The 72,089-nt window shown below is 40.4% G+C and overlaps 2 protein-coding genes across 6 annotated transcripts in view; both read right to left on the bottom strand.

Annotated features, from left to right (window-relative positions):
- Positions 1 to 6,043: 6,043 nt before the first annotated feature.
- MORC3 (MORC family CW-type zinc finger 3) lies at positions 6,044 to 48,665 on the bottom strand. Of its 2 annotated transcripts, XM_027100472.1 has the most exons (18): positions 48,560 to 48,665; positions 39,757 to 39,829; positions 37,910 to 38,042; positions 36,531 to 36,745; positions 35,843 to 35,990; positions 34,034 to 34,181; positions 31,695 to 31,823; positions 31,156 to 31,278; positions 27,631 to 27,728; positions 21,191 to 21,295; positions 20,445 to 20,567; positions 20,264 to 20,338; positions 19,291 to 19,336; positions 16,941 to 17,107; positions 12,757 to 13,645; positions 11,044 to 11,198; positions 9,553 to 9,604; positions 8,122 to 8,274 (listed from the first exon to the last, which is right to left on the bottom strand). In XM_027100472.1, the coding sequence occupies exons 1-18, from the start codon at positions 48,596 to 48,598 to the stop codon at positions 8,248 to 8,250; spliced, it is 2,745 nt and encodes a 914-aa protein (XP_026956273.1). In that variant the 5' UTR covers positions 48,599 to 48,665; the 3' UTR covers positions 8,122 to 8,247. The 2 variants fall into 2 exon arrangements, with proteins under 2 accessions (XP_026956223.1, XP_026956273.1); XM_027100422.1 differs by lacking the exon at positions 9,553 to 9,604 and having other exon boundaries at positions 6,044 to 8,274; positions 48,560 to 48,664.
- Positions 48,666 to 63,198: 14,533 nt separating this feature from the next.
- Positions 63,199 to 72,089, bottom strand: part of DOP1B (DOP1 leucine zipper like protein B) — a 109,635-nt gene continuing 100,744 nt past the window's right edge. For 3 of the 4 annotated variants that reach the window (XM_027100529.1, XM_027100518.1, XM_027100537.1), the window contains 5 exons: positions 67,252 to 67,388; positions 66,175 to 66,230; positions 65,789 to 65,950; positions 64,200 to 64,329; positions 63,199 to 63,697 (listed from right to left, as the gene is read on the bottom strand). In XM_027100529.1, coding sequence (XP_026956330.1) covers positions 63,446 to 63,697; positions 64,200 to 64,329; positions 65,789 to 65,950; positions 66,175 to 66,230; positions 67,252 to 67,388 — 737 coding nt within the window. In that variant the 3' untranslated portion in view covers positions 63,199 to 63,445. Of the gene's footprint in view, positions 63,698 to 64,199; positions 64,330 to 65,788; positions 65,951 to 66,174; positions 66,231 to 67,251; positions 67,389 to 72,089 lie in introns of those variants that run through there. The other variant, XR_003431575.1, reaches the window with a different exon arrangement.

Below are 72,089 nucleotides of genomic sequence, written 5' to 3' on the forward strand. Positions count from 1 at the left end.
ATCTTCCCAGACCAGGGCTTGAACCCATGTCCCCTGCATTGGCAGGCAGATTCTCAACCACTGTGCCACCAGGGAAGCCCAGTTATCTATTTTATATATAGTAGTGTGTATATGTCACTCCCAATCTCCCAATTTATCCCTCCCGCCCACCACTTTACCCCCGGTAACCATGTTTGTTTTCTGCATTTGTATCTCTATTTGTTTTGTACAGAAGTTCATTTGTACCCTTTTGTAGATTCCACATATAAGCAATATCATATATCTCTCTCTGACTTACTTCACTCAGTATGACAATCTCTAGGTCCATCCATGTTGCTGCAAATGGCATTATTTCGTTCTTTTTTATGGCTGAGTAATATTCCACAGTATATATGTACCACATCTTCTTTATCCATTCCTCTGTCGATGGACATTTAGGTTGCTTCCATGTCCTGGCTATTGTTAATAGTGCTGCAATGAACAGTTTCTCTACTTTTGTATGCAATTGAAAATTCTCGTTATAGAGGGAATTCCCTGGCTGTCCAGTGGTTAGGACTCCAAGCTTCCACTGCTGAGGGTCCAGGTTCAACCCCCGGTCGGTAAACTAAGATCCCGCAAGCCACCTGGCATGGCCAAAAAATTAAAAAAAAAAAAATCCCCGGGGGCTCCCCTGGTGGCGCAGTGGTTGAGAGTCCTCCGCCTGCCAATGCAGGAGACAAGGGTTCATGCCCCGGTCTGGGAAGGTCCCGCGTGCCACGGAGCAGCTGGGCCCGTTGAGCCGTGGCCACTGGGTCTGCGCGTCTGGAGCCTGTGCTCTGCAACGGGAGAGGCCGCAGCAGTGAGAGGCTCGCGTACCTCAAAAAAAAAAAAAAAAAAAATTCCCTTTACAGAGCTTAAAATATCTGATACTGAAAAAAATCAATTTAAGGACACAGTAAATTAGTGGGAAATGAGAAACTACTGGTTAAAGTGATGATGGTGAATATGGTGTATAATACTATTATCATATACTTTATATAACGTAGTTATATGTAAGTATTATAATATGTAATGTTTTTTTTTGTTGTTGTTGTTGGGGATAGGAGTTTATTAATTAATTTATTTATTTTTGCTGTGTTGGGTCTTCGTTTCTGTGCAAGGGCTTTCTCCAGTTGTGGCAAGCGGGGGCCACTCGTCATCGCTGTGCGCGGGCCTCTCACTATCGCGGCCTCTCTTGTTGCGGAGCACAGGCTCCAGACGCGCAGGCTCAGTAGTTGTGGCTCACGGGCCAAGCCGCTCCGCGGCATGTGGGATCCTCCCAGACCAGGGCTCGAACCCATGTCCCCTGCATTAGCAGGCAGACTCTCAACCACTGCGCCACCAGGGAAGCCCATATGTAATGATTTTTATTATTGTCCTAGACCCCTGTAATTCTCTGCCCAGGAAAAGAGGTAACAGGTATAGTTAGTTATGTCAGACTGCGTCACTTCTCTGGCTGTCAGCTGGTTAGACAACTCACACTGTAAAGTCACACAGCAAGTTGGGAAGAGCGCTTTCTAGCGTCTAGAAAGCGTCATGCAGACAGCATGAACACCACAGTTTGAGATACTCCACCAAGGGAATCGCAAAGACACGGGACAACTGCCTATCCAGAAAAAAAAAAAAAGAAAAGCCCACATCAAATTACTTCCAGTCAGCCCTGCTTCAGATCACGGTACAAACTTTCAAAACATAGGCCACACAGTTCAAAACACAGGCCAGTTTTCAACAGCATTTAACATGAATGAGGAAGACTGATGACTCATGTACTTTGTGAATATAAAGCACCGTTACACTTTGCTATGAAGATACAGCTGAATTCTGGGTAATATTTACATAATTGAAGATACTCATAACCTAAATATTAGCCAAGCTGGGGTAAAAAGTTCTTTGGAGTCTATTCTATATATCATTACCATAATGAGTCCTGACTGCTTTGCAAGAAATTAATACTGAACCTTGAGGTTAAACTTGTTTTACATGTTTGAAATAGGTAATTGTATTTACTCAGCCCATTCTGATTAGAATGCCTGTGTAGGAAATTTACTTGTGATTCACACTCCAGTTTTGTAATGGTTAATTCATTCTCTATGACCACACTCACCTAAAAACTTCACCTGCATTTGAATGGCTTGAATTTACCCAGACTTGTCTTCAAGGGTCTTGACTTTCTCCCTAGAGGCCAGTATATGTAAATTAACTTCATGACCACAAAATTAATGCTAAAAAAGCAATGCATATATATTTTCCTCTATGCCAAGTGGATGGATATTAATGGCATTCTTTTTGTGAGCCGTGACCAATGTCCCAAAGACAAATACAGGGACTTCCCTGGTGGCGCACTGGTTAGGAATCCGCCTGCCAATGCAGGGGACACGGGTTTGAGCCCTGGTCTGGGAAGATCCCACATGCCGCGGAGCAACTAAGCCCATGCGCCACAACTACTGAGCCTGTGTTCTAGAGCCCGCGAGCCTCAACTACTGAGCCCGTGAGCCACAACTACTGAAGCCTGCATGCCTAGAGACCATGCTCTGCAACTGGAGAAGCCACCGCAATGAGAAACCCATGCACGGCAACCAAGAGTAGCCCCTGCTCACCACGACTAGAGAAAGACCGCGTGCAGCAACGAAGACCCAATGCAGCCAAAAATAAATAAATAAAAATAAAAATGCAGATGAAGTGCATAACCTAGAAATATCTAAAAATTTAAGAAAAAGTTGGGGGGAGGGTTAAATTAGGTGATTGGCATCAATATATACACACTGCTATATATAAAATGGATAACCAACAAGGACCTACTGTATAGCACAGGGAGCTATAGTTATATTTTGTAATAACCTATAAGTGAAAAGAATCTGAAAAAATATATATATATAAAAAACTGAATCACTGTGCTGTACACCTGAAACATGACATTGTAAATCATTTATACTTCAAAATAAATATATAATAAAATGCACGATTTCATGTAATAAACATAAGAAAAATTTAGGTATATCATGAATGCACAGAATATATGTAGATACTAGTCTATCCTTACATAGGTATAAGGGGGGTGATATTTAATATAAAATTAATGTAAGTTTCCTGTTCTATAACTTTGCTTTCAAAGAATCACATTACCACACAGTATGCTTCTCTCGTAACTGGAGAAACTGCATATCATCACAGGTAAGAGGTTTTTTAAAATATGTAACGTTTCCAATACTGTATTAAGAATATAACTGTAGGGACTTCCCTGGTGGTCCAGTGGTAAAGAATCCGCCTTGCAATGCAGGGGACATGGGTTCGATCCCTGGTCAGGGAACTAAGATCCCACATGCCACGGGGCAACTAAGCCTGCATGCCACAACTACTGAGCTCACGCGCCTCAACTACAGCCTGCATGCTGCAAACTACAGAGCCCATGTGCCACAACTACAGAAGAGAAAACCCACACACCACAGCTAGAGAGAAGCCCGCATGCTGCAACGAAAGATCCCACAGGCCTCAATGAAGATCCCACATGCTGCAACTAAGACCCAACGCAGCCAAAAATAAATTAAATAATAATCTATGAAAAAAAAACTATTGAAAAAAGAATATAACTGTAATACTGTATGCCATAAAAATTTTATAACGAGCTTCCCTGGTGGCACAGTGTTTAAGAATCCGCCTGCCAACGCAGGGGACACGAGTTTGAGCCCTGGTCTGGGAAGATCCCACATGTCATGGAGCAACTAAGCCCACATGCCACAACTACTGAGCCTGTGCACTAGAGCCCGCGAGCCACAACTTCTGAAGACCGCACGCCTAGAGCTGGTGCTCCGCAACAAGAGAAGCCACTTCAGAGAAGCCTGCACACCGCAACAAAGAGCAGCCCCTGCTCGCCGCAACTAGAGAAAGCCTGCGTGCAGCAACGAAGAACCAACACAGCCAAAAAAAAAAATTTATAACGGGCTTCCCTGGTGGCGCAGTGGTTAATAATCCGCCTGCCAATGCAGGAAGCATGCGTTTGAGTCCTGGTCCGGGAAGAACCCACATGCCGCAGAGCAACTAAGCCCGTGCACCACAACTACTGAGCCTGCACTCTAGAGTCTGTGAGTCACAACTACTGAGCCTGTGTGCCACAGCTACTGAAACCCATGTGCCTAGAGCCTGTGCTCCGCAACAAGAGAAGCCACCGCAATGAGAAGTCTGCACAGCACAATCAAGATTAACTCCTCCTCGCCACAACCAGGGAAAGCCCACACGCAGCAAAAAAGACCCAATGCAGCCAAAAATAAATAAATTTTTAAAAATTTTATAACGATTAGTATATAGGCTAGGCAACCGTGAAGCAATTGTATTGATTACACCAGGCTACCAAAAAGCAATCATATTCCTTGCTGATTCTTACCAGTGCATGAATCATTATACCTGTAAATAAACGAATTTTTCATATCACCTTTTCATTTTCAACGGGTACACGTAACATCTAGTGTTGTCTATCATTTAAGATAATACAGATGTACATACTGAGATGGTCCATCTCGTAAACAGATGACGAATTTGGCAGTACAGTACTGTATTTTCCTTATGATTCTCTAACAATTTTTCTCTAGCTTATTTCATTCTAGGAATACAGTAAATGATACCTGTAACACAGACAAAACATGTTAATTGACTGTTCATTGTTGTAAGGCTTCCGGTCAACAGTTATTAGCAACTTTGGGGGAGTCAAAAGTTATACGTGGATTTTTGACTAAATGGGGGTCAGAGCCCACAAGCCCCAAGTTGTTCAAGGGGCAGCCTCATATAAAAAGACATGAATCCAGTGGGTCTCTCACTCCATTCCAATGAGTCTATGTGACACTGTGCAAAGTAAGACTGAACCAACTTCTGAAAGCTAAGAGTTGTCCGGGTAGTGTTTGTGGCCACATTAATAGGCATTTAGCTTCTTTAAAGCAATAAACCAAAGAACCCAACAGAAACGAATAGGCAGAGAATATGACAGGGTACTCAGAAAAAGGAATTAACATGGCCAATAAAACATATGAAAACATGTTCAACCTGAGACAAAGAAATGCAAGCTGCCACTTTCCCACATATCAGCAAGTTTGATGGAGAGAGGAAAAAACACACTCATACATCTATTTTTCATAGGAGTATAAATACTCGCAACCATTTTTGGATGGCGACATTTATTAAGATTAACACGGCATACACTTTGACCTACCAGTATTCACTACAAGGTATTTACATTCTGGATATACTTTAAAAAGTATGTGTGCTGTGTATTTTCACAGCAGCAGCTTTTGTAGTAATATCAAAAGACGAGAAATAAATGAGGGCTGGGAGCATATTCATGTCATAAAATGCTACTAAAGCTGTTCAAAAGAGTAATATGGAAATGTTACCAATTATATGGTGTGATACCTGTGTAGATTTGATACAAATATATAATCAAATACAAAGATATAAAACTTAATATAAACTGAATGCATATATATATATGAATGTGTGTATGTAGGCAGCTAATACTTTCTGGAAGGACATAAGAAAACACTTTTCATTTTATATCATTCTGTTGTATTTACATTTCTAACTTGGCCATCAACTCTGCTTCCCTCTCCCTGTCCTTGCTTACCCCAGTGAGAAAGTGGTCATGCAGATCCTGAGTTTGTTTCAGGAACCACTTGAGTTCAACACTTAAAAACATTCATCACTGGAGGGTATAGATCAACAGCTCTCAGCTCTGACGGTGCACTGGGAGGCCTTAAAGAAAAGAAGCCTGACAGTTTGGTCCAACCCCCAAAACTCTTAATTAGTACAGGGTGCATCCTCACACTGGGATTCCTAAGAACCGCCCAAGTGATTCTAAAATGCAGTCAGTGAGTGGTAAGAACCATCGGTACATGTCACTTTAATTATTCCTCCATGACAAATAACGACCTAATGGGCTGTATGACAGCAGGAATCAAGTGTCTGAGACCATGGGCAGAGTCACCAGCACCTCCTGCCCACATTAGGAATTTGAGGCCCAAATAAAGGCCACATCCATATGCCACGCCTCTCCTGCTGTGTGAAAATTAGCTTTCACTGATTTTGTGGTCTTAGCTGAGGTCCTGTTTGTAGGGACTGTGGACTATTCTGGTTTACGTCCTCACACTGCTTTTAAGTTTTAAATAATTAGTTTAAGCCACACTATCCTCCCCCACACTAGCCTTTGAACAAATTTAACTTAACAAAAAAAGACAGGTATCGCTACCTCAACAGATGACATAAAGCCCATGTACATTCTTCTGTTAAATTTGCTAGCCACAAAGTCATATCTTGGCAATGTTTTCTTAAAGAGTGAATATTAGCTAAGTAATTCCAAAGAATCGATTTAGCAAGCAAGTTTCTCTAAATCTATGATTAACTTTGCCATTAAGCCAGTTAACAGCCATATAAAATATGTATTTTTGCAAGAATATAGCTGACCAAAAGGAAGGGAAAAATAGCAAATTCCAGAAATAAGTGCTACATAAATACTCACAGACTTAGACATGCTATACACAGCTGCTACCATTTAGGCAAGGTTTCTTTAGATGACTTACACAGTCTCTTTTTGAGTGGAAAATGCACGCACACGCTCTCAAGGTGAGCCCAGTCTTAGAGCCTTAATGGAAGTAAATATAACTTCTAAATTTTTAGAAATTATATCTTCTAAATGTAACTTCTAATAAATACAGTAAAATGAGCTCAACTTGAGGGTCTTAACAGACACAATCTTACTTTTCAAAATATAACCTGAATACAGAACTCCTTACAAGTAGTATCTGAAGTGTGAGCCATCATATATATTTTTATTTTATTACAAGATATTTTAAAATTTGAGCAGATACAACTGTGACAGAAAACCAGCTTCATACCAAAAATACACTTTCAATTACTTTATCAAGCAAATAAAAATTTATTTGCTTTTTCTAGAAGTTAATGTACAGTAAAAATTTAATATTGTACATGACAAACATGTAATTAAGCATACAAAAGGAACATGTATTCAATGTTCAGAAACAAAAGTAAAAATAAATAGCAATGATAAAACTTTGAAAAAAATAATGCACATTTTAGTTGTGGAAAATATGATTCTTAATTATATATACAGTTATACTTAATAGAAAGCCATCTCTTTATAATTGCACAAAACACGGGACCAGTAAAGCATAATTTTTATGGCATGTAATACTATAATCCTAGGTTGTTTGTTGCTTAAGTCCAGGATATAAAACACTTAGGTTTGTAATATAATAAAAGGTATGCAGTACTGTTGGAGAAAGATTGTCTTCCTCAACTCATATTAACCTGTAGTACTCCTACAAAAGGCTGTACAGGAAATTTCACAAAAAGAAATAGTAAACAATCACTGTGCCCACTCCATGCGGACTAAGCAGCCAAAAATGGGCTTCCAAGTAAATGTGGTGGGGCATTTAATATTTTTATATTTTTATACTAAAAATCATTATTTTTTTCTGTAAAAACACTTTGTGTTTAATAACCATGATCGGCAATCTCAGCACACACAAAAAAATCCTGGCAAAATGGATGGAGTTTCTGCTTACTTTATTTTCATGAATAAAATATTTCAGGAGATAAGAATTTATAGAAAAGAAACATTAATGCTCAATTACTTACAACTTATCGGGAGGGTTATTCCATTTTTAAAAACCCTGTTTTAAACTTCTCTGTAAGAAAATCAAAGGTAACATTTCCATTTGTATTATGGCACAGCCCTCAAGTCAGAGAAAAATACACTTTGGGGAACCAGAAAAGACTGCACAAAGGTTAGGGGAATCCTGAAAACCTCTTGGTGAAAAACACTTGAGTCCTCTAGGGTAATAAAAAAATATGTGTGACTTAATTATAAATATTTACATTTCAAAGCAGAATCATGAGTTAGCTATGTAGCTGCTCAATACCAATGATTCACAGGCATTTCAAAAGGTGTGATAGTGTGTCCACAATATTTGTGTCCACACTTGAATGCATAGAATACAGAAAAGATTATGGTTCTTCAGTCTGTTACGTATCATATCTATAACAAAGTTGCTTAAATTTTGAAAGCTATACAACCAGAAAGACGGAGCAAATATTTTTTAGTATCTCACATAAAATACACTTTAAGTACTACTGATTTCACTCATTTGCTCGACAACTTGTCCTAAGATCTCATCAACTACATCGACATCATAATTCACTTGCTGAAGATCGAGATCAGGTACAATCATGGCCAGGAGCTGTCCTACGTTAACTCGAAGAGATCGAAGTTTGAGGCTGCAAATACAAACATTACACCTATTAGACGAACATTATAACAATACAGTTTAATATTCAGGTAGGCCTTATAATTTAAGGGAAACATTAAAATGGGATCTCTGTAGAATGATATACAAACTAAATGAAAAGCAAAACTTCCTCAAGAGAACTAGATTTAACAATTCATTTAACTTAATAATTCATAATTTAATAACTAAGTATAATATTTATCTGTTGGTATGTAGAGTATTTCAAAACACTAGCAGCTCTGTTTGGTTCCAACTATTACAAATTTTAATTCGAGACTGGAGAAAAGATGAACTGGTAAAATACATAAATTACAAGATGTTATTTACAATTGAAAATCTTGTTATCACCTGGAAATCAATAATGATACACTAGTGAGAACACTGGTCTAAGAATAAGAATGTGTCACTTTGAAGTTCAGCTTCCTTTTGAGCAAAGTGAATTGAATTGTTCCCTAAAACATGTTCTATGAGATATCCATAGTAGTATAAAAGGAAAAAGAAATGGTCCTGTGGTCAAATAAGCTTATACAACTTTGGGTTAAATAATGGTAAAAAGACTTTTTAAAATGCAGGATTTCTGGGACTTCCCTGGTGGCGCAGTGGACAGGACTCTGCACTCCCAATGCAGGGCACCTGGGTTCAAACCCTGGTCAGGGAACTAGATCCCACATGCATGCCGCAACTGGGAGTTCACATGCCACTACCAAGGAGCCGGTGAGCTGCAACTGAGGAGCCCTGCAGCAGCAACTAAGGAGCCCACCTGCTGCAACAAAGACCCGGTGCAACCAAATAAATAAATATTAAAAAAAAAAAAGCCTTTAAAAAAATAAAATGCAGGATTTCTCTGAACCTATCACATGCTAAAGTTCACTAACTATCCGTTTTACTATGCATTTATTATAAACACTGAGAAACCCTGGATTAAATGATCATTATCATTCCTTCCGTTTTCTATACTGTATCTATCTGAATATCCAGATTCTAGACTTCAAACTTCTACAACTACACAGCAAGCAGCCTTTGCGGCAAAGATTGAGACGCCTAGGTCAAGAGAATATTACAGTTGTTTTTGTTCTGCCCCCTCCCAAAATATAAGAAGTCTACATTTAGTTTAGATACTGATCTTTCTAGGGTGGAAATCTCTGAAGGAGCGAGCTGCTCATCCTTGGGTTGACAACGCATAAAAATGTGATTTTAAATATGTTTTTTGTGAGCTTATGTTAAGATTCCATTGGACCTTTGATAAAATTTTACATCATGCCCATACCAGCTGTTTTTTGTCCAAGGTTTCCCACTCATCTTCAATCAGAGGCCCATTTCTATACAAAAAATAGAAAAAGGCCAGTATGACCCTACAACCATCTTTGACCTATCCTATCCTTTAAGTCTTTTGACTGTCCTGGCTAATTCCTCCTCTCTACAGGACACATCACAAATCCCTATTTTAGTACACAGAACAGGACTGAGAGAAACATTGTGAGCTCCATATGCAATTTTAAATATTCAAATAGCCACATTAAAAAGTAAGATGAAATAAATTTTAGTTACATATAAAATATTATTTCATCATATAACCAAAATATTGAGGCATTTTATTTATTTATTTTTTCATACCAGGGCATCAAAATCCAGCATGTATTTTATACTTAAAGCACATCTCAATTCAGACTAGCTAGATTTCAAGTGTCAGTGGCCAAATGTGTCTATACTGTCTTGGAAAGCACAGGTCTAAAAGATCATCAGTTACTCAAAGTTTAGTGTGCAAGTGAGTCATCTGGGAGATTGTTTAAAAGTTTCCAATTTAATCAACTGCACTGTGGTCCAAGGATCTGCATTTTTACAAGCACCACAGAGGTTTGTGGTTCCCATTTTCAGAAACACCAGTTGGGGTTTTTTTTTCTGACCCCTTGCCCCCCCATGCTTATATGTACTGATCTATTCATTCTATTTCCATGAATAGATTTAATGAAATCCTTTAAAACCTTAAGCTAAAAAATTAAGTCATAATATAATTAATGTCAAGTAAGGATGGTAAATTATTTCTCAACAATAGTACATTTTAGGTATCAAGTTTTATCATACTAGCAAGAAGAGTTGCACTATTTTTAATGACTATTTTTGTGGGTTTTTTTCTCTCTTGAATGGTTATCAACAGACCACCAATACTGTCAGAACCCCAAGCCCATTTAATATCTTCCTGAGAGAGGGTAATCATTCATTTACTGTTTTCTTATTTTCACAGAACTTCTTCCTAATTAATCACCTGTAATTAGGAATCACCTGTAATGGCAATTTTTAGTAATTTTGTGATTTCCTAAAAGTTAAAATTGGGGAAGGCATGTAGTAAAATGAGGTAGCAAACCATAAAGAAATGGTGCCAAGTACAGAAATTAAAGAAATCAAGGTCAAAAAGTAAGTTTCATGAAATAGACCCTTGTCTTCTAGTCATTGCCTAATTCAGCCCATCCTTCAATATCTGGCTCAATTTTCACTTTTTCCCAAAAAACATTCCAAACCACTCTGACCAATCAGAGCTTAATTCCTTTGAAATTCCTATTTCATTTAAGTTCACAAAATTGTTAGTTCCTTGAAGGGAAGAATGATGACATGTACTTCTTTTGTATCTCTGTCCATCAGAACGTTGGGATCACAGCAGCCAATAACTTCTTTTGCAAGAACAATGTTTGATGTGCACTAGCAAATAAGTATCATGCTAACCAGAACTGCAGCCCTAGCCAAATACCTCATTTCATATTACCTTTCCCCATCAGTATAATTTACAGACTCCTCGATGTTACTTGACGTTGACACATCTCCAATTTGCCGACTTGTAGATTTTAATTGTTCGATTTCAGTTTTCAGTTCTTCACACTGCAAACGGATTTGTGATTTTTCCATTTCCAATAATTCAACCTGACAAAAAATTAATTAATTTTATAACTGTACAATTTAAAAATACTAATGTCAAAGTGCAAATTTAAGCTAAGAAATGTACAAAATCCTGCTTGATGAAAATTATTACCATAAAAAAATTAGGGCACCTCCCCGCTCCAAAAAGAAAACCAAAAAAACACACACAAAACACAATAGCTTTCTATAAATAAAGCTTCATTTGCTTAGTTTCAGCTCTATATCTTTTTACATTAGAAGAATACAAAATGTTAATTAAAGCATGACTAAAAACAAATGGGGGCTTCCCTGGTGGCACAGTGGTTGAGAGTCCGCCTGCCGATGCAGGGGATGCGGGTTCGTGCCCTGGTCCGGGAAGATCCCACATGCCGCGGAGTGGCTGGGCCCATGAGCCATGGCCGCTGAGCCTGCGCGTCCGGAGCCTGTGCTCCGCAACGGGAGAGGCCACGACAGTGAGAAGCCCGCGTACCACCAAAAAAAACCCCAAAAACAAAAAAACAAATGAGACCTAAAAACTGAAAAACCAAGATAAAAATGCCCAAATTATGTTGAGGTCATAGTGACTTTCACTTCTTGCACACTCACCAGCAGTAAGTTACAACAGAAAGCTTATATTTTTTATGTATTTTGTCATCTAGCTCCTGAGCCAACACATCAAGCGGAATGTCTGAATAAGCATTTATGCCGGCAGTATTTCCAGAAGAAGGGGCAATTCGGTACCATACTGTCGTTTCCAAATTCCTTTTAGCAGAGAAACTCTCCTTTCAAACACCATGTAAATATAATACGTAAAATATTTTTCAAAGGAGCTACCCAAATTTGAACTAGGGGCTCCTCCTTCCTCAGTCAAAGAACCCCCAAATAAAGACTACATTTCCAAGGCATCCACTGGCCAGGTGACTAAGTTCTGACAGATGGCATATAAGCAGCTTTCAGAAACTGCACTCCTTCTCTTTCCTGTTGCCTGGAATGTAGATATACGTTGGCTGGATCTGAAGAGCCATCTCCGACCACAAGCGCAGTGGTCCGAGTGCTTTGCTTTGAGAAGCAAAGCAACGATGTAGAAGGAGCCTGTGTCTCTGATGACTGTGCAGCTGCTACTGTTATGTGGGGTTTTATGTCACCTTCAAAGGAACCTAATCATAAGTAATACAGGGTACCTCTATAAAATAAGGTATTGTCATCTACCCTGTGTGGTTATTTGCAGGCTTATTAATAACGGACTAGAACTCCTGGCATGTTAGTAACTGAGCGTCCCAGTGGGAATGAACAGGACGATTCCTCACTGCACAGCAGTGTCCTTGCGCACTACAGGACATTTACCAGACCCGGTTCCCACCCATTCGATTCCAACAATGCCCATCCCTTCAAGACATTTAAGAACCGAAACTGCCCTACACATTTCCATATGCCCCCAGAAGGACCACTCCCAGTTGAGAACCAGTGGAGTCGGTAAATGGAAATATGATTAAATGATTTATGCCCACCTAGCAACTGGCAGTTAAGCTTTAGATGCCCCCGGACTCCCACGACTCTCACTGTGTTGAATGATGCAACTCACCTCACTTTTATACTGGTCCCTCTCGATACTGCATTTGTCCAGCTGTCTAAATACATCGTCAAGCTGCACAACCATCTCGTCCACTTCACTTTTACTCTCGCTATTGGAACACTGACTGCATTCAGCCTTTACATGTTGCAAAGCACTACACTGTTTTTTCAGCCTTTCTATTTCTTCCAAAGCTTGCCGATACTGAGACACCATATGGTCTGGACTTTCAGATTTACCATTAATACTTTCAAGTAAACATACAGCATCAGTTTCAGTAGACTGATGGCAAGTTTCCTTCTTCACGTATTTGTCATTCATTTCCAGTATCCTCTGCTGTAACACTTTGATTTGGTCAGTAAATACGTGGCACTGTCTTTTATAATTTTCTTTTTCTTGGGTGACAAGAAGCAGCTCATTTCTTAGTTCATTTAATTGGCAACCAGCATCACCAGCAGATTTATCAAAGATTTCCTGGGTTTCACGTATCTTTCCTTCAGTTTCCACACAGGATGGCAGTATGGCTGTGTCATTTCTTACATCTATCTCATCTTCAATAGTTTCTTCCTTTTTAACGACTAAACTTGGTACTTCAGTCTGGGTGGCTGCAGTGGTTCCCTGATTGCACCTGGATGATGAGGTGCCTGTTGAACTAGTCTGGCCACACGGTTCATTATCACCCACAGGCTCCACCTGAACACCGCTCTGCTCCATGTGACTCGGTTGCAATTTCACTTCAATATCATCGTCTACTGCAGGCTTGGGAGTACTGTTTTCTTCTAAGATGATGACATCTTCATCATCATCATCATCTTTATAAGAATTTTCAAATGCTGGATTACTCAATCTCCGATTCTTTGCATTCAAAATTGAGGAACGAGTAGAGAGTCTCCGTTTCAGGCTGGAAAAAATTTCATATATGAAATATAAGATTATAAAATGTAGATATGGAAAAAATAGACGACCTTGAAGTAATCTATCTTGAAATTCTAAGAAATGGCCATGTTCATTTAAAAAAAAATGATATATTACACAGTACTGCCCAATGATTTAATGAAGTAGAGATTATTTTCTCCTTTTACAGATAAGGAAACAACTATTGAGAGCTCTTTTTAAAAGTAGCACATCCTGGGCTTCCCTGGTGGCGCAGTGGTTGAGAGTCCGCCTGCGGATGCAGGGGACACGGGTTTGTGCCCCGGTCCAGGAAGATCCCACATGCTGGGGAGCCGCTGGGCCCATGAGCCATGGCCGCTGAGCCTGCGCGTCCGGAGCCTGCGCTCCACAACGGGAGAGGCCACAGCAGTGAGAGGCCCGCGTACCGCAAAAGAAAAAAAAAAAAAAGTAGCACATCCTTATACTGCCAAATATCTCTTCATTTGATGCCTTCTGGCATTTCAATGTAACATGTCCAAACAGAATGCCACCACCCACCCCAGGGCTGCTCTCTGAATTCCAGAGCTCAGTGAATGACATTGCCATTCCCGTTTGCCCATCAGAATTTTTATAAACGTTCAGTGATCAAAGGTGAACCACAAAGTAAACCAGCATGCCCTATCCTTTCATGGAAAACAATTTCCCCTGCATTAAAAATTGCCTCATTTTCTTCATCTGCTTAGTTTTCTGTGAATTTATCACCAATTGATTACTTTTTGCCTCACTTAGAGGGATATCTGTACTGATTTGCTATTTGGGCCTTATGTGTTAAGACCTCATTTCTCAAGAAGGATTTTCCCCTTTCTTAGGCTTACTCTCTCATATGGAGAGGACATAATCTCCAATAAAATCTTGAGAAAGGGTACATATGACATAAAGAAATGTGAAATTTTGCATGGTGAAAATATCTTTATTCACCTCTCAAGTTCACTGCTGGCTTGAAAAATATAGACTTCCAGATTGGGAATTACTTTCTCAAAACTTTAAAAGCATCAATCCATTGTTATCTACCATTCATTGTTCCTGCCATTCTGATTCCTGATCTTTTGAATATAGTCTGTGTTTTTCCTCTCTGAGATATTTCTTACCTTTTCCAGCCACTATGCTGTGTATTTAGTGGCAATTAAGTCTTTCTTATATTATTTCTCTCCCTTTGTTCTCTGATTTCCCACTCTGAAATGTCCTCACTCAGATGTCGGCCCCTCCAGTACGTCGTCTCTTCTTTTTTCTACCTTCCAACCATTTCTTTTCGTTCTAGGAGATTTATCTGTTAAACATCTACCCACCTCTCAATAAATTTCACATGGTTTCTTCTACTCCCTTTGTTTCAGTTTTGTACATCTGGAGATCCTTGGCTATATTTCTATTTCAGACTAGAAGCAGTGAGGTCTGGGAAAGTGAAGGATGCTCAGGCTGTCATCATCTTCTACAGCTTTTCTCTTGGGAGCCCAGTGAGGCAAGGAAGGGAGGGGGATTTCTTCCACTCAGCATTCAAACTTTCCCTTACTTCTGCTTCCAAAACAGTGGCTCACCCACATCTTCAGCAGTAGAAACTGCTCCAGAAAGTAAACTCCCTGCCTTCTGACAGAGGAGGAGAAGCAGCACTGTTGGACTTCGCAGGCTGGGAAGAGGTCCAGGGAACTACTCTTCCTTAAACTTTCATACAAGCTTCCTGTTCTCACCCCTATTTTCCACCTTCAGAAGTTCCCAATGCTTCCAAGTTCTGAGACTGTCTAGGGATCAACGGAGTTAAGCATTTAATTGGAAACTGTCCTATTATTTTTCTTACCAGGCCAATTCCTATTTGTCTCTCTCAAGACTTAGTTTAGGTACACCTTTCCACAGACTTTGGCTCTATGAATTTAAGAATAAATACAGGCTTTAAAAATTAATGAAGGGGACTTCCCTGGTGGTCCAGTGGTAAAGAATCCTCCTTACAATACAGGGGACGCAGGTTCGATCCCTGGTCAGGGAACTAAGATACCACATGCCGAGGGGCAACTAAACCCGTACACCAAAACTACTGAGCCCCCGTGCCTCAACTAGAGACCCTGCGTGTTGCAAACTATAGAGCCCATGTGCTCTGGAGCACACACCACAACAAAGAGAGAAAACTCACAGGCCGCAACTAGAGAGAAGCCCAGGCACTGCAGCAAAGAGCCCATGTGCCGCAACTAAGACCCGACACAGCCAAAAATAAAATAAATATATATTTTTTTAATTTAATGAAAAGTTTTACTCTATTCTCTTCTTCCATTTTGATGGCAGTCATATCCGAAATTAAATTCCCTTATCACGTCTGTAACATTACAAATTTTACTTTTTCTTACTTTGTAACCATCTTTATGAAGAAAAGCCAATATTATGGAGACTAGTTAAAAAAAATTCACACATGTTCTCAGTTAAGGAGCAATTCAGCCACAAACTAAGACCTCAAAATGTAGGCTATAAACAGCAAACTATTTCAAAACATGCCCTCCCTGATGTATATATGCATTAAGACAATTTCTAATCTTTTCTGAATTTTCAAAAATCCTTTTAAGAATTTAATGAAGGCTACAAAACCTCTCGGAACGTCTGGCCTCACTATTTCAGAGAATCTTGTTTCAATGTTTCTCTTTCGATAACAAATATCAGATGGAGTCAGTCTAATGTACTAGTTCATTGGCGTCACACGCCTTTTCCCCTGTGTCCATTCTATCCCCTTCGAATGGGCCACCGTGCAGAGCACTTACTGCTTTCAGAATTTCAGGGACCAACCTAAGTACCAGCTCATCATACAGCCTTCCCGACCACTCCAGTCAAAAGAGCTGACTGTCCAATTCATGTATCACTCACACCTTTCTTCCTCTTCCTTCTCCATCCACTCATCCGAAGTGCACAGCATGTCATGGGCTATGCTAAGAACGTATGGGTCACATTTGACATTACAGCGTTGTACTGTTAATTGCTTCAGGTTTTTCTTTACTCAGATACTGATAATCTTAAAAGCAGGAATTTTCATACTATACAGAATTTCAAAGAGGTGACAATTTGATCAATCTCCACAATAAAAACAATTAATGTTCTTTTAATTGATTTAAACAGGTAACGTAAATGGAGTGGGGGTAAGTTCAGACAATGAAAGCAAAGTAACTTGTCCTTAAGACTTTTCACATGCATGTCAACTACACTTTCTTAGAAGCGTATTACTGCATTGAAGTGTCAAGTAAAGCTGTTTAATATTTATTCCCCAAATGGAAAAACACATTTTAGCCACTGACCTGTTATTCTCAGGTTCAGACTGGGGTGAACCTCGATGATTATTTATAAGTCTCGTTGCATAAGTATTTGCCGCTTCTGAAAGATGTGCTCTTGGAACATTTTCCTTAATGGGAGGAAAGCTTTGACTTGACACAGGAGTTGTTGGAAACAAGAGTTCAGCAGGAATCTGTTGAAGGAAAAAAAACTGATCTTAAAGAAATTTTTAAAGTGTGTCATGTTCCAAACACAAGATATTCTTTCCCCTTTCCGCCATGCCAGGACGCACTGAGAACTATCCTAACCACATAAACTCCTTGTGCTACACCAGACCAGAGAGTGATCAACAATAGGCCAAAGAGCCAAACCCAGCCTGCAAGTGAGCTAGGAATGGTTTTACATGTTTAAATACATGAACAAAACAACAAAACAAAGAAAGAATATGCCACAGAGACTGTATATGGTCCACAAAGCCTAAAATATTTACTATCTGGCCTTTTACTGAAAGATTTGCTGAACTCGGACTATACAGAACGTATAGACATATAATAAAAACTTATTTTTCTAAGAGAAAGAAATTGAGGATAAAGTCACAAAGACACTGCCTTTAAAAACCAAAGTAAGCCCACTATTCTTTTTCTCCCAGTTCTGTTCTCGCCCTCAAACCCTCAGCCTTTACACAACAAAACAATTCAATGTAATGATAAGCACACATACACAACTGCAACAGACCACAACTTCTGATACAAGAAGTACAACTACCTATTTATACACTCAGAAAAAGCTCAACACCATTAAGCATTAAAAATGTAGGGGGTATGGAAGGACTTCCCTGTGGCTCAGTGGTTAAGACTCCACGCTCCTGATGCAGGGCACCTGGGTTCAGGGAACCAGATTCCACATGCATGCTGCAACTAAGACTTTGCCACAACTAAGGAGCCGGCAAGGCGCAACTAAGGAGCACGCCTGCTGCAACTAAGACCTGGCCCAACCAAATAAATAAAATAAAATATATATATTAAAAAAAAGATAGGGGTATGAATTAAGAGATAAAAACTACTATGTATAAAACAGATATGGGCTTCCCTGATGGCGCAGTGGTTAAGAATCCGCCTGCCAATGCAGGGGACACGGGTTCAAGCCCTGGCCAGGGAAGATCCCACATGCCGCGGAGCAACTAAGCCCGTGCACTACAACTACTGAGCCTGAGCGCTATAGCCCTCGAGCCACAACTACTGAGCCCATGTGCTGCAACTACTGAAGCCCGCGCACCTAGAGGCCATGCTCCGCAACAGAAGAAGCCACTGCAATGAGAAGGCGACACACCACAACGAAGAGTAGCCCCCGCTCACTGCAACTAGAGAAAGCCCGCGCACAGCAACGAAAACCCAACACAGCCATAAATAAATAAATAAATGCATAAATAAATAAATGCAACAAGGCCATATTGTACAGCAAGGAAATTATAGCCATTATTTTGTAATAACTTTTATTGGAGTATTATCTGTAAGAATCTGAATCACTATGTTGTACACCTGAAACTAATATAATATTGTAAATCAACCGTACACTATGGTTGAAGGGTCAACACTACAGCTTTGGTCCACGTTAGTACTACCATGTGGCTGCCTGGGTCTTCCTATGAACTTTTCCTTGACTGTCTACCTAACAATAAGATTCTTTTTTTTTTTTTTTTTTTTAATGCGGTACGCGGGCCTCTCACTGTTGTGGCCTCTTCCGCTGCGGAGCACAGGTTCCAGGCGCGCAGGCTCAGCGGCCACGGCCCACAGGCCCAGCCGCTCCGCAGCATGTGGGATCCTCCCAGACCGGGGCACGAACCCATGTCCCCTGCATCAGCAGGCGGAGTCTCAACCACTGCGCCACCAGGAAAGCCCAACAATGAGATTCTTAAAAGAATATCTGCCTTTCCTCAGAAAATGCCCAACTGTATAATAAAATTGAGAAGTTTGAGTGAAGCTGTGGGTTAGAAGTCAGTATTGGGAAAGAGGGTAAGAAGGGGTACAGGAAGAGAAGAGAAATGTGAACTGAATGAACGAGACTGCTTCCATTTGTTATGTAACTCCTAAGCTTAAAATTGAGTATTAGGGCTTCCCTGGTGGCGCAGTGGTTGGGAGTCCGCCTGCCGATGCCGGGGGTGTGGGTTCGTGCCCTGGTCCGGGAGGGTCCTGCGTGCCGCAGAGCGGCTGGGCCCGTGGGCCGTGGCCGCTGGGCCTGCGCGTCTGGAGCCTGTGCTCCGTGGCAGGGGAGGCCACGGTGGTGAGAGGCCCGCATACCGAAAAAAGAAAAAAATTGAGTATTAAATTAATCACAACACAATACAAGACACAGCTATAAAATGGAAGGCCTAATTACCCGAGGGATTGCTTCCGGTTGTCTGATCCTGAATTTTTCCTTGTCTCTTAAAAAAAAAAAAAAGAGGAGAGAGAAAAGAAAAATGTATTTAAATTTACTTCATTATGATTTTTCAATTCTGTTTTCGAATGCCATACTTGCCATTTTACTACTAAGTCAATAAGATAGGTACACTGAACTTTGCTTCAATTTCGTTATAATCAGTGGTAAGGCCTCAGGCAGGGAAGTACTTTCCACCTCTTATCTCAGCAACACCCTAATGTCTTCCACTCCTGCTACTGGATTTATCTTTAAGAACAGTGTACTATAAATCAAAACCACCCAGAAGATCTTCATCAACTCAGCCTTCCGTGTGCAGTACATAAGCCTAACGTTCCCCGTGGTTCACTATCGTTCCCCAGCTTCTCTCTCCCACCTCTATTTTCCATTATCCCCCATTCACATATTTACTGTAGTTAAGCTGAACAAACCACCGCTTCCTACCCAACAAATCCTACCTTTCCTTCAAGGCCTATTACAAAAATGTCCTTCATGGATTTTCCTGATACATTTCCCCATCCCCAGCCAGAAGTAATTTCTCCTTATGGGGTTCCTCACAGGACTGGATCATGCCTTTTACGGGAGTCGTCAACTTTAAATTGATAATACACACATCTCACTTTCCCCGTTAGACCATGAGCTCATAAAGGGCAGTATTCACTTTTGATTCACTGGTGTATAGTCCAAAAGAACAAAACTATACTGTATATTCAAAGTATCCTGTAGATAGGACAGCAATAAACAGCAGGTACTCACAGTATAAACTTTAAAAGCACTTGATGTTATGCACTCCACATCATATCTTTGTTTTTGGAGTCATAATCTTTTTTGGCTATACTGCTTTATCTTGGAGAAATATCAACTAATGCTACAGACACACCACTGTTGATGATCTGGGTATTATTTTCCCACCATACATTAATATAACACTCACTTCTTTTTGTAGGTTTTTTCATAAGTGGGATGCACCAAATCTTCATCTTCAGGCTCTTCTGGAACATCACAATTTCTAGTCAGAAAAATCACATGGGAATAACACGTCACCAGCGCCTATTCATACACCTTGAACAGTACTTTCTGCCTTTCCAAAAAGGCTACTACCAACTATATGGTACCTGAACTGTGGGTCAGGGTTATTGGAGCAATACCATTTTTCTGGAAGTTCATCTATCCCATCTGGTAATTTTCGCCACTTTAGACAGGAATCACATTGAACCCATGTCTGATCAGGACGTTTCCTGTAACAAAATAGCAACTAAATATTAGCATGGAAATATGGATCTAAGTACTTCACTAGACTTTCCACATCATTTCTACCACAAAATGCCCCTATTATTTAATTCTGTCCCTGAAAATTCCGGAACGTTTGACAGTGAGTTAAGATTTTAAAAACAACAATTTTGGCTACCACTGAAGGTTAAAAGTGACAGACCAATTTAAACAAAGTGACTTAGTCTTGTTTAATAGCATACTATTACATTTTTTCTATAATAAAAACTAAAAAACTTAGAAAATACTACAAATGCCTTGCCCTGAAATTTATGTTAAGTTAGCATCTGCAGTGTCAAATCTAATATACTTATTAGCACAATAAACCATTCAAAGTACAGAAAATAGGCAAGTTCTATTACTGTAATTCAAGCAATTTTTATAACTGTATTACATTTTACCCTCTATTATAGCACCTCTCTGAATAACTTAAATGTATATATTCTTTTAGTTTATAAAAGGCTTTCGAGTTGTGGGATTTATTTCTTACTATGGATTAGATTAAAAAGTTTATGAACACTGTAGAATCACCATGCCCTCCAATATCACATCTTGATATTATAGTCACTTATTATTTTTTAAATGTACTTACTGTATATCTTCAACCAGCAAAGTCAGAGGATATTCTGCATTTTTCTTCACTTTCATTTCATTCCAGTAATCATTGAGCTTATCTCCTAGTGCTGTTATTGTAAGCCTTAAAAAAAAGTAAATTATAAAATCAATTCAAGAAAAAAAAGATAAAGATTAAATCTTTGACAAACAGAGAAAGAATAAACAACCTGGTACTGATCATGTGAACACGGAGGGAGGGGCCTCCAAAAGGCACAGTTAAGAAAACTTAAAGTAATGGCAATTTTCTCTAAGGATATAGATGAGTTCATAGAACAGAGCCAGGACCATCTAGGAATAAGATGGACAATACTAACCCTTTAGGTCCTCTGTTGAGGAAGTGTGTTGCAGACCAGCTACTGGGAAAACCACAGGCTTTCTGAACTTCACCCCAACCAACAAACTTACAAGCTTCAATGCAAACCAGAATGCAGCTGTTTGCTTTATAAAAGTATGCAACCATTACCAGCAAGTATAATTCAAAATAGCTTCTGTCCCACAATTAAGACTTTCACTTTTCCCACAATACGGTGTCAGTAAAAAAGCAAATCAACAGGACTTACTGAGATAAACATGACTGTGGGTCACAACTGAATAATCATTTGTTAAGGAGTTAAGTACCTACTGTGCCAGGAACTGTCTGCACACACAAGATACAGTCAGTGTAACATCTTAAATTTAAAACAGCCAATGTGATCCCTATCAAATTACCCATGATGTTTTTCACAGAACTAGAACAAATAATCCTAAAATTTATATGGAACCACAAAAGACCCAGAATTGCCAAAGCAATCCTGAAAAAAAAAAAGAAAAAAGCTGGAGGCATAACCCTTCTGGACTTCAGAAACTACTACAAGGCTAGAGCAATCAAAACAGTGTGCTACTGGCACAAAAACAGACATATAGATCAATGGAACAGAATAGAAAGCCCAGAAACAAACTCACACACCTATAGTCAATTAATCTTTGACAAAGGAGGCAAGAACATACAATGGAGAAAAGACAGTCTCTTCAGCAAGTGGTGTTGGGAAAGCTGGACAGTTGCGTGTAAATCAATCAAGTTAGAACGTTCCCTCACACCACACACAAAAATAAACTCAAAATGGCTTAAAGACTTAAATATAAGACATGACACCATGAGACACCTAGAAGAGAACACAAGCAAAACACTGACATAAATCGTAGCAATGTTTTCTTAGGTCAGTCTCTCAAGGCAAGGGAAAAAAAAAAAGCAAAAATAAACAAATGGGATCTAATCAAACTCACAAGCTTTTGCACAGCAAAGAAAACAAAAAGACAACCTATGGAATGTGAGAAAATATTTGCAAAGGATACAACTGCCAAGGGTTTAATTTCCAAAATATACAAAGAGCTCATACAACTCCATAACAAAAAAACAACCCAATCAAAACTTGGGCAGAAGATCTAAATATACATTTTCCCAAAGAAGACATACAGATGGCCAACAGGTACATGAAAAGATACTCATCATCACTAATTATCAGAGAAATGCAAATCAAAATAACAATGAGGCATGACCTCACGCCGGTCAGAATGGCCATCATCAAAAAGTCTACAAATAATAAATGCTGGAGAGGGTGTGGAGAAGAGCAAACCCTCCTACACTGCTTCTGGGAATGTAAATTGGTGGAAGCACCATGAAAAACAGTATGGAGGTTCCTTAAAAAACTAAAAATAAGAGTTACCATATGATCCAGCAACACCACTCCTGGGCATACATCTGGAGAAACCTATAATTCATAAAGATAGGGCTTCCCTGGTGGCGCAGTGGTTAAGAATCCACCTGCCAATGCTGGGGACACGGGTTTGAGCCCTGGTCCGGGAAGATCCCACACGCCATGGAGCAACTAAGCCCGTGCACCACAACTACTGAGCCCACATGCCACAACTATTGAAGCCTGCGCGCCTAGAGCCCACGCTAGGCAACAAGAGAAGCCACCACGATGAGAAGCCCGCACACCGCAAAGAGTAGCCTCCGCTCGCCGCAACTAGAGAAAGCCCGCGCAGCAGCAACGAAGACCCAACGCAGCCAAAGATAAATAAATAAAATAAATTAAAAAACAAAAAGATACATGCACCTGGGGCTTCCCTGGCAGCCCAGTGGTTAAGACTCCGTGTTCCCAATGTAGGGTGCATGGGTTCGACCCCTGGTCAGGGAACAAAGATCCCACATGCCACATGGCACGGCAAGGGGTGGGGGGGGAAAAACGACACATGCACCCCACATGTGCAGCACTATTTACAACAGCCAAGACATGGAAGCAACCTAAATGTTCATCGACAGAGTAATGGATAAAGAAGATGTGGTGTATACATCAATATATACAATGGAATATTACTCAGCCATAAAAGAATGAAATAGTCCCATCAGCAGCAACATGGATGGATTTAGAGATTATGATACTAAGTGAAGTAAGTCAGACAAAGACAAATATTATATATCAACTTATATGTGGAACCTAAAAAATAGTACAAACTTATTACAAAACAGAAACAGACTCAGACTTTGAAAACAAACTTAAGGTTACCAAAGGGGAAGGGGGGTGGGGAGGCATAAATTGAGAGTACGGGATTAACAGATGCATACTACTATATATAAAATGAACAACAAGGATTTACTGTATAGCACAGGGAACTATTTCAATATCTTATAATAAACTAAGATGGAAAAGAATAAAAAAAGAATTATAGACGTACAAATATACATATAACCAAATCACTTTGCTGTACACTTGAAACTAACATAATATTGTAAATCAAGTATACTTCAATGGAGTAAATAAAGCTTTTAAAAATTAAGACTCGGGCTTCCCTGGTGACGCAGTGGTTAAGAATCCGCCTGCCAATGCAGGGAACACGGGTTCGAGCCCTGGGCAGGGAAGATCTCACATGCTGCGGAGCAACTAAGCCCGTGCGCCACAACTACTGAAGCCCGCGAGCCTAGAGCCCGTGCTCCGCAACAAGAGAAGCCACCACAATGAAAAGCCTGCGCACCGCAAAGAAGAGTAGCCTCCGCTCGCCGCATCTAGAAAACGCCCACACGCAGCAACAAAGACCCAACGCAGCCAAAAAATAAATTAATTAAAAAATAAATAAAAATCAAGATTTGAAATTCTGTACTGACAGGTTAATATTAGACATATCTATCCATTCATTATCTCTATTTTTCCCCACCAGGAAGCCCCACTATAACAACACATAAACATCCGAATAAGAATGTATCATCTCCCCTCCCGAACATGGTTCACCTTTCATATCACTTTTTCAGTTCTTCCTCATCTCCTTTTCTTATCACCTCTATTCCTCAATCCATGAGACTGCACCCATTTCTGTTGAAAATACACCTATAGGAGTGGAACTGCGGGGTCACAGGGGTGGGCACTGATGTCCACCTTTACTCAATACAGTCTAATAACTTTCAAAAATGATCAACAATTCTCACACCCAACAGCACATACAGGAGTTCCAACTGCCCTACATCTTACCAACATTTGCTATATCTTATTCATTTTAGATAATTTTTCCATTTTGATCTAATGTATCAATACTTTTGCATCTTGTTTTAAAAAAACCACCTAAATTACAGGTTATGAAACTATTCTTGTTTTCATTTTGTTTTTGCCTTTCTCATTTAGGCTTAAAATCCATCTGCAATTGATTTTTTGCTTCATATAAGAGGGAGAAGTTAACGTTCATTTTGTTCATACAAAATGCTGAACCATCATTTTTAGAAAGATGATCATTTTCCTACTACACCTTCGTCATAAATCAGCTGACCATATGTATAAAAAGCAGGGACTTGTTTCTGGCTTCTCTATTCTATTTCACTAGCCTATTTTTTCATTAACACCACACTTTCCCTACAGCTTTTTAAGTGCTGATATGTAGTAGCATGAGTCCTCTTGATTTGCTGTTCTTTGTCTTAACTAGCTTTGGTCTTCTGACTTTCCACATAAAGTTTAAATTAAGCCTATTAACATACACACACACCTGCTGGGATTTTTTTTTAACCTGGAATTGTATTTAATTACTTTGGAGAAAAAAACAACATTTTATAATATTCAGCCTACCAACTCCTGAACCTGGTATACCTATTTATTCAGATTTGAAATTTCACTCCACAATGTTTTATAGTTTTTAGTGTGTTGAGGTCTTTGCATATTTTATTTACTCCAAAGCACTTGCTTTTTTGATGTTATTATGTATAAAAATTTTTGAATCGCATGGCTGGTTTTCTTTTTCTGGCTGGTAAACAAACTTCTGAATACTTCTTATCGAGCAACCTTAGACTCTGTATTACACTGCAGATTATTTGGGACTTTCTATATACTTGATATTGTCACCTACAGAAAATTATTTATTCCTTTCCAACGCTTATTCTTTCATTTCTTTCTTTTTTGCCTTATTTGTTCTGGTTATTTCCTCAAGAACAATGGTGAATAGCTGATAACCTTATCTTACTCCCACTCTTAAGCGGAAAGCTGTCAATAATTCACCATTAGGAACTGCTGTTTTTTGCTAAATAGTCGGTATTGCTAATATGCCCTTTCTATTAATGGTTTTGTAAGAGTTCCCTTTTTTCCTACATCACAAATTGATACTGTAGTTTCTCAAGCGCTTTTTCTGTACCTATGAAAATAACCATGAGATTTTTCTTTAACATGATGAATTACATTGAATTTTGAATAGTAAAAACCACCCATGCCATCTTGGAATACAATCCACTTGGTTTTAATGTATTATTCTTTTTACAAGTTACTAAATGGTATTTGCTGTTTAATTAAGATTTTTATATCTTAAATCACGAGAGACTGACATAAATTTCCTTTCTTGTAATGCATTCGTGAGTTCACTACTAGTTATGTGGTCTTTTAAAACCTTTAATGATTGTGTAACCTGGCGCCGCCACTTCCTTAAATGTTTGAAAGTATGTGGGAAATTTTTAATTTGATTCAGTTTGAAAGGAAGGTGTCCATATCATCTAAAATGGTCTAAAATTGTTCATGCTGCCCCTCTGTGTTTTTCTGTCTGTAGATCTGTAGTAATGTCTTCCTTTTCATTTCTGATATTGATGATTATTGTTTTCTCTTTTTCCTTAGTCTTGCCAGATGCTTATAGACTTTGTTAATCTTACCAAAAAACAAACTTTGGGCTTTTGATTGTGTCAATTATCAACTTATTGTCTTCCCGTTCCAAACAGGGTTTTTTTGGGTTCAGTTTTGTGATAATGGAGCTTGATCCTGTAAACATTCATCCTTTGCCAGCCTGAGGAATGTTACACCGGGTTAACGGGGCAATGAACCTACCAGGTGAGAGCAGCAAGACACATGGCCTTCAGGTCTGGTGCTTCATTGTTATTTGGCTGGAGCCCATGGCCTCCCAAAAGAGCTCCAGCTGTGCTTTCAGGCCACGCTCTTCCCTCCAGCAGCAGGAACCAGTTCCAGCATATACTCACACCCTTGGGCACAGACAGGTCTCCTCTACAGAACAGCTCCAGCCCAAGCCCACCCACATCCCCTGGCAACAGCAGGCCATGTCTACAGACCCAGACTGGCCAGGCCTTCTGGCAAGCTTCTTGCCATGGCAGGTGGCCTGTTGCTGTGTTTGTTATGACCTCTACAAAGAGATCTGAATCTCTGACATCAGGGACCCAGGATCCTCTCTTAGTTCCTTTATTGTCTACTCTTTTTCAACCTAGAGGTAACTGCTGCTCTTTTGTATCAGCTAGTTCTGGACATCTACTGTCCTCTTTCACCTCTCTGAGTGATCACCTTCTACTATTCTGGTTAACAACTCCCTATATTTTCCCTGTTCAAATAACAGGGGTAGCTTCTGTCTCAGGACTATACTCTGAATATTGATTGATTTTCTCTATTGTGTGTTTCCTAATTTGCTGATTTTGCTCTTTAACATTTCCCTCCTTCCACTTTGTTTTTATATGAAGTTTGCATTCTTCTTCATAATATACGCTCATTAGGACAACTGTTTGTGCTTCCTAAATTTACAAGTAAAATTGATGGTCATATTTATTTTATGGCTTCTGATCACTCTTAAAAGATACGAGCATTTCTGTCTCAAGTACATAGGACTAAGTTATCTTAAAGTTCCCATCCAAGATCAGAGTTTCTGGATTTTATATTACACAAAAAAATGTTACCAAGAAAGCAGGAACTTCCTCTATTTAGTACAAATCTCAAAAATTCTTCATCAGTAAAGACAGAGGAGAATATATTTCTATTTGTGACGGAGTAGAATACAATCCCCAGGGATGAGAAAATGATTACATGTGTTTTCTATGCAAGCTTCCCACAAAACAGAAAGAAATCCAGCTTAGAAAAAGTTATGAAAGTATTTCCAAAATGAATAGTAAGAAGTCAGTCATTTAAATAGGTAACATACCTGTATTCGTTAGTATAATCGAAATCTTGTTTATTATGAGTCGGCTTTAGGAAATAACAGTCTATAATCCCCACTACTCCAACACCCATGTTGTTTGCCTGAAAAATAAAACTGGCATTTTAAACATGAAACATGATGCTTCAAACAATTATCCCTTCACCAAGATTTAAGATCTGCATGAAACATTTTCCTATATTTTATCTGATGCTCATGACATTTAGATTGAAAAACAGTGTCTGGCAGGTAATTTACCTTTCTGGGAGCTAACTCCTAAATATGTAACAGCAGCTTTCCTCCAAAACCACTTCCACTGTTAGCAAGTATTCATGTCGACAAGTATTATCATTCCCGATTTTATACTAGGGAAAAAAGATCCCCTCTACTGGGATGCCATTTCTTAGCTACTAAAAACCACAAGTAACTCCTTCCAGTATCCATAGTGCCTAGCAAAGGCTTTGGCACATAATATTCCGTAAGTTCGTTAGATAAAAATTAAAGACATTTATCCAAAGTTACACATTCAGTTGTTTATTGTGATGAAGTAAAAACTTCAATTCAACTGACCTAGGTTATTTTTTAAACCTGCTAGCTAAAACACTGAACCCAAAGTATCTGAGTCATTTTCTGATTATCTACATGTGATTAACACATGTATTTTGTTCACGACTATAGCTGAGTCTAAGTATAAAGAGAAAAAGTGGAATACTGACTTCTGAGAATTTTCATAGATGCAACTATAGACAAAACCATGAAAACCTAATCATAATGCTACTTCACTAAAAACCATCAGTGGTTCCTCATTTCATACAACTTGTAAACCACAGAACCCTTCAATCTTAGTTCTTTTTTACCTCCTTTCTGGCCTCATCTTCCTCTCTCCCATTCCCCACTTACCACCTGGTCCAGGCATAACAACTCCCCTAATGATGCCATCCTCTCAGAAGCCTCTTTCTTTTCCTTCGCAGACATTCCTTTCTCTGTCTAGAAAGCTCTTGCCAGACTTCCCCAAACAGTAAATCAACTCAGTCTCATCTCAATCACCACTTTCTACAAGAAGCCCTTTCTGCTGCTCCAAGGATGTACCACATTCCCCTCATCAGAAAGAGCTCTGGGGGCATGTGCTGTACCTTTTCATCTTTTTATGCTGAGCATCTAGCGTGGAAAATCATACCAAGTATTTAATAAATGTTTACTGAATCCAAATACTACGACCAGTCCATCTTCTGGTAAAGAAAAACATTAAAAGTTGGCTGTAGGGCTTCTCTAGTGGCACAGTGGTTAGGAATCCACCTGCCAATGCAGGGGACATGGGTTCGATCCCTGGTCTGGGAAGATCCCACATGCTGTGGAGCAACTAAGCCCGTGTGCCACAACTACGGAGCCTGTGCGCCTAGAGCCCGTGTTCTGCAACAAGAGAAGCCACCACAATGGGAAGCTCGTGCGCATCAACGAAGACCCAATGCAACCAAAAATAAAATACATTTATTTAAAAAAAAAAAAAAGTTGGCTGTAAAAGCATATTTTTTACAAGGTTAAACTTAACCAGAAATTATATGTAATGCAAATTTAACTGGGTTGGAAAAATGGATTATGTACCTTAAGTCAAAACACTTGAGAAATAAGGCCTATTACCAAAAATACATTTCCAATTACCAGTGAAATTCAGAACTTTATAATTATAGAGTATTTCTGGCAAAAATTCCTATTCCATGGCTTCCCTGGTGGCGCAGTGGTTGAGAGTCCGCCTGCCGATGCAGGGGACACAGGTTCGTGCCCCGGTCTGGGAAGATCCCACATGCCGTGGAGCAGGTGGGCCCGTGAGCCATGGCCGCTGAGCCTGCGCGTCCGGAGCCTGTGCTTTGCAACGGGAGAGGCCACAACAGTGAGAGGCCCGCGTACCGCAAAAAAAAAAAAAAAAAAATTACTATTCCAATTATAAATAAAAATTAGCATTTTAAATAAGTTATTGATACCTTGTATCATGGTTGTCATATTTCTGGATTTATATTTCTAATTGAAATCAGTGGTTACAAAGAAGAGCCCAACAAAGTTCATTTACTTTTTTTTTTTTTTTTTTGCGGTATGCGGACCTCTCACCGCTGCGGCCTCTCCCGTTGCGGAGCACAGGCTCCGGACGCACAGGCCCAGCGGCCATGGCTCACAGGCCCAACCGCTCTGCGGCATGTGGGACCCTCCCGGACCGGGGCACGAACCTGTGTCCCCTGCATCGGCAGGCGGACTCTCAACCACTGCGCCACCAAGGAAGCCCTCATTTACTTTTTCAAAAATTGAAATATAGTTGATTTACAATACTATATTAGTTTCAGGTGTATGACACAGTGATTCAATATTTTATATACTCCATTTAAAATTATAAGATATTCACTATATTCCCTGTGCTGTACAATATATCCTTGTGGCTTATTTATTTTATACATAGTAGTTTGTACCTCTTAATCCCCTAACCCTATCTCCCCCTGCCACCCTGCCCCCACTGGAAACCACTAGTTTGTTCTCCGTGTCTGTGAGTCTGTTTCTGTTTTGTTACATTCACTCACTTGTTTTATTTTTTTGATTCCACATATAAGCGGTAACATACAGTACTTATCTTTTCCTGACATATTATACTTCATTAAGCATACTATGCTCCAGGTCCATCCATGTTGTTGCAAACAATTTAGAATGAAATAAAATGAATAGAAAATGAACATCATAGAATTGGAAAACAAAATATGCCTGGACTTAAAACCTTAACAAAGCTGAATTTCAGAATTTATCACAAATTCTTAACACCCACCCACACACAACAAAAAAATTTTCTGTGAAAACAGGTAAAGGATAAACAGATCGACATAGTGGGCAATGTTCACCATCCTAAATTGAATTCTACAACAATGGAAGTGGCTTAGGAGGAAAACTCTGATATATTCAGGAACTAACTCCAGAAAAGTAAATCACCTATCAGATACTATTTTTTAGGCTATTGAGTCAACAACTAATTAAAACCAATCAATTTTATTCTAGTATGAAAAAAATCAAGGATCCTTTTCCAAGTGTAGAGAAAATATCTGCACCTGTGCCTGAGGTCTAAGGCGGGTTACTTATTAGCCCCAATTCCCTCATCTGTAAAAGAGATAAAATGTTCTGTCCTCAAATTAATATAAAAGCGTTCTAAGGTCAAGTGCCATACCAGTTATTAAAAACATTGACATTTAAAAGTCATTAGGCAAAAAGTACATTGTTACACATTTGACCTGATAACGTTATCCTAACTCTTTTTTTGCAGTACGCGGGCCTCTCACTGTTGTGGCCTCTCCCGTTGCAGAGCACAGGCTCTGGACGCGCAGGCTCAGCAGCCATGTCTCACGGGCCCAGCGGCTCCACAGCATGTGGGATCCTCCCAGACCGGGGCACAAACCTGTGTTCCCTGCATCGGCAGGCGGACTCTCAACCACTGCGCCACCAGGGATGCCCTGTTATCCTAACTTTTATAAAAGATACAGACATTTTCAGATATAAACTTACCCTTAACTGACATCCAACTTTTTCATAAGCTTTGATGAGTCTATTTCTGTGATACATCATTATCCCATAATGATCTTTATTTCTGCAGTTGAATCCAAAAGTAATTCTCACAGTTTTATTAGTCTTAAATGTTAAGGAAAATTCTGAACACACCACCTCATTCCCTTCAAACCACCCTTCCTCTTTTTTTTTTTTTTTTTTTTTCAGTACGCGAGCCTCTCACTGTTGCGGCCTCTCCCGTTGCGGAGCACAAGCTCCGGATGCGCAGACTCAGCGGCCATGGCTCACGGGCCTAGCCGCTCCGCGGCATGTGGGATATTCCCGGACCGGGGCACGAAGCCGCGTCCCCTGCATCGGCAGGCGGACTCTCAACCACTGCGCCACCAGGGAAGCCCTCATTATTGAATCCAAAGGTGCAAAAAAGGGCAAAAGTTGGAGAGGATTGACTCTATCAAGATAAAAGGAGAAAGGGGGAAGGGAAGTACACTTGACTGATACGTATCTATATACAGCATCATAACAAGCAAAATAAAGGATACTAAAAATTTGGGTCGATAAATATCACGTTCAATGTAGGCAAGACTCTTCGAAACTAGCTGTGTCTTCACTTTCTGCCCACGCAAGATGATCTGCATTCGTGGCTTTAGATATAATATACTGCAGTAAGCCTGCAAAGACACACAATTATCTGTCCTTTCCACATATTTATCTATGGATTTGTTCAACATTACTTATGCATGTATTTAAAAAGGAAGCTACCGCCTTGCTTTGATAAAAGACATATTAACTCTTCAATAAAATACTATAGACTATAAAGGTGTATTAGTTAATATCTAAATACTTTTTATTAAAAACAAGCTCAATATACTGTAGCCAGTAAAAATGACTTACAGAAAACAATCTACTGACCTACATAGATGTTGATATGTTAAGTGAAAAAAAGTTAAGAAACAGCATGTATAGTATGGTCTCATTTTAATTTTAAAAATATGTTTATGTGTACAAAAAGGACTATTTTCTGACTCTCCTGTCAAAACTATATATTGCTATTATAATTCTTAAAGCATCAATAAATTTTATTTGGGCAAAAATAAGCAAAATCTAATATAAACAAAAGGGACTATTATAAGCTTGAAAAGGAAAAAAATCATAAATAATGCACCAACATTTCAGCACAGTAGACAAACAGCACTTCTTCCATATGGAGCTGTAAAAATCAGCAGTCATCTAAATGTGTTTTCCAGTCTTTTTTTTTTTTCTTTCTTTTTTTTTTTTGGCCGCACTGAGGCTTGCGGGATCTTAGTTCCCTGACCAGGGACTGAACATGGGCCATGAAAGTGGAAGTGCCTAGTCCTAAGCACTGGACCGCCAGGGAATTCCCTAAACGTGTTTTCAATTCTTAATACATGGAAGTTTAGACTTAGAATTGTGACGAAACTTTGCATCCTAAAACATGTTAAAATATGATCTCCTGTGCCTGTCTCCAAGCTATCAGAAATCTCTGAGGGAAATGAACTGAACAACTTAAGGAGGATATATGAAAAGTTCAACACAAAACTAAAATTTGAACATGTCTCTTGTTTTTTTTCCTGACTCCTGATTTCAAAATTAGTGGTGTTTTGCCCATTTATAAAATTCATTAATGATATTTTAAAACATTTTTTTCATGGTACACTAACATTATACCATCTGCTCTGGCGACCTCTGTATATTCTTGAGTTAAGATTTTCTTAACAACTAGGACATACTTCACTAACACACTGGAGTATATCAAGGAATAGTAATAGCTGCCATTGTAATTGCCAGAATCTCAGAAAAAATTACATAGTATACTTGTAAACGTCAAATGAATCCTTAGCTTGGGGTTATGAAATAATTTTAGCACAAAAAAAGGGAGAAGGGGAATTCCCCGGTGGTCCAGTGGTTAGGACCACTCTCCCTGGTCGGGGAAGTAAGATCCCACATGCCACAGTGCAGCCAAGAAAAACAAAAAGAAGGAAAAAAAAGGGAATAGTATTATATGTCTTATCATAGTGACTAAGAAACTTAATATTCTTTGTTTTAATTAATTTATTTATTTTGGCTGCGTTGGGTCTTTGTTGCTGCGTGGGCTTTCTTCGGTTACAGCAAGCGGGGGCTACTCTTTGTCGTGGTGGCTTCTCTTGTTGCGGAGCATGGGCTCTAGGCGTGCGGGCTCAGTAACTGTGGCTCGTGGGATCTAGAGCGTAGGCTCAGTAGTTGTGGCGCATGGGCTTAGTTGCTCCGTGGCATGTGGGATCTTCCCGGACCAGGGCTCGAACCCGTGTCCCCTGCATTGGCGGGCGGATTCTTAACCACTGCACCACCAGGGAAGCCCGAAACTTAATATTCTTATTATATCAACACTGTTATATTGAGATATGAATTCCTTCAATCTTAAAAACATTCTCATCTCTAAGGTCAAATCTCAAAGATATTTATCACAAAATTATACTAACGTGCATTATGTATAGGCTATACATAATTTATTGCTTTAGGGTATCTGTGTGTGTGCGTGTTCTAGAGAATATTTTAAATTTTAAAAGACACACTCTGAATCTGGCGTTTTGATTGAATCAATCAATATGGCCATCACAGGACAAACTGATTCTAGTATTCCCAATTCAAATAATTAACCACACAGTGAAAGAACTTTTACAAGCACTGTTAGATCTGATGACTTCGCAATTAAAAAACTTTTCTAGGCAAATAAAACAAGCAGTGCACACAAGACAAATTTAATAAGTTGGTTCATGTCTGAGATACTTAGAGATTTCTGGCAGCATTTATAATACAAGTGGTTAACAATTTCCATTATTTGATGATTTTCTCACTCCCACAAAGAGAGCTAAATACATACCCTCAGAGAATAGTCACTCTCAGGGGCAATTTGGTCCATCCTTTCTTGCTTCTTGTACCCTTTCTTCCCTGCTGTCTCATCTAAATCTTCTGGAATTCTAATGTCATATTTATCCTTATCAAAATCAAACTCTGTTGCACTTTTGTAGCTGCAAAAATAATTTTTTATAAGAGCTAAATTTTAACTTCACCATAAGATAAGCAAGCAAAAAACTTTCAGTTAGCAAAACAAAACACGAACATGTGGTGGCAGTTAAGGTCAGAGGAGTTGGAGGGAGGGAGAGAGGGAGAAAAGAAACCCAGAAGGTACAGGAAAGAACTGTATTCATTCACACATTGCCATTGGGAATGTCAAATGATAGAGCCACATTCTGATAGTTTCTTAAAAAAATAAACATGCAACTACCATATGATCCAGCAATTACACTCCTGGGCATTTAGCCCACAAAATGATGACCATATTCCCACAAAAATCTCTATGCACACATTTTATAGCAGGGGTCTCCAACCCCTGGGCCTGTTAGGAACCCGGCCGCACAGCAGGAGATGTAAAGCTTCACCTGCTGCTCCCCATCACTGCATTACTGCCTGAACCCCACCCCCCAACCCTGTGGAAAAACTGTCTTCCATGAAACCAGACCCTGATGACAAAAAGGTTGGGAACCCCTGTTTTATAGCTCTATTTGTAATAAATGAAACTTGTAAACAACCAGATTGGTAAACACACTGTGGTCCATCCATACAATGCAATTACCACTCAGCAAGTAAGAGGAAGCAAACGGACACACAAGAACCTGGATGAATCTTCAGAAAATTATGCTGAATGAAAAAAGCTAATCCCAAAAGGTTTCACACGGTATGATTCCAGTTACAGAATATTCTTGAAATGACAAAGTTACAGAAATGGAGAACATGTTAGAGGTTGCCAGGGATTAAGGAAGAAGTGGGTGTGGATATAAAAGGGATCCTTGAGTTGATGAAATTGTCCTGTACCTTGACTGTATCAATGTCAGTATCAACAGTACTATTGTACTGTAGTGTTCCAAGAAGTTATCATTGGGGGAAACTGGGTAAAGAGTACATGAGATTTCTTACAACTACATATGAATCTACAATTATCTCAAAATTAAAAGTTAAAGAAAAAATGGTGGGGAGGATGGGAGGGGCAGGGAAGAAAGTAAGAAAAAGAAAATAAAAGAAAAACGGAATACAGGTGGTCAGAAAAGCACAAGAATTAAAGGATTTTAGGATTATCACTATGTGTGCTTTATTCCTATGGTTCAACAGATCTTAGGTCTCTCAATATCACACATTTACCCTAAATTTTAGAACTTTATTTGCAAAGGATTTTATCCTCACAAAGATTTAGCAACACAGAAGTCTCATTTGTATTATTTTTCTCAACAGATGCTGAATTGTGCTTAGCTTTATGTAATTAACCAAACAGACAAAGATTTCTCTAACTTACTCAAGTTGGGACTTGTTGGCTGGGCTTTATCTTTTCGTTTCATTTCTCTTTTTTTTTTGAGGAGAGGGATGGTATAACCAAGAGCGAAAATAGAGTGCTATGGAGACAGAATGGCAGGGCTAGGAAATTTATTTTTAGTAATATGAAATTATCTCAAATTGAAGCCAAAGTAGCCTCAATAAAATACCCTTGGAAAAGGTAAATCATTAACTATGCCATAAAATGAGGACCTTCCAATATATTTGCACTCTTGTGTGACAAAGCATGAACGTAATGAAATTATTCCCACACATGCGCTTTACTTCCCAAATGGTTAACAACTAGCTGAGGTCTACCGTTTACCTTCTGAGATTCCAAATGATGATCCTTGTCCCCTTCTTACCGATGACAGCATCAAGCTCTGCCAGTAATTTCTGTTCCGTAGAAAACAGAGAATGTTCCAGAATTGCAGCAAGACTCGCTTTCGATTCTGTTAAATTAATTATCTGTCGTATATCCTAAGTTAAAGACTTAGACCAATGGCGTATTTTTCACAATTACAATATGGAAACCAACTCAAACTAACTGAAAAACCATTTCCTAAATTATTTTCTAAGTTTTAAAATGATAGTGTGATTTCAAATGAACACCAAGAAGGATGAAGTATGAAGAAGTTTATTATTATTCCTACTTTAATTATTTCCAATATTTGAATGTTTATACAGAAGACATTTTCCTAAGGATATCTTGCTTTTTCATTTTTTGGTGAAAATATCAAGCCAGATCATAAGCTTATCAGACCACAAAAAGACTGAAATAAAGAAGCTTAACATAAAATGCAATCGCCTTATGCTAAGGATTTCCATGGCACAATTCCAATAGAGAAAACAAAGGGACAAACATTTAGCCCAGATGTAGAGTAGAGGCAGTGGATAGGAACAAGAGCTAGAATGGAAGGTATGATTAAAAAACAAGAATCTGGAGGAGGGCAGAAGGATGGAATGGTTCAGATTATTTCTTCATAGTTTCAATTTCAAAATCAAAAGGATATGGTCTTTGTTGAATGCCACTATTGGGACAACAACATGTTCTGCTTTTATGACTTCCAAGTAGGTCTGAGACAAGAAGCCCACGCTCATGCTTTCTCCATTTTTGGTAAAAACCATTGCATCTTTACCCAAACGCATAGAACCTGACTTGAAGCCATTCCCATACAATCCAACTGGGACGTGACCATTCATGGTGACTTTGTCACTGAAGCCAAAGCTAAAAAGAAAAAAAAATTTAATAAGTATGTATAATCTTCATTTATGTTAATTCAAAAACTGTAATACCAAGTAAAGTGCCTAAGTTTGAATGTTAGCCTCATCCTTCCTTGCTGTACAATCTTGGGCAAATTACTTTTAATCTATATTGATGTGTTTCCCTATCTCTGAAAAGAAGGAAACCAAATCCACATTATAGGGATGTAAAGATTACACATACTAAAACAGGAGCTCATTGCCTGGCACATCCCAGCTAAATGGCTGAATTATAATTTAGGCTCCAGGGACCTTGAGATTTCACCCCATGAAATCTCTTCCTCTAAGTGTGAAGGGTTCTCTTGTTCTCAGCAAGCCTGCCGTACTGTGATTATCGATCGGGTGAACCTGACTTTTTTATCAGTGTAAGGAGTATTTGAGAGACAGCAGAAAGGCCTCTGAGGCAAATCCTCCCTCTACCTCATACCTGTACTATGTATCTTAGCTTCTATTTCAGGCACAGTTGGCTTCATCCTGACATCCTATTTCTGTGACCCTAGAGCCCAAGCCCTTACAACTACGCTACTTCCTCATCCTGTGTCACTTTAAAATTACCAGTCCCCATTCCCCAAAGTGGTAAGTTTTATAGGAAATAGTAGCTAAAACTATTTCCACTAAAGCACAAACAACTGATGTCAATGTGCTACAACTCTAAAGGAATGGTGGAATTTTAGATAAGTCAGAAATGGGGAGCGGGTGATGAGAATGGCAGGGACTGCTTAATAATCTAACAGTAGGGCTTCCCTGGTGGCGCAGTGGTTGCGAGTCCGCCTGCCGATGCAGGGGACATGGGTTCATGCCCGGTCTGGGAAGATCCCACATGCCGTGGAGCGGCTGGGCCTGTGAGCCATGGCCACTGAGCCTGCGCGTCCAGAGCCTGTGCTCCACAACGGGAGAGGCCACAACAGTGAGAGGCCCGCGTACCGCAAAAGATAAATAAATAAATAAAAATAAAAATAATAATAATCTAACAGTAGTAGAAAATGACAGAAGACTTAGGAGAATAGAGCACACTGTGGGTATAGCATTTCATGTTTAAAAAACAAAAACTACAGGGTCTAAGTATGACACATGAAACACCTGAACTAGGTAAAAGCAATGATTTTAAGGAGTGTGACACTTTACATACCTCAGCATTTTATGTAATTTGTCTGAAGTCATACCATTCCCATTATCAGTGAATGTCAGGCATATATGGTCATTTATCACTGTTTTGTCAATCCATATCTGTTTAGCATTCACATCAGGATCGTAAGCATTATCTGAGAAACGAAAGTTTTGCGAAATTTTGATTCTGCATTTTGAAGAAGAGCAATTAGTTCAGAACAACACTTTGACAAGCAACAGAATAATATATTTTAAGGAAAATTTAAAAGCTGAAATGTTTTAGAACTCCTAAGATTTGACAACATGAAACTAAACTGTACCATGCTATATATCGTTCATTGACTATTACAGAATTAACTCTATCTAAAGCCCTCCATTTGTTATATAGAGAGCAGAGACTGGTACCCACTACACTGAAAAAGTGTAAAGCCAGAAGAATCGCTGCACTGAAGAGATGATCAAGACAGGAAGGTCTTCTTCTGCCCAAAGAACTAGCCTAGCTATCAAAAGGGAAACTGAGAGCTGAGTGTCAACAGCACTGCAAGTTAACATGGAAGGTCCACAACAGTTACTGAATAAATGAGAAAGCAGTATGCTAACCTATACACACAGATGAAGGTTCACTTCTACCCAGTTCTTCAAATTGTAGCCCTTTTCAATCTGACAGAAGTTTCTGATGGCTGGTACATTTTTCTAATCTCTGTACACCTCACCGTTTAATACCCTTGCCTAGCATACTTGTTTCTCTCAGAACAGGTAAGTATGAGGAATATATCAAAGAAAAACGAAAAAATTTTCAACAGTAGCAGTAATAAAATCAACTTGTGAACTATCTAAGATCTATCAGAATATCCCTGACTAAAAATACTTTTGAGGTATATTTTCAAGTCTTCATTATAATATAAATAATGGTTCTCAAACTATCCTTCTGTAAGTCCTCAATTAAAATCAAATAATCTTTTTCATCAACCACCTTAGCTTCATAAAAAAACTTAAAAATCCGATACACCACAAAGAGCACCATGACTTTCAGTTGCCCAAACCCAAAGCTAGAGAAGCACTATGATGAACAACCCCAGGCTAAGTAGCTCCTCCCGTTGCCATGAAAAAGAATGACCGTGAATAGCTGCAACGTTATCTCATTTGCACTTCAGAGTCTACATCTGAACAGCACATGTTAGCTGAGAGACTCTGGAAAATCTAACTTCACCAAAGAAAAGAAGGGTTCTCAAATTTTCTTTCTTTTCTTTTCCTTGCACATCCAACATAGGACCCTTCCTTGATAATGAATCTAAAGAATTCCCAAGAATTCATGTGCACTAATTTTACCAAGAAAAAAATCATGACCCATAATGCAAATCTGAACACAACCTTGCCTCTTTCCTCATGTTCATTAAAACACTTTTAAATATAATCTTATACCTTGATCATTCTATCTACTGGAAAAACCAAGAATTTATTATCACAAATCTAACATAATATAATCCTCCTAGTTACTAACACCAGAAAAATTAATCCACTGTTATATTTTCAGACTATTAAAAAAAAACATAATTCTCACTTTTTGGCAATAGACGTATTTCTTTTATAATGGACTAAAAATATTTGCAACATAAATGCTTTAGGACTTTGCAAATTAAAATACTTTGATAGTAATATAGGGAAATATTCTGAGTAGGGAAGGCTGAGCACTGATTAACTTGACATCAGTTTGAATAGTTGTTATGCTAGGTAACCTTTACCAATGTTATCGCTGAGATACACTTTGGTTTTTTTTAAAAGCACATCTGCATACTATTTTTCAATAAAAAGCTTTTTAGAACTTCAACTGCAAGCAACAGATTATATACGAAACACGAATTTACTTACCTATTAATTCAGCAACCGCACTAAATGGCCAAGTGTGACTAGTAGAATTTGTATGTAAAAACTTCGGGCAAAGCTGAAATAAACCAATGATTCACGTAAATTAATTAAGGTCTTACTTTTGAGAACAGACGCCAAAATAATTTTCTGTCCCAGTATTAAGAGAGACCAAGCAAGAATGACTTAGCTGCTTGTGTCAGGATATACCTGGAAGACATAACCCGGAAAATGAGATTCCTGGAAGATATGGCTGTAAATCAACTAAACAGTTTCTCATCAAGCTGTGCTGCAAAACCCTTGCCTCCTGTGTCCACCAATCCAGAGCCATATCATTAAGTGCCCAATCCCAAAGCTATCCACCCTACAAGACCTACCTCAAAATTACCATGAGATAAAACTAAGACTTTGTCAAAGGGGTGTTTTCTCCTTCAGTGCATTACGCTTAAGAAACTTAGCTTTGTTTATTAAGCAACAGGCTTTTCTCATGGTCTCTCCAAGTTCATTATATCAACAGCTGAACTTGCAGCCCTGGAACAGTATACATCTATAAAGCCTTCAAACAATGTCAAATAACAGTTCAAATGCAACAAACCTTCTTGACCTCCAGAGATTTTATGTCTGATTCATGGTAATACAGTATGGAAGAGTATGTTAATCAACCTCATGCTATAGGGAACTCTCTAAATTCCTGAGTAGTGCAGATATCACATGCCTAAAAATGTACAAATGGTTTAAAAAGGCTGAGGCTTGGAAATTTCAATATGCAGAGTATTTCCATGAAATGAGGACTTTTTTGTGTTCATTTTGAACAGATTATCTCATATTTAAGAGGGAAAAAAGAGGCACTTAAAGTGTTTCATGTGAAGAGCCCTAGAAATATGATTAGATTATAAATCCAACCAGCTGCATTTACAGTGTTCAGCTGCTGCCACAAGGTGTCAGAAAGAGGTCTACTTTTCCTCTGTCCACCCTCGATTTTAGACAATCCCTAAGCATTTGTTTACTATCAGGTTAAAGTACACATGTGAAAAATAGTATTCTGTAGAAGAGTGGTCTTCGAACTGGAGCATATGTAATTCAGACCTTCTATGGCATATTTTCTATAGCATACATCCACGTAATAATGGTGTATAAGGAATTCCCCAACTTTCTAAAACAAGGGTTTTTATAAAGAAAATCAATTTCCAGGCCTTCATCTTCTACAAGAAACCTTTTGTCAAATTAGTATACCTGAGTCCTGTCCCAGGCCCTCCCCTTGCACAATCATCAGTCCTCCATTTATAAAAGAATACATAAAAAAAAATAAATAAATAAAAAAAAAAAAAAAAAAAAAAAAAAAGAATACATAGTGTACTCCTCACCCATTCTAAATCTTACTATGGGGCATGGCTTTGGGGTGTAAAGCCTCTGGCTACCAAAGCAGAAAACGATTAAATCAACACCAGAAACCCTTAGAATAGTTTCTGTCTTTGCTCTCAATTTTATGAATTTGTTAGGTTTGAAGTCTGGAGTTAGAAATTGGGTATTTTGGTCCATGTTGTAATACTTTGATTTTAGATGTACGGCAGACTGTGGGCAGACTGTCAACTTACATTTAATAACTTCATCCTATATACCAACTCCAAACTGACATGGCACACATTGTTCTTGAGTAAGAGTCCCGGGGGAACAAAGCAAAGAAGGCATCAGTAAGAAAAGATGAATGCTAAACAGTGGCTTTTTGGGTATTTAAACAAAAGCATTATTTTCAACTACTCTTAATTCTCATCTCTCGAACATGTCATCAGCTGGAAAGAAAAACACCCTTCAACAGCCAACACACACACACACACACACACACACGACATGGACTGTGGAGTATCTTTAACTAGATGTGTGATTCTGGGTAAGCAACTTAACCCTCTGTGCCTCAAGTTTTATCATCTGTGAAAATAAGGATGATAATAATATCAGGTTACCAAGACATTAAGAGAATTAAAAAACTTAATATTTATAAATGCTTAGAAGAACACCTGGGACATAATAAGCATTATAAGTGTATGTTTTTTTAAAAAGGTAAGTATACCCTTAAAGGCACAAATGAGCTCATATATAAATAAAGAAAATCCTCAAAGGCCTCAAGTAAAGAAGGAATTAAAAACTAAAATAAAATTTGAAAATGTGGATTAGAGTGGGGTGCTTAAATGGAATACAAAGGTTTCAATTTTAATGGTGACTCAGGGATAGGAGACATGGCAGAAGAGAAGCACGCACTTGAAGTTACTGCCCCCTCTTACTTCCTCAGTAAAAAAGAGGGTGGGGGGAATATGCCCAATGGGAAGCTTTCTGTTTTGCTCTGGACTCTAGGTTAAAATCAAACAAAAAAAGTGTAACATGAAATTCTGTAAAGAGGCATGCCTTCACTTGGGTTAAGCATTTCAATTTATATAACCTGCAGAACCACTGTGGATACACAGCCTCAACCAGACTGCATAGGATTCTCCCAGAGACATTATTTGGGGAATATTTGAGTACACAATCTAAAATAACATTTAAGGAAACAATCCACCAGGAGAAAATATTAGCAGACAAGATACAGTAGTATTAGGCATCGCCCCCCAACACTAGGTAAAAGAAATAACAGCCTATAAAACAGGAATCTCTTGAAATAACTAGACATTTAAAAAGTAATCCTCGGGCTTCCCTGGTGGCGCAGTGGTTGAGAGTCCACCTGCCGATGCAGGGGACACGGGTTTGTGCCTCGGTCCGGGAAGATCCCACATGCCGAAGAGCGGCTGGGCCCATGAGCCATGGCCGCCGGGCCTGTGCTCCACAACGGGAGAGGCCACAACAGTGAGAGGCCCGCAAAAAAAAAAAGTAATACTCCCCTCCAAAAAACACACAAAAATGAGATACAACGAAGACCACACATATTTTAAAGAATCAATAGAGGGACTTTCCTGGTGGCGCAGTGGTTAAGAATCCGCCTGCCAATGCAGGGGACACAGGTTCAAGCCCTGGTCCAGGAAGATCCCACATGCCGCGGAGCAACTAAGCCCGTGCGCCACAACTACTGAGCCTGCGCTCTAGAGCCTGTGTGCCACAACTACTGAGCCCGCATGCCACAACTACTGAAGCCCACATGCCTAGAGCCCATACTCTGCAACAAGAGAAGTCACCACAATGAGAAGCCCATGCACAGCAACGAAGAGTGGTCCCTGCTCACCACAACTAGAGAAAGCCCGCACGCAGCAACAAAGACCCAACGCAGCCAAAAATAAATAAATAAAAAATATATATTAAAAAAAAGAATCAATAGAACTTTTAGAGTCAACAAATAGTCACAAATTTAAAAAATCATTTAAATATAAGATGGAAGCCTGAACACATGGACAGTGTTTACCTCTGCTGCCTCCCGAAGCCGCTCTATAATGAAGGAAAAAAAGGGGCAGAAACCCAGAAGAACAAAAAGAATCAAAGAAGTGATTACTAATAGCAGACAAAATAGTCAGTAGTTTGGAAACTGGAAAGCACAGACTAGTGACAACTGATTTAATAGCCTGGAAAAAGCTAAATCCGAAGCCTGTAGGAGATGAGAAAACCAACCAGAAGCAGGTCAGGAACCTTGGCAACCCCAGAAAGTCTTAGAAATTAGACTTTGTACCTTTGAAGTAAAAGATACTAGAAGTTGTATGAAAACAAGATAGGTTGAAAGTCTTTAAAAGAAGAAAGATTCCCCAGATCCTTCTTTTAACCTGAGCAGCCCCCTTCAACTACCCTCAGCAAACCACGTAAGGCTGGAGGTCTGTTCTCTGGAGAAACTGACAGCGGCAGGCTCACAGACAATCAAAAGCAGGTGGGTTAAAAGCAGGTCAGCAAATAGACCAGAAATAAACCCTCTCATATATGGTCAAATGATTTTCCACAAGGGTATAAAGACCATTTAATGAGGAAAGGACAGTTTTTTCAACAAATAGTGCTGGGAAAACTGGATATCCATAAAAAGAATGAAGTTGTGGCCTTACCCTATACCATAAACAAAAACTAACTCAAAATGGATCAAAGAGCTGAAACCATAAAACTCTTAGAAGAAAACATAGAGGAAACCTTTTACGACATTGGACTCGGCAATGACTTCTGAAATCACCAAAATTTAAAACTTCTGTACATCAAAGCAGCAGTCCCCAACCTTTTTGGCACCAGGGACTGGTTTCCTGGAAGACAATTTTTCCACAGACTGGGAAGCGGGGGGTGGGGATGGAGAAATGGTTCAGGCGGTAATGCAAGCGATGGGGAGCCGCAGATGAAGCAGATGAAGCTTTACTCGCTCGCCAGCCTCTCACCTCCAGCTGTGTGGCCTGGCTCCTAGCAGGCCATGGACCACTGCATCCAAGGACACAATCTACAGAGTGAAAAGGCAACCTACAGGATGGGGGGGAAAATCTGCAAATCAAGTATCTGATGAAGGGTTAATATGTAGAATTTACAAAGAACTCCTACAACTCAACAACAAGAAGACTACAAACAGATTAAACAATGGGCAAAGGACTCAGATATTTCTCCAAAGATGCTCAACATCTCTAATCATTAGGGAAATGAAAATCAAAACTACAACGAGATACCGCCTCACACTCAAAGGGTTGGGTATTGTTAAAAATCCAAACAAAAAATACAACAACAAAAGCAGAAAGTAAGTGTTGGGGAGGCCATGGAGGAACTGGAACTCATGCGCACCCTTCGAGGGAATATAAGATGGTGCAGCCACTGTAGAAAATACAGAGGGGGCTCAAGAAATTAAATAGACATTTGCCATAGGATCCAGCAATTCTAATTCTGGGTATATACTGAAAAGAACTGAAAGCAGGGTCCTTTTTTTTCCTCCTTAATTGAAGTATAGTTGATTTACAATGCTGTGATAGTTTCAGGTGTACACCCAAGTGATTCCATTATACATACATACATATATACACACACAAAGATATGTGTGTGCATGTGTGTGTATACATACATAGATATATATATAGGTATGTATACACACATACTTTTTCCAGACTCTTTTCCAGTATAGGTTATTACAAGATATTGAATATAGTTCCCTGTGCTATACAGTAGGTCCTTACTGTTTTTTATTTTGTATAAAATTTATCTATTTTGTATACAGTAGTGAAAGCAGGGTCTTCAAGAGACATCTGCACACCCATGTTCACAGTAGCATTATTCATAATAACCAAAAGTGGAAGCAACACAAATGTCCATCGATGAATGAACAAAATGTAGTATATTCATAGAGTGAAATATTATTCAGCTTTAAAAAGGAAAGAAAATTTGATACATGCTACAACATGCATGAACCTTGAGGACATTATGCTAAGAGGAACAAGCCAATCACAAAAAGACAAATAATGTATGATTCCACTTACATAATGTACCTAGAGTAGTCAAATTCACAGAAGGTAAAACGGCCAGGAGCTGGTGGAAGGGGGAACGGAGGGTTATTTTTTAATGGGTACAGAGTTTTAGTTTTGCAAGATGAAGAGTTCTGGAGATTGGTTGTACAACAATGTGAATGTACTTAACGTACTGAGCTGCACACTTAGAAATAGTTAAGATGGTAAATTTTATGTTATGTGTATTTTACCATAATAGTAAACAAATGAAAACCAAATTTGCAAACTGAACAATGGGATACTCCTATCTCCTTTTCCCTGCTTCAGAAGAGCTAGCAGCCAGGATTATATAAGCCATGCAGGAGACTAGATGTAGAATTCCTCTCTGGAAAACGGAATGATTTCTAAAATTTCTATCTGGTTCTTTTACAATTGTGCCAGGCCATTCTGGATAGCTTTTTTTATCCCTCACTTGAAAAAAAATTATTTTACAAGTTTTAAAAGTTATTTTAAACATACTTACTTTATGGTCTAACACTTCCATTCTTTACGGTCAACAGATACTGACAGAGAGTGCTCCAACAACACTGCTGGCTCCTTCTACCTGATCACCCAACACTGAAGCCCACCAAAGGACTAGCTCTACTCGGGTATGAACATTCATTTTTTTAGTGTCTCACTTGGAGATATAAGTAGAAGGCTGACCATCTCCAGACATTTGAGAATGTGTAAAATTAGAATAAAAAACATACAGTAAAAAGAATGTAAAGAAACTAGAGGCAACGCAGTGAGCAAAAGAAAACTTCAAAAATACTATGATTAATATACCCAGAGATAAAAACAAATATTTTGTTGAGAAAGATTTTTAAAAGATATTCAGAGAATAAGACAGTGTTTATAATAATTAAATATATGGTAAGAGAAAGGTAGGAGATGAAACGGAGGAAATCTCCCAGAAAGAAAAAGCAATGGGAAGGAAAACAGGAGACAAAAGAAAACAGAAAAATAAAGGGAAAACTGTCACCAAATAAATGAGAAAAATTTCCATATATTAAGGACTTGAGTTTCCAGCCTAAGTACCAGTACATAGGACTCTATTAAACAATAAAGCATGCCTTTAAAATTCTAAAAAGAAATAATTTCTAATCTAGAATTACAAACCCAGCCAAATTATATGTAAAGAGCAAGGGTAGCAAAAACATATTTCCAAGAAAAGACATAAATTTTCTTCCCATGTACTCTGTTCTCAAGAAGCTACACCTGTTTTTGGAAAAATGGATAGGCTTCACTGCTAACAGTAAAAAAAAAAAAAAAAAAAAGCCGCAAATATTTACTGAGTATTTATGGCGTCAACAGGACTTTTGTAAGACTTTTACAGGCACTGGCTCATTTAAACTAACTTTCCAGTGGGTAAGATTATTATTCCCACTCTTCAGGTCACATATACAGTTATCAGTCAGGATTTGAACCCAGGCATGTGAGCTCCAGAACCAATGCTCTCAGTCACAAAATGGTATTAGCATTTGAGAGCTATACCAAAGGAATAAGCAAGCCTTTATTCCAACAAAACTTCATTTAGGGAAAATGAAATGTCTATTTCACATAATTTTCATGTTACGAAATATTATTCTTTTATCTTTTTCCCCCCAACCATTTAAGGATCGTGTGCCATACAAAAACAGGTGGCAGGCTGGATTTGGCCCATAAACTGCAGTTTGCCAACTCCTATCCTAAAGCAAAAGACCAGTGTAAATACACTCCAGAAGCTGCAGATGGGAGATTTCTGTCAATGAGGTTCCAAACGGCCCATTATTACCCACAAAAGAAAGATTTAGCACATGGACAGCTGCTACACCCAGAGAGCCAGCTAACAACAATGCCAGTCTCTCAAGACTGTTTGACCCTTATCTTTGCTCCCGGTCTTCTCAATCTTGAAGAGACAGAGATAGCAACTTGGGAGGAGCTGGGGAATGGGGAAAAGAATCAGAGTGCAGAAATAGCAAGAAAAAAAAAAAAAACCCAGTTCACTCCTTTTTTCTCACCACAGTTTTCTGGGCCAGAATTTGGCCCAATACGAGGGGAAACAGCAGGGCTTTAAAATGAATAAGAGCTTCAAAAGTAGTTAAAGTCTGACTTAAGTGTACCTGAGGCTAATTGGAAAGCATCAGAATCTGTCCAGATTCACCCAGGTGAATTAGCAAATAATGTTTAAAGCCAGTGGTAAGAAAGAGTAAAGTTCCTCTCTGTCTTCCATCTACTAAATACTATCTCATTCAATAAACCAGTTAGGTAACCAAAGAGCCTTTATTCCTAATATGTAAAGAACACTCACAAATCTATAAAAATACCCCTCAAAGAAAAAGAAAATAGAAAAATGGGCAAAGGAGATGAAGTTTTTTTTTTTTTTTAAATCCCAAACCAAAAAGGGTGAAATGTGACAAACTTTCAACTTCAGTCAAGTAAACGTAAAGTAAACAGATACCATTTCACACTCATCAGGAAAAACGTTAAAGTCTAATGATACAGATGTTGGCAGGAATCTGGCTAAATGAATGCAAGTCAATGGGCAAAATACCATTTTTAACGCAATGGTATTACCATTCGAATAATGAGATTGCTGCAGCAATTCTTTGGCCAGCACCAACACCCTTCAGAGAAGAGGTACATTTTTGTATAACAACGCCAACTTTTTAAGGAGAATCATGTAGGGAGGCCACGCCCACACCTTAGGCTGTGAAATTTTAATTCATATTGTGTGACCGCTCCCTCCGAAAAAGACTCACAGATACAAAAAACATGCTCAAGGATCCCCAAGAACCCGAGACGCTCCGGAACAGACACGACCCGGAGACTAGAGGGGAAACGGGAGAGCTCGGTGGTGACCTAGTAGCGATTTGGGTCCGAGGGCTTAACTGGAGGGAAGCGGCAGGAATTTAAATGAATCAGGAAGACTAGTCCCAGCTCGCAGCACCCCGTCCCACCGCCAGGAGGTCAAGGCCGCTGGGCATTTCTGGCAGCAGACCACCTCTCCCTCCCTCTCCGGGACACTCCGCGGGCCCGCAGGCCAGGATGGGTCAGAGGCCCCGCGGTCCGAGGGGCGGGCCGACTGGCCGCCGAGGCCTCGCCCTCGGACGACAGCTGCGGAGCAGCCAAGAGGGAGCCAGGAGGAGGGGCCGCGGCCCCGACCCGCCCCGAAGCCGCGGAGGCAAAACAGAAACGCAGCCCGGCGCGCGCCGCCCGGCCCTGCCCTGCCCTGCCCGCCGCCAAGCAGCTCCGCCGTCGGTAGCGAGATGGCCGCCGCCGCCTCCCCCGGCCCCGCCGCGGCCCCAGCCGCCGCGCCGGGCCGACGAGTCGCCACCGCCCACTGCCGGCCCCCCCTCGCTTGCCCGCCTGCCCGCCCTCCTGGGACACGGCCCGCTCCACCCCTCGCGGCTGCTCACCGCGCTGAGGCGGATCCCGCTGGGTGGCTGCGCCGCCATCTTGAGCAAGTTACAAAGCCAGGACCGGCCTCGGCCGCAATCCGACTGGGAGGCGGCGGGCGACAAATGTAGAGCCCGCGAGGTCCCTCCCACTTCCTGGGCGGAGCGCGCGGGTGACCCCGCCCACTCACTTCCGCCTCCTGGCGCTGTGGAATTGGGAGTGTAAGGAAGGTAAATCGCACTGGGGGTTAAGGGAGCAGGGACAGCGGGAGAGATAGGAGGCGAGCTCCGGGGCCCTGCAGAGTAGGGCGCATGCGTGAGGCACCCGTAGGCTCGAATGGGTGACTGCGGTAACTGAACCTAGAGGCTTTGTCAAACAGTAATCAGCATGGAAGCCGCAAAGAGCTTTATTTGGGATCTTGGGAATTGCAACTGGGGATAGGTGCCAGCAAAATAGGAAGAGTGGGAAAGAGAAAGAGTCAGAGGCTTATAAAGGCAAAAACCACAAGGTTGTTAAAGTTGTCCCCCAGGAATTATGATTGACTTTGATGTAAAAAGGAAATATTTGTCCTTAAGGGATAGACTGTCACTAGTTATTTAGGGTAAGGGCTGGATAAGTATCTTGAATTTCTGGAACATCGTGCTGGATACCTTTGTTAGACGATAGATAGGTGGTCAAAAGGTCAGATTCTATCTGGGCTGAGACATGCATAAGTCACTTCCTCAGTGGCGTCTGGCTCCATTTTAGAGAGATCTCTTAGCAACACCTACTCCTTTTTGATTTTCCTTTTGCAGCTTGAGGGCCCCAAGTTTGAAGCCGGGTGCCATGGGTGTTGGTGACCCAGAAATGTGCACTTGAGGTGCTTGACCAGGCTGGACATGAATTACACTGAAGAACGCCATCACATGCCCACCAGTGTCAACGTGATTTGAAACCTTATTAATGAAATGAAGACTGTACTTTTGGGATGTACCTTGAAAATTACCATCCTGATAAAAGGAGTCCTTTCTCATATTGCAACTTATTGAGTCCTTTTGCTCGTGCACATTTATTCAGTATCGACTTTGAGCTGGGCCTTGGGCTAAGTTAGTAGTATATAGAAATGAATAAGTTGGGACTTCCCTCGTGGTCCAGTGGTTAAGACGGCAGGGGGCATGGATTACATCCCTGGTCAGGGAACTAAGATTCCGCATGCCATGAGGCGTGGCAAAAAAAAGAAAGGAAGGAAGGAAGGAAGGGAGAAAGAAAGAAATGAATAAGTCAAGGGCTGTCAGATACTGTGGTTAAAGAAAGAGTTAAAAGTTTTTTAAAAATATTCACTGCGTTTTTATAATTGTAAAAGAAATACATTTTCTTTGTAAAAATTCAAATAATACAGAAATATAAAACATAAAATTTACCCCAATACCTTTACCAGAACATATAAACAATTTGGCGTACATTACTTCAGATTTACTATATGCTAAATATTGGGTTGGCCAAAGAGTTCCTTTGGTTTTTTCTGTAAGATGGCACTAGTAGCACTTAGTTGTCCTTAACTTCATTTGAAACAATTTTGTTAGATTGCATAGTGATAGCTGTCATATCAGCGTGCACTTAAAAAAAAAAAACAACATTGGGCTTCCCTGGTGGCACAGTGGTTGGGAGTCTGCCTGCCAATGCAGGGGACGCGGGTTCGTGCCCCGGTCCGGGAAGATCCCACATGCCACGGAGAGGCTGGGCCTGTGAGCCATGGCTGCTGGGCCTGCGCGTCCAGAGCCTGTGCTCCGCGACAGGAGAGGCCGCGGCAGCGAGAGGCCCGTGTACCACAAAAAAAAAAAAAAAAAAAAAATCAAAATTGGTGAATTTTTGTGTAGCCATTTTAATATTGAAGATGAAAAAAAAAGCAACATTTTTGGCATATTATGCTTTATTATTTCAAAAAAGGTAAAAACGCAACTGAAATACCAAAAAAGATTTGTGTAGTGTATGGAGAAGGTTCTGTGACCGACTGAACATGTCAAAAGTTGTTTGCGAAGTTTCATGCTGGAGATTTCTCACTGGACTGTGCTGCTTGGTCGGGTAGACCAGTTGAAATTGATAGCGATCAAATAGAGACATTCACTGAGAACAATCAGCGTTATACCACGCGGGAGATAGCCAACATACTCAAAATACCCAAATCAAGCGCTGAAAATCATTTGCACTAGCTTGGTTATGTTAATCACTTTGATGTTTGGGTTCCACATAAGTTAAGCAAAAAAAACCTTCTTGACCGTATTTCTGTATTTCTGCATGCAATTCTCTACTGAAATGTAACAAAGATGTTCTGTTTTTACGACAAATTGTGACGGGTGATGAAAAGTGGTTATTGTACAATAGTGTGGAACAGAAGAGATCGTGGGGCAAGTGAAATGAACCACCACCAACCACACCAAAGGCCAGTCTCCATCCAAAGAAGATGATATTGTGTATACGGTGGGATTGGAAGGGAGTCCTCTATTATGAGCTCATTCCAGAAAACCAAACAATTAATTCCAACACGTACTATTACCAGTTAGACCAACTGAAAGCAGCACTTAACGAAAAGTCTGGAATTAGTTAACAGAAAATGCATAGTGGACTTCCCTGGTGGTACAGTGGTTAAGAATCTGCCTGCCAATGCCAGGGACATGGGTTCAAGCCCCGGTCCGGGAAGATCCCACATGCCACAGAGCAACTAAGCCCGTGTGCCACAACTACTGAGCCCGCGTGCCACAACTACCGAAGCCCACGTTCCTAGAGCCCGTGCTCCACAACAAGAGAAGCCACTACAATGAGAAGCCCGTGCACCGCAACGAAGAGTGGCCCCCGCTCACCACAACTAGAGAAAGCCTGCGCACAGCAGTGAAGACCCAACACAGCCACAAAAAAAAAAGCCATTATCAAAAAAAAGGAAAACGCATAGTTTTCCATCAGGATAACGCAAGGCCACATGTTTCTTTGATGACCAGGCAAAAACTGTTACCGCTTGGCTGGGAAGTTCTGATTCATCCGCCATATTCACCAGACATTGCGCCTTTGGATTTCCATTTATTTCGGTCTTTACAAAATTCTCTTAATGGAAAAAATTTCCATTCCCTGGAAGACTGTAAAAGGCATCTGGAACAGTTCTTTGCTCAAAAAGATAAAAATCTTTGGGAAGATGGAATTATGAAGTTGCCTGAAAAATGGCAGAAGGTAGTGGAACAAAACAGTGAATACACTGTTCAATAAAGTTCTTGGTGAAAGTGAAAAATATGTCTTTTATTTTAAAAACCAAAGGAACTTTTTGGCCAACCCAATACTATTTACAATATGGAAGTCTAGTTCCTCTGCAACTTGCATTTTTGTTTTATCTAATTATTTCAATTTGAGGTTTTTAGGTTCTCAAATATTTTTGAATAAATGAATGAGGAAATGTTAAAAAAAAAAAAAAAAAAAAGCCTGTGTTCTGTTGCCACTCTTGCTACTGACCGCTGGGTTCTCAACTGAAAAAAAAAAAAAAAAAGCACAACCTAAAGGTTGAGAATTATGTTTTGTTCGGTGGACGTACCGAGGACTTAAGCCAAGGAGACAGCCTCTCATTAGCTCTGAGGGACTGTTCTGAAGATGTAAGGGGGGAGCCAGGATATATAGGGGTTTTTGCAAAAAACCCAGGTAGTCGGAGCATCAAAAGATTACTGTTAATTAAAGAAAACCAGACATCTCCAGTTAGTGAATTTAGTGCTTTTCTAGCTATGGGGAGAGGCAAGAGTCTGGGCTTATTGAAATCACCACTTTGATGTACACTTAACTCTCTAGTGCCAGGATCCTATTATTCTCCATCCTGAATCCCCTCAGTGTGTACAGTGGGTGATGGCTTGATGGCCACAACATCCTTTCTTTACTGATATGGCAGATGACATTCTTTGTCCACAGGGTAAACGACATGTGGAACACCTAAGTAAGAGTGCTAGTTGATACCATTTGCAATCCTCTGGACTGGGTAATTTCTCAGTTTCCTCCAGCTTTCAGATTGTATTATTATGTGAGAAGCTCTTTCATCAACTGTTTGTTGAGAGAGAACCTACTTTGTGTCTATCAAAGTGAAGGCTCCAAGAATGCAGTGAGGAGCACAATAGAGGATTCCACTCTTGTGGAATCTACAGTCTCTTGGCTGTTTATTCAATAAGTTGTAGCCCATCAGTGAGTTGTGAAATCAATTTGGTCTCAACTAGCACTTGGCAAAAAAAAAAAAATTTTAATTTAATAGTATAGTGTAGTGTCTGTCTGGGCCTAAATCCAACGTATTCACTTGTTAACTATGTGATGTTCAGCAAGGTTGATTTTGAAATGAGATTAGCCTGGAATATCCGGGTGGGCCCTAGATGCGATCACAAGTGTCTTTGTAAGACCGAGGCAGAGGGAGATTTGGTCACAGGAGGCTACTTGGCCACTGAAGCATCTCTCCAGAGACTTGAAGATGCTATGTGGATGGTTTTGAAAGTGGAGAAAGGCCATGAGCAAAGGATGCAGGGAATGCAGCTCCAGAAGCTGGAAAAGGCAAGGAAACTCCCTTCTAGGGCCCCCAGAATTTACAGGAAGCACGAGCCCCTGCAGACACCTTGGTTTCAGTTCATTTTGGACATCTGGCCTCCAAACTCGAAGAGAATACATTTCTGCTGGGTTTTTTTTTTTGGCTGCTTTGGGTCTTCATTGCTGCGCACGCGCTTTCTGTAGTTGCAGTGAGCAGGGACTACTCTTCATTGTGGTGCGCGGGTTTCTCATTGCAGTGGCTTCTTTTGTTGTGAAGCATGGGCTCTAGGTACGTGGGCTTCGATAGTTGTGGCACGCGGACTCAGTAGTTGTGGCTCGCGGGCTCTAGAGTGCAGGCTCAGTAGTTGTGATGCATGGGCTTAGTTGTTCCGCAGCATGTGGGATCTTCCTGGACCAGGGCTCGAACCCGTGTCCCCTGCATTGGCAGGCGGATTCTTAACCACTACGCCACCAGGGAAGCCCCCTTCTGCAGTTTTTAAGACACTAAATTGTGGTAATTTGTTAGAACAGCAACAGGAATAGACAGTAGTCTATTCATGTACAAGCAAACACTTACCTGTACATACAAATTCTTGCCTCCCCACTCCTAATCTTTTTTTAACACAATTGAGCATACTGTGGAGTTCTACATTCTCAAGGCTTACTCATATGGAAGAAATGTGAGGCAAACATGTACAGGCTAAACTTAAACTGGGTTGGTATAACAGGGGCTTTTTCAGGAAAGTAAATGCTCTGTTGCTTGTGTTAGAGAAACTCAAGCTGACTTGGAAATCTTTATCTTTAAAAATGTCAAAGCTGAGTTTGATGTGATTTTTTTTATGGTAAAAACTACCTTCTTTGGGGAGTGCTGTTTACTAAATGTTTGTCTCCCCCCAAAATTCATATGTTGACATCCTAACCACCAATATCATGGTATTTGGAGGTGGGGCCTTTGGGAGGGAGATTAGGTCAAGAGGGTGGATCCCTCATGAATTCGATTATAGTCCTTATAAAAGTGACCTTACAGAGATCCCTCAATCCTTCTGTTAGGACACAGCAGGTAGAACCAGGAAGGTGCTTTTTTTTTTTTTGGCCGCACTGTGCAGCTTGTGGGATCTTTTTTCCCTGACCAGGGATTGAACCCAGGCCCTCAGCAGACAGAGGGCGGAGTCCTAACCACTGGACCGCCAGGGAATTCCCAAGGTGCTTTGACTTTATACTTCCCTATTACAGAACTGTGAGAAATAAACGTCTGTTGTTTAAGCCACCCAATCTATGGTATTTTAGCACCCCAAACTAAGACAAGAAAAGAGAAATTTTAAAATTCCATACAAGAGTTAGAATATCTGAAGAAAATAAAATCTCTAACCGATTGATCTAAATCAAAAACAACGTGAAAGGGTTTCCCTGGTGGCGCAGTGGTTAAGAATCCGCCTGCCAATGCAGGGGACACGGGTTCGAGCCCTGGTCCAGGAAGATCCCACATGCTGCGGAGCAACTAAGCCACAACTACTGAGCCTGCGCTCTAGAGCCCGCGAGCCACAACTACTGAAGCCTGCCCGCCTAGAGCCCGGGATCCGCAACAAGAGAAGCCACCGCGATGAGAAGCCCGCGCACCACAAGGAAGAGTAGTCCCCGCTCAGCCCAACTAGAGAAAGCTCGCGCGCAGCAACAAAGACCCAGTGCAGCCAAAACTAAATAAATAAAAATAAATTAAAAAAAAAAATTACGTGAAAACTGGTTGCTTTCACAAACCTACACAGTTACACATCTCGACTTTGACACGGACTATATCTCAGAGAGCCTTCCGTAGTTGTACATGAAAATCTTCATCACATTGTTTTACAGCTTCATAACATTTCATTACATTGATGTATTGCGATTCATGTAGTCAGTCTCTTACTGGTGGACACTGAGGTTGTCTCCAAACTTTTTGCTATTATCAATATTTACAATGAATAACTTGTACATAAGTCATTTTGCACATATGCATATATATCTGATAAATTCCTGGAAGTAGAATTGTGAGGTCAAAAATACATACATTTTTACTTTTGGTGGAAATTGCCCCATTTTCTCCACAGAGCTTGTACCAATGTATACTCTGTAGCAATGGAAGTGGGGAGGCTGTTTTCCCCCTTTCACTGATATTCCTGAAATGGTCAGTGACTAATATCTCAGAGCAATTTTTTTTTCTCATATTGTAAGTTTGGGTGTCTTTTTACATTTGTAAAAGCCAATTGTGTGTGTGTGTGTATTGTGTGTGTGTGTCAGTGTGTGTGTGTACTCCCTGTTTATATCTTTTGCCCAATTTTCTATTGTTTCTTTTGATAGTTCTTTCAGTACTGAAGAAATTAGCCCTTTGTAATATGTCTGAAATATTTTTCTGTTTGCCATTTGTCTTTTACTTTGCTTATGATGATTTTTGTTGTGCAGAATTTTTTTTTTTTTTTTTTTTTTTGCGGTATTAGGGCCTCTCACTGTTGTGGCCTCTCCCGTTGCGGAGCACAGGCTCCGGACGCGCAGGCTCAGCGGCCATGGCTCATGGGCCCAGCCTCTCCGCGGCATGTGGGATCTTCCCGGACCGGGGCACGAACCCGTGTCCCCTGCATCGGCAGGCAGACTCTCAACCACTGCGCCACCAGGGAAGCCCCTGTTGTGCAGAATTTTAAAAAGAAAATTTATATAGTCAAAATTATAGAATTTTCTCTTAGACTTGTGGAATTTATGTTCATCTAAGAAATTTCATCTCCATTGTTGGCTTATATAAATATATTTTCCTCAATTTTTCCAGCATTTTCATGGTTTCTTCACGGTTTCAATCTTTGATTTGTTTGGAATTTATTTTGGTGAAAGATGTGAGATAAGAATCCAACTTATTTTCCCCCTGTTCAGTACCCAGTTATCCCAACACCATTTATTGAATAAGACACCTTTCTTTCCCCCTATGGGTTTGAAGTACCACCTTTATTATATGCTGAACTTTTCTATGTGTTTGGGTCCATTGATAGACTTTCATTTTGTTCTATTGACCTCTTGTCCATTCCTGCACTGGTACCAATTATTTTAGCTTTATAATATAAAGATCTGAGGTTAGTTCTCTTCATTACTCTTTAACTTAGAATTTACGCTGTAAGTTAAAATTTACAACTTTATGATGTTGAATTTTCCTCTTCAAGACCTAGTAAACCTTCCCTTTAGCTCCAAGTCTTCTCTTCTGCTTTGGTAGTGTTGTCTTCAAGGAGGTCTTACACATTTTTTTTCCCTATTTTATTATTGTTGTTGTTATTGGCAGTGAGATTTCATCTATCTCATAACTGGTCATAAATAGATAGATATTGATGTCAAAAAAACTATACTGGGCTTCCCTGGTGGCGCAGTGGTTGAGAGTCCGCCTGCCGATGCAGGGGACATGGGTTTGTGCCCCGGTCCGGGAAGATCCCACATGCCGTGGAGCGGCTGGGCCCGTGAGCCATGGCCGCTGAGCCTGCGCGTCCGGAGCCTGTGCTCCGCAGCGGGAGAGGCCACAACAGTGAGAGACCCGCGTACCGCAAAAAAAAACAAAAACAAAAAAAACTATACTGATGTGTACATATTAACTTCTGATTGAATTTTCTTGCCTTTAGGCCAATCATAATCTTCATTTGGCCACGAGCTCCACCCCCTGCCCCCAATCATATTAAACAACTTGTCTTTTTTTTAAAAATAAATTTATTTATTTATTTATTTTTGGCTGCATTGGGTCTTCATTGCTGCACGTGGTGGGCTTTCTTTAGTTGCGGTGAACAGGGGCTACTTTTCGTTGCGGTGTGCAGGCTTCTCATTGCAGTGGCTTTTCTTGTTGTGGAGCACGGGCTTAGGTGTGCAGGCTTCAGTGGTTGTGGTGTGCGGGGCTCAGTAGCTGTGGCTTGCGGGCTCTAGAGCGCAGGCTCAGTAGTTGTGGTGCACGGGCTTAGTTGCTTCGCAGGATGTGGAATCTTCCCGGACCAAGGCTCGAACCCGTGTACCCAGCATTGGCAGGTGGATGCTTAACCATTGCGCCACCAGGGAAGTCCCCAAACAGCTTGAGTTTTTCCTGAGGGAATTTAGATTGATAGGCTGGCTTAGATTCAGAAACAAACAAAATAATTGGAAGGAAAACATGGGACAATATACAATCAAGTGCTTATTAGTTACTGTAGTATCTTTAGTACAACACAGAGCTCTCTGAGCAGTATGGTTAGTGCACAGAGTCAAGTGTGCCCTCTCCATACAGTACGGAAGTGTTTGGTTATCAAAGGGTCCAGTAGAATTAAGGACAAGCCAGGTGAACACAGAATGGGTGGTTCTCACAGATGCTTCAGATGGGTTGGGCTATGTAATCAGGCAGTGCTGGGAACAGCAGGACAGAGTGGGGGAAGCACGCCAAGCAGAACACCTCACGTGTCCCAAGTGGTCATCAGGGAAACCACATGAGTCTCAGGGAGGGAATTCTTAGAGTGACGGAGAGGCCAAGATTGGGGGAAAACCCACTGTTCCCTGAGCCCACACTGCCTAGTCCTACAAATCCATTCATTCAAACTTTGCTTTACTCCCCTTTCTTCTTCCTTCCAGCACCACCTTGGGCAGATAAATCAACATTTATGTTTTTCATTTAGCTATTTGCTGGCTGCTCGTCGATGTCAGACACCAAAGGAACTGAAGATACAGGCTCTGTCTTTTCCACAAAAGGGCGCTTACTTTGGACCAGTGATGGGCTACTACATTATTCAGTGCTTTCATAGGGCCACACTGGGAAAGTGCCTCGCTGTGAGGTGTAGAAAGAAGCAAGGCCAGGGAGTTTGGATCTCAAAGACGGGCTCCCATATATTTGTTAAATAAACCAACAAACGACTTGAGTAGGACTTCGCCAGGTGAAAGAGAAGGAGAAAATAGTATCAAGTGGATGAAACAACATATGTAAGAAATGCAGGAGAGGGACTTCCCTGGTGGCGCAGTAGTTAAGAATCCGCCTGCCAATGCAGGGAACACGGGTTCGGGCTCTGGTCCAGGAAGATCCCACATGCCGCGGAGCAACTAAGCCCGTGCGCCACAACTAAGCCCATGTGCCACAACTACCGAGCCTTCCCTCTACAGCCCGTGAGCCACAACTCCTGAGCCCGTGAGCCACAACTCCTGAGCCCGTGTGCCACAGCTACTGGAGCCCGCGTGCCTAGAGTTCGTGCTCTGCAACAAGAAGCCACTGCAATGAGAAGCCCCCACACTGCCACAAAGAGTAGCCCCTGCTCGCCGCAACTAGAGAAAGCCTGCACGCAGCAACGAAGACCCAAAGCAGCCAAAAATAAATAAATAGATTTATATTAAAAAAAAAAAAAGAAATGCAGGAGATGAGAAACCCCGAGTGGTTGGAGGAGACAGGAGAGGTAGCTGAGGCCTTCAGGAGGATAGAAAATCCCATCAGGCCCCAAGAGTCATAATTACAATTTCAATTTAGGGTAAAATGTTAAGCAACTTCTTTTTCTTTTTTTTTTCTTTTTCGGTACGTGGGCCTCTCACTGTTGTGGGCTCTCCTGTTGCGGAGCACAGGCTCCGGACGCGCAGTCTCAGCGGCCACGGCTCACGGGCCCAGCCGCTCCGTGGCATGTGGGATCTTCCCAGACCGGGGCACAAATCCGTGTCCCCTGCATCAGCAGGCAGACTCTCAACCACTGCGCCACCAGGGAAGCCCAAGCAACTTCTTTTTCTAAAGCTGAAACATTGAAGGGCGAGTTTCTCCTTAGTATTCTACCTCCCATCTGCTTCTGGTTGACTCTGGGGGGAAAACTCAGGATGGCACAGACACTTGTTCACCAGATAAGGGGGAGCCCTGGCTGTCTCCCCTACTCTCACTTTAAATTCACAGTATTTTTGGGGTTTAAAACTTTATTGTGGTATTATATACAAAACATAAAATTTATCATTTTAACCCTTGAGTGTACAATTCAGCGACACTAATTACATTCCCATTGTTGTGCAACCGTCACCACCATCCACCTCCAGAACTTTCTCCTCATCCCAAACTGAAATTCTGTACCCATTAAACACTAACTCCTCAGTTCTTTCTCCCCCAGCCCCCGGCCACCACCATTCTATTTCCTGTTTCTATGAATTTGATTATTCAGGCACCTCATGTAAGTGGAATCATATTTGTCCTTTTGTGACTGATTTATTTCGCTTAGCATCATGTCCTCAAGGTTTATCCATGTTGTAGCACGTGTCCGAATTTCATTCCTTTTTAAGGCTCAGTAATGTTCCACCATATGTCTACACCACATACGTTTATCCATTCATCCATTGATGTACATTCAGGTTATTTCCACCTCTTGGCTATTGTGGATAATGCTGCCACGTACATGAGTGTGCAAATATCTCTTTGTGACCCTGCTTTCCGTTTTTAGCAGAATTGCTGGATCATAGGGTAATTATATTTTAAACTCTTTGAGGAACAGCCATACTCTTCCTAGATCCAATTTTTTTTTTTTTTTTTTTTTGCGGTACACGGGCCTCTCACTGTTGTGGCCTCTCCCATTGCGGAGCACAGGCTCCGGACGCGCAGGCTCAGCGGCCATGGCTCACGGGCCCAGCCGCTCCGCGGCATGTGGGATCTTCCTGGACCGGGGCACGAACCCATGTCCCCTGCATCGGCAGGCGGACTCTCAACCACTGCGCCACCAGGGAAGCCCCCTAGATCCAATTTTAAAGTCCATTTCTGCCTTGGCTTAAAGGTAGGCTTATTGATTTAGATGCAGGACCACTTGGAAAGAGCTACCTGTATAGGATGAGAAGTAAGCAGACAAGCCTCTCCGCCTTGCGGGTTTCCTCATTTCCATCCAAGCCATCATCTCTGTGAACTTGTGGCTCTGCAAACTAGTGTTTCTCCAAGAGTGGTCCAGAAAGCACTAGCATCAAAGATAACTTATTACACAGGCAGATTCCCGAATGTCACCCCACTTACTGAGTCAGACTTTCTGGGGCGGAGGCTAAGCCTTCTGCAAGTTAGCAAGCTCTCTGGATGATTCTGTGCACACACCAGAGAGAGGACCCCTGTTAAGTAAAGCTGCTTTTCTGGATTCTAACCACAACTGAGATTTCTAACTGCCGGGTCCTCATAACCATCCTGAAAAAAGGTTGAAGGGGGTCTCTTCACTCAACTTCAGAGACAGCACAAAGTCCGATTGCAGATGATGGAATTCAGCTTATGGAATGATGACTATACAACTTAACAAAACATGTAAGCATGGTAAGATACTACGTAGTGATTCTCACAACGTCCAGTTGCCCCTTAGTGTAGAATGGGTGGACTCTTCTTTGATGGTGTTACTTTTCCATGTTCATGGGTTTGTGTGTCCTACTAAACTGCAAATGATACCTGGCAGAAGGCATTGTCTTACCTCAATTTAATTCCAAAGGCCAGATTCTGTCTGGTCTCCCAGGTTGTTGTTCAAAGCTTCTAATTACAGTCTTCATCAACCATCTCGATGAATCCAGCTACTTCTACTTCTAATTTAACTGGGCATAACACAAATGCTGGAAAATAAGGCTTGTTCTGCTTTAAAACACCTCACCACCCCTTGAGAGGCAGGAGCCACCTGCTCTGTGCCGAGGCTCTGGGAGGAGCTGTTTCAGCAGGAAGCCCGCTGGGCGGGGTGGCCTCAGAAGCTGTGTCCCACCCGGCACCACGCGGCAGCAGCCCTTGCAGGGTTTTCCTGTTTAAACTTCTCAGCCCTGGGCTTGAGAACATAGTGCTCTAGAGCAAGACAGACCTAGGCTTCGGTTCCTGGCTCTGCAGAATTTGGAGAACTGAGGAACAGTCCCTACCTCTCACGGGGGTTAGGAAATCACCCATGTGACGCGCTCAGCACAACGCCTGGCCCCTGGGAAGCACTCCAGGGGTGACGACCATTCATACCCGCTCCTAAGGGCTACGTTCCCACCACACCCTCCTGTAGCTCCGTGCGTTCCAAAGTCTGCTTTGTTAGAGCACGGGACCCAGCACACTGCTTGCCCCCAGAGAAGTGGCACTTTGGTCCTTGGGTTGGACACATGGCTTAACTTCTGAGAGGAAATGAGTCACAGCGGTCGTCTTGCAAGTAGGAAGGCAAAAAAGAACTGTTGATTTTGCTTTTCCTCACACTTAAAAAAATCTCCATTTTCTCTTTTAAAACTAAGACAACATTGTCAATCAACTATACTCCAATATAAAACAAAAAGTTAAAAGACATAAAAGACCCCCCCAAAAAAGTCAAGTGAAAAAAAACAACTATAGAAACCACAGCGGGAGCACAGAGAGGGTTAGTTGCTATAACCCTGAGGGGTAGTTACAGTCGATATTTCTATTGTATAGATGAGAAAACTGAGGAACAAAGTATATGTCCAGCCTAGTGTGTGGGTAAAGCTGAATAACAAACGCAAATTGAATTCAGAGCCTATGCCCTCACCCACTGTGGTGTGTACACGGACAAAAGACTTAGATATACATCACATTTATAAGACTTCTTTCCTAGTGTTCTATGATAAACAGAGATGTACTATTAAATCTCTTTTAAGATTTCTATTAATAAATAAGGATTAAATTTTATATGGTATTGACCGAGACCATTAAGCTGTTTTAGATACTGGAGAGGAAAAAAAGAAAAAACAAAATTTGTAAATCTAGGTACAGATACAAGAACTACCTTTCATGGCATAATAGCTACTGATGATATAAATAAGCTATTAGTTTTGTTGTCAATTTTGAAACGTGATCATATGTACCCACCTTGATGTTAACTATTAATCAGCATATGGTTATCTCCTCACAACCTGAATTATAGGGAAATCATCATATAAGTTACATTGAATTCACAATTCTACACTTCAATATTTAACATTTTAGTGACCAAACTTGCAAATGATTTTAAAGATACCCCCCCAACACACACAAAAACAACATAGTTTCCATGTAATTATTAATGTTTTTTATTATTTTTTTTTGGCTGTGCCACACGGCATGAGGGACCTTAGCTCCCCAACCAGGGATCAAACCCGCGCTCCCTGCAATGGAAGCAAGGAGTCTTAACCGCTGGACCGCCAGGGAAGTCCCTCCATGTAATTTTTAACACATATTTGTATGAATACCCATATATGGTGGTGCTTTTTGATTCTTACTTTTAGCCCTTATTTAGGGAACCAAGTGGTTCTGTGCTCCCCATATCCTATCTTGGGGCTAGTGACACAAATTGCTTATGCAGTGTTCACAAACTAATACGTAGTAGAATGTTAGGAGAAACTTAACCAGTAATGTTGGTCAAGTTCCCAAACACCCTTGTCTATAGAAAGGATGGATCTGAGAGCACACATTAGGTAGGACAGTTTGCATCATCTGGCCCGGAAAATGAGGTCATGGAACGACGCCCTGGTGGCTGAAAAGGGGACATGAGCTAGGCAGGTCTGGCAGGCAAGCCCCGCGCACTGGCGCAGAGTGAGGGTGCTCACTTCAGAGGATGGGCACCAAGAGGGAGTCTAAATAAGGAAGTTGGCATGAGACAAAGAGGCTCGAAAAGAGTGGGATGACATGCTGCCAGCCTGGAGGAGTCTGTGCCTAGGAAGGGATTATTTTCATCAACAGCAATGTCTGCAGAGAGGTAAAGAGATCCCAGAAATGACAGAGTAATAAGGAAGAGTCCAAAGAGTGAGTTTCCCTGACAATAGTTTCAGGCATTAGAGGCTCCATGACCACGCTGACTGCTTTATGTTAAATGGAAAGTGCTGGCCAGGCACACCGTGGTGCCATAACTAAGGTTACAGCTGTCAGACCTTTGAAAACTATGTATTTCTTACCCAGCAGAAGAGTGTGAACATGTGATTTTAACGGGCATGAGTTAAATACAATGAGATATCTGCAAGCTCACACCTCTGAATAGTCGATGGTAACGGGCAATTAGTATTTTCAGAAAATAATATATTTTCATTTTAAAATGTGGTACCAAAATAAATGTTTAAAGGGACATATGTGAGAAAGGTTAAAATAATAGTCAACAAGATTTTTAGAGAGGTGTACTGACACAGACCCATACATCTGCAACAAAGAAAACAACTCTCCAATCTCTTCATCCTTTACTTTATATCACAAATGTTGTGCCACCACTAGATGATATATTAATTTTATTTCTTTACATAAATTGAGGAAGAAACATAAAATCAGATCTAAAAATATTACATGGCATTCAGGGAGGTGTATTTTGGTGCCCACCAGAAAAATGATCTGAAATTTACTTTCAAAACTGAGACACACTTGTTTAAAAGCACTATCCTGGCTCCTTTTTTGTTTTGAATATATCCTGTTTTTTCTCGAAGTCTCAGTAAATGGATTAAACAAGTTCTGGCTTACAAGGTTAACATTCCAGATGTTCCAAAAAATCGTATTCAACACATTCTTCCAGTAGCTTCAAGACCCTTGAGCTATCTGCGACGGGCGACTCCACAAGTAGAGGCCCCCGGGTGTCAGTAGGCAGTTTACTTTGGGTTTTAAAGGCACAATTCAGAGTCTTGAAGAATGGCATCAATTGCCTAATGGTGGAAAGAGAATGCTGGCGCAGAAGAGGGAACTCGCTCTTCATGGCGATCTCATCGGAGCTGCTGATATCCTGCAAAAAACCCACAACGACGTGGCTTTGCTAAGGGTTAGAGATGCACGCGAGGCACGTGCAGGCGGTGAAAGCTAAGAGATGGGTCCTTTATGAAATTCACTGTCAGCGCTGATGGTAGCAGCATCAACTCAAATCCTAGGTCTTCAGCTGCCATCTTCCACCAGGATTTCACCCTGAGCCCACCCCGCTGGGGCCACTGTCACCTCTCCGGCAGGCTCTTCCTCTGAGTCACAGAGGAACTCTGTGGGCAAGACTACTTCTACAGGACTGTGTCACCCAGGAGGCTTTACCCCTTAGCAACTGGGATGAGAAAGTGACATATACATGCTAAAACAAAGATGAAATTTATAACCATCTCCAAGTTTGAACATTCAGTTAGGAAGCATTCGGAAAACTGTTCCAAGTCATTAAAATCAAATAGCATATGAAGTATTTCACTCACTGCCTAGCCTTTCTCCCCTCTGCCACAAATATAACTGTTAAAAAGGAAAACATTTACCCCATATTTTAATTTTAGAAGTTCGAGAATCCTGACAGTGTGGGGTTTGCATTCTTGGTGATTCTCCTCTAGATCCGACGGGAAGGCAGGGCCCTCTGTGTCTACTTCTGGAACAAATGCCCACCTGTAACTGGAGGAAAGACATCGGAGGTCAGGCATGCTGGCTTGGAGCCCACCGAAAGAGTTAGAAACAGTTTTACTGAGATGTAAGTCACATTCACCGGTTTAACGTGTACAAATCAATAGCTTTTGGTATATTCACAGAACTGTACATCCACCACCATCATCAATTTTAGGATATTTTCATAACCCCAAACAGAATCCCTGTTCCCACTAGCCCTCACCCCTCAATCCACTACACCCCTTTGATCTAGGCAACCACTCATCTATTTTCTGTCTGTACAGATTTTTTTATTCTGGACGTTTCATATAAATGGAATCACATAATACATGGTCGTTTGTGCCTGGCTTCTTTCACTTGATATCGTCAAGGTTCATCGTGCTGTGGCATGTGTCGGTACTTCATTTCTTTGTATTGTAGAATATTTAATTGCATGGCTACACCACATGTTATTTATCCACTTGTCAACTGATGGACATTTCTCTACCTTTTGCCTATTATGATTAATGCTGCTGTGCATACTCATGTCATTGGAACTCACTTAAAAAAAAAAACTTTCTTTTTTAGAGCAGTTTTAGGTTCACCCCAAATTGAGCAGAGAGTACAGAGGTTTCCCACTTGCCCTGGGGCCTGCTCTGCCGTGCACAGCCTCCCTGACTACCAACACACCCACCAGAGGGGTACATTTGTTACAATCGATGCACTGACACTGACTCAACATCATCACCCAAAGTCCAGAGTTCACCTTAGGGTTCGCTCTTGGTGCCGTAACTTCTATAGGCTCGGACAAGTGTGCAATGACATGTATCATACGAAGTAGTTTCACTGCCCTAAAAATCCTCTGTGCTCTGCCTCGCCCTCCCCTCCCGCCTGGCACACACTCAGCTGTTTACTGTCTCCACAGTCTTGCTTTTTATAGATCATCATACAGTCGGAATCAGACAGTATGTAGCCATTTCAGATTGGCTTCCTTCACTTAGTGTTTCTAAGCACAAACATTTCTACATGATTTCACTCTGTAGGGGAAATAGGACAGAGAGAAGTGGCATCTGGGGCCAGGCATGAAATTAGACAAATGAGCAGCTGTGTTAAGCCCACAGGAAATGTGAGCCCACAAGGGCAGAGCCAATCGGAGACGGCAAGTTCCATTTATTTAATTAAAAACAAAGAGACAAAAAAATTATACAAACCCAGTGAGGATCACCAGTGGGTGACTCTGTTTTATAAGAACCCAACAGCACACACACACACAAAGAGAAACCCGTACATAAACACTACTGTGAGCCAAATTCCCCAAAACACAGATGTTGCAAGTAATGTGAAACTTGGTATTCTGAGCAGGCTCCTCGGCCACTAGCAACCCATGCTGTGGTGTCTTATATATTGTACAGGAAAGAACAAGTGAAAGTGCTCAAGAGGAAAGAAAGTCATCTGCTTCAAAGAAGACACGTGGTCTTCTCCGACTTACATCTGAAATAGCGGCATCTTGTCAGGTGGAAAAGAAAGTGCTGTGTCCAAGAATTTGCAAGCTGATAAGTATAGGATAAGTTCACTCTGGGGTATCTCCCCCATCGAGGGCTCATTTCCATCAGAGACGGAAACTTTTATTCTGTTGATTTTGTTGCTGTTTCTGTAAATTTGCAAAGAAACTCTTGTTATAAATTCATTCACATCTGCCGTGGTCCTTTTGCCTATGCAATGTCCATAAGAAGGTTTTCCTTTTAAGAAATGGTCAGAATAGCTGGTCCCTTCACAACTACTTCAGGGAAACAGTATTTAGTGTTAGATAGCCCTGCGTCTTAAGGTGATGTCCATTAACCTTCATATATGTGTGCAGACTGCTGTACTACTCACCTCAATGATTCATCGTCCTCTTTCAGATCTTCTTCAAGCTGTATGAATGTCTGAATCTTTAAAAAAAATGTGAATTCAAGTTACTATTTGAGAGAGAGTAAACCTAGCTTAATGTTTAAAATTTATATGTCCATAAAAAATAGCAAATAAAGCAAAAGAAACAATCAAAAAAATGAAAAGACAACCTATGAAATGGAAAAAAATATCTGCAAACCAAATATCTGATAGGGTAATATCCAAAATATATAAAGAACTCATACAACTCAGTAACAAAAAAAAGCAAATAATCCAGGCAGCATTATTTGCAGTAGCCAAGACATGGAAACAACCTAAATGTCCATCAACAGATAAATAGATAAAGAAATTGTTTTATATATACACAATGGAATATTATTCAGCCACGAAAAGGAGGAATCCTACCATTTCCAGCAACATGGAAGGACCTTGGGGGCATTATACTAAGTGAAATAAGAAGAGAAAGGCAAATACTGTATGATCTCCCTTATAAGTGGAATCTAAAAAAATAATACAAGGAACTTCCCTGGTGGTCCAGTGGTTAAGACTCCGTGCTTCCAATGCAGGGGCCATGGGTTCAATCCCTTGTCATGGACGTTAACTAAACTTACTGTGATAATCATTTCATGATATACTTCAGTCAAATCAAGTTGTACACCTTAAACTCACACACTGCTATAGGACACATATCTCAATAAAACTGGAGGAAAAAAAACAGTTTAAAAAATAGCAAATAGGGAGTTCCCTGGTGGTCCAGTGGTTAGGACTCAGCACTTTCACTGCCATGTCCTGGTCATGGAACTAAGATCCCGAAAGCCACATGGCATGGCCAAAAAAAAAGCAAATAATATCAAACTGTACAGATTAATTGGAATAACTGACGTTGAGAGAGCAACTAGGATTATAGGATAAAATATCTCTATTTAAGCAAGAGCTGACTATGCACTACCAACTTGATTGAAAATTTTGCAGATAAAATTAGACATATATGAAACATTATTTCTGAAAAAGCATTTCTAAAAGCTCCAATTTTGCTTTCAAGAGTAAAATATTTGCACTTACCAATTCAGAGACCATTATTGGCCACAGTGAAGTCAAATGTTGAGCAGATATTCTTAGCAGCAAAACTCTGAAAAAAAGAAACATCTGAGCAGCAGCTATGGATGTCTGTCCAACTCTGAGATTGTCTGTCAGGCGTTCTAAGGAAAGAAGATTTTAGAGATGTCACACAAATAGGCAGTTTGGAGTTTCTCACTAGACAAAGAGGAATAATAAAATTGCAATTGCTTTGATATTTGACGAGAACCTCATACATGAGATGGGTGTTGGGAGAATGGTTCTGTGCCCCGTGTCTGCCCCCAGCACTGTTCTTTGTGAGGCACAGCAGTTTGCGGCTTTTGCTAAAGAAGTGAATCAAGTTCCTCTTATTCCCCTGCTGCAGCTGAGTAGAAAGGCAACAACTTCTGGCTCAAGCCAGAAATCCAGTGTGTGATCAATAAACATGTAATTATTCTTTTAAGAATATGAAACATGAGACACAGACACTGAAGAGTCTTTGGTGAGTGAGGGAACTATGAGATCATATAGATTGGTTGGCAGATGACACTATATTTTGGGGGTGAGGAGTGGCAAGTGAAGTGCGTGAATAAAATAGAATTATTCAGTAAAGTTTAGATTTGAGGACCATGACAAAAACTTTTAATTCCTGCAGGAAAAAGAAAAAAAGGTAAACTCTCTAGTCCCTAACAGTCTTCCCCACTTCTCCACTGAAATAACTGTTTGCAGAATGTGATTTTTTCCCATAATGTGAGGTTTCTTAGGACGATGACAAATTGCCACAGGAAATAGCTGAACTATGGTCATGCCGCTTAAGATTCGCTGTAGTAAATTAGTAATAAACTTCTCTTTACTTGAGGTAGCTTAAATGAGTTTTGTTTTGTTTTTGCGATACGTGGATGTCTCACTGCTGTGGCCTCTCCTGTTGCGGAGCACAGGCTCTGGACGCGCAGGCTCAGCAGCCATGGCTCACGGGCTCAGCCGCTCTGAGGCATGTGGGATCTTCCCGGACCGGGGCACAAACTCGTGTCCCCTGCATTGGCAGGCGGACTCTCAACCACTGTACCACCAGGGAAGCCCTTAAGTGGGTTTTTACTTCTTGCCTTTAAAAATACTCTGACCAAATGAAGGATCGTGCATAGATCAGACACTTGACAAACAGGTTGGCATTTTTAAAGAGTGGTTTGTGCTTTTGGTTCTGGACAAGATGGAGTAAGTATAATACATCCTATTTACCTAATTGCAAACAAACAAACAAAAACCTTGAACAAAAATACATAAACCAACTATCAGAAAACAGGTGAAGGAAACGTGGCAGGACTGGGTAGGAACCTTGGGACTTAAGGAATGCCCTGGAAGTGGGTTCCATGTGGTTTTTAAATTTTTTATTTTATTGCAGCTTAGGCAATTGAAAAGAATGTAACCTGGAATGCCGAAAGTCTCAACTTGAATGAGAAAAGATACCCAAAAGACACCAATGCAGAGATAATACAGAGGTTGGAATTATTGGAAAAGGATTTTAAAGCCGCTATCTAAAAATACTCTAATAACCAATTATGGACGCTTGAAACAAATAAGAAATAGAAAGTGTCAGCAAAAAAATACAAGATACAAAGAAAAGTCAAATAGAAATTTTAGAACTAAAAAATAGAATCACCAAGATAGAAAAACTTACTGTTGAGCTCAATAGCAGAATGGAGATGACAGAGGAAGAGGGGAATTCAGGACACAATCAATAGAAATTATGTGAGCTGAACAAAGGAGAGAAAAAATACCAGAAAAAAAAAATGAACAGAGTCTCATAGACCAGTGGGACAACAAAAGAGCTAACATTTGTGCACTGGAATCACAGGAAAAGAGAAAAAAGAGTATAGGTTGGAAAAATATTTTAAAAATAATGACTGAAAACTTTCCAAATGTGGTGAAAGACATATATCTACAAATAAAACAAGCTGAGTGAACTCTAAAAGGGATAAATCCAAAGAAATCATGTTCAGTCACATAATCAAACTTCTGAAAACTAAAGACAAAGAAAAAAATCTTGATAGCAATCAGAGGGAAATTATACATTACCTAAAAGGGAGAATAATTCGAATAATAGCAGATTTCTCATTAGAAACCATAGAGTCAGAAAGAAGTTGCCATTTTTCAAGTGCTGAAAGAAAAGAACTTCAACCCAGAATTTTTCTATTTCCAATGAAAACATCCTTCCAGAATAAAGGTGAAAGAAAAAAAAACAACAACAACCAAACCAAACCAAGATGAATGAAGGTGAAAAAAAAAGGCTCAATGAAGGAGAACAGTGCCAACAGATTTGCACTAAAAGAATGGCTAAATGATGTTCTTCAGACAGAAAGGAAATGATAATGGTAGGAAACATGGAACATCAGGAATGACTAAAGAGCAATAGAAAGGGTAAATAAATGAGTATAAATAATATCCTTTCCTCTTGAGTATTTATGTTGGACAGTGAAAGCAAAAAGTGTATCTCTATCTCCTTTGGTTCTAGTATGTAAATGTAGTATTTCAGACAACTATATCATATGGGAGAAGAGAAAAGCAAATGGTGGTAAAATATTGATACTAGTAGACCACAGTAAGTATGTATATTCTATGTTCACTGTAATCCCTAGAGCAACCACTGCAAAAAGCTATATAAAGAGATATACCCCCAAACCACTTTAAATAAATCAAAATGGAATGCCAAAAAAATGTTCAAGTAACCTCAGGAAAATAGGAAAAGGGAAACAAAATGAATGAAGAGGAACAAACAGAAAATAAATAAAATGGCATAATATATCCTGACATGACATGTCAATTAAAAGAGATTGGTTGAATGGATAAAAGGAATGACCCAGTTGTATGCTATCTTACACAAAACTCACTTCAATTATAATAATATGGCTTCCTTGGTGGCGCAGTGGTTAAGAATCCACCTGCCAATGCAGGGGACACGGGTTTGAGCCCTGGTCCAGGAAGATCCCACATGCTGCGGAGCAACTAAGCCCACGTGCCACAACTACTGAGCCTGCGCTCTAGAGCCCGCGAACCACAACTACTGAGCCCGCGTGCCACAACTACTGAAGTCCGCACACCTAGAGCCCGTGCTCTGCAACAAGAGAAGCCACCACAATGAGAAGCCCGCACACCACAACAAAGAGTAGTCCCCGCTCGCTGCAACTAGAGAAAGCTCGCGCAGCAACAAAGACCCAACACAACCAAAAATAAATGAAATAAATAAATTTTTAAAAAAGATAAAAATACTTAAAAATATATAAGTAGGTTAAAGGTAAAAGGATGGAAAAAGATACAATATGCAAACATTTTAAGAAAGCTGGAGCGGCGCTATTAATATAGGACAGAATAGACTTCAGAGCAAAGGAAAGTACCAGGGTCAAAGAGGGACATTACACAGTGGTAAGGTTAGTTCAACAAGAAGATATAACATTCCCAAATGTCTGTGCACCAAACAACAGAGGTGTAAAATACTTGAAGAAAGAACTGCCGGAACTCAAAGAAGAATAAGTACTGACAACTGTAGCTGAACTTCAACATCCCTATCCCATGACTGATAGAACTCCTAGGAAAACAGTCAGTAAGGATATAGAAGAACTGAGCGATACCTTCAGGCAACAGGATCTAATAAACACTTGTAGAACACTCCACTCAACACCAGCAGAATACATCTCATTATGTGCCAAGACTGCTTTACGACCCATGATATAACCGAACTTCAACAAATTTAAATCCTACAAAGAATGTTCTCTGACCATAATGGAATCAAACTGGAAATTAATAACAGAAAGATAACCAGAAACACTTGGAAATTAACAAACTTCTAAATTAGATATGGGGTGAAGAAGTATCAAAGGAAATAAAAAATATAAAGAAAGGAATGAAAATTACAATATACCCGATTTTGTGGGATGGAGTTAAAGTATTGCTGAGAGGGAAATTTATAGCACTAAATGCTTACATTATAAAAGAAGAAAACACTCAAATCTATAATCCAAGCCTCTACCTCACGAGACCAGAAAAAGAACAAAATAAAACCAAAGCAAGGACAAAGAAGGGCATAATAAAAAGCAGAAATAAATGAAACTGGAAACAAAACAAACAAAAATAATGTAGAAAAATCAAATTAAAATGTGGTTATTCGAAAAGAACAAGAAAAGTGATAAACCTCTAGAAAGACTGACCAAAAAAGAGAGAAAGCAAATTACCAATATCAGGAATGAAAGAAGGGGTATCTCTAAAGACATCAAAAGGATAACGAGGGACTTCCCTGGTGGCTGAGTGGTTAAGACTCCACGTTCCCAATGCAGGGGGCCCGGGTTTGATCCCTGGACAGGGAACTAGATACCACATACATGCTGCAACTAAGAGCTCACAAGCCACAACTAAGAAGCCCATGTGCCGCAACTAAGGAGTCGGCGAGCTGCAACTAAAAGGAGACCACCTGCCGCAACTAAGACCCAGTGCAACCAAATAAATAAATATTAAAAAATAAAAATGTTAAAAAAAAAAGGATAATGACATTTGAATTACTGTTTAAATGGGAATGCAAAATGGTACGTCCACTCTGGAAAACAGTTCGGCCGTTTCTTATAAAGTTAAACACACGTTTACCATAGAACCCAGTAAACAAACCCTTGTGCGTTTATCCCAGCTTGCAGGATCTTAGTTCCCTGACCAGGGACTGAACCTGGGCCCTCTGCAGTGAAAGCACAGAGTCCTAACCACTGGATCGCCAGAGGCTTTCTTTTTTTTTTTTTTAATTTATTTATTTCATTTATCTTATTTTTGGCTGCACTGGGTCTTTGTTGCTGTGCGTGGGGCTTTAC

The sequence above is a fragment of the Aethalodelphis obliquidens genome, unplaced genomic scaffold (assembly GCF_003676395.1).
Source record: "Aethalodelphis obliquidens isolate GAN/ISIS:26980383/991018 unplaced genomic scaffold, ASM367639v1 scaffold1, whole genome shotgun sequence".
NCBI lineage: Eukaryota > Metazoa > Chordata > Mammalia > Artiodactyla > Delphinidae > Aethalodelphis > Aethalodelphis obliquidens.

What these genes read in the sequence shown, in the direction of transcription:
- MORC3 (XM_027100422.1), bottom strand. Translation starts at nt 48,598, where the DNA reads ATGGCGGCGCAGCCACCCAGCGGGATCCGCCTCAGCGCG. An exon ending in TGCGGTTGCTGAATTAATAG is followed by an intron (nt 38,043 to 39,756) that starts GTAAGTAAATTC and finishes TTCGTTTCTCAG; the next exon opens with ATAATGCTTACGATCCTGAT. An exon ending in TTGCTGGTTGAAGATATACA is followed by an intron (nt 20,568 to 21,190) that starts GTAAGTACATTT and finishes ATTTTGTTACAG; the next exon opens with GAAACGTCCTGATCAGACAT.